Source organism: Herpailurus yagouaroundi, unplaced genomic scaffold (assembly GCF_014898765.1).
Source record: "Herpailurus yagouaroundi ecotype Mexico unplaced genomic scaffold, PumYag 67793, whole genome shotgun sequence".
Taxonomy (NCBI): domain Eukaryota; kingdom Metazoa; phylum Chordata; class Mammalia; order Carnivora; family Felidae; genus Herpailurus; species Herpailurus yagouaroundi.
Window position 1 is genome coordinate 17869083 of NW_024420586.1, and position 69914 is coordinate 17938996.

Below are 69914 nucleotides of genomic sequence, written 5' to 3' on the forward strand. Positions count from 1 at the left end.
GTCTGCCCAGGCTTCCCCGGCGGCGGCGGGTCAGGTGGCCTGGTGCTCTGCTCACCGTCCGAGCAAACCTCTCGCGCTCTGCCCTGGTACCGGGAAGACAGGGCCTCTGGAATCAGACATCTGTCCAAACCCCACAGGAAGCGCGGGAGGCCTAATTAATTAATGTCTGTGGAACACCTGTACAGCTTCAAATGAGAGGTACGAGGCGACCACGAGCCCAATTAATTAGCACCGTTGACGGAGGCTTCCGGCCCCCCGCCCCTTCCATTCCAGCCGCCTTGTCCTATCTCAGGGCCGTCAGGCAAGCAATGACAGGGCGACCGAGAGGGGAGAAAAGGATCCCCATCGAGGCCTCTGCTCCCCACGGCAGAGGGCCGCCAGCTCTCGGAGTCACTGGAGGATTTCTGGATAGGACCTTTCTCTTCAGAGAAGCCGGGCCGCTCCAAGGGCCGCGCGTGCAAATTCCAACCCGCATCTGTTTCTCGGCTCCTATCCTTCCATTTGTCTCCGCCCCGCTCCACCTTCACCCCCTCAGGGGAGGGCCGCAGGGAAAAGGAGACAATGTACATCCAAGAAGGCAAGGTTTGATCAAAGCAAAGGGCATAGGAAATCGTCCACCAACGGAGTGTGGGAAAGGGGGCTATGTCACGTCTGAGTCCTCGTACCTTGTATTCCGCAAGGGATCTCCGGGTGGCTCATTTTCCAGCTCCGAGCACAGACTTCGGCCAGCGCCGCTCCCCGGACGTAAGTTCAAGGCTGCCTTAGCGTTCCCTCGTCCACAGGTCTCCAGAGCCGAGCCGGCCTGGCGGTTAGCACGGCCGAACACTGGGGCATTCGGGGAAGCTGGCGAGGTCAGGGTCTGCGGGGCCAGGGGGTTGCGCGGCCTGTGTCTGCAAGACTGGGGTCTGGTGACCCGGCTCTGTGTGGCTCCAGCCTGCACGGCCGGGTTCTGTGTGCCCAAGCTCCGCATGGTCAAGGCCTACGTGGCCCGGGTCTGCGTGGCACCGACGTAGCCCCCGCCGTCCCCCCTGCCCCGCATCTACTTCCTGCTTATCCTGTCTCCAGGGAAGACGAGGTCGCCTGGAGCTGTGTGTGCACGGTGGCCCGGGCAATCCTGCCTCTCTAGGCGACAAGAGGGCTATCCTCCTTACCTCTCCTGACCTCAGAGAGCAGGGGGCTCAAGCCACGTTGCTCAGGCAGGGGAAGGGCCCCGGCCTGCTGGCCTTGCAAGCTGGGGAGAGACACAGTCAGAAACACCGAGAGAGGAACTGTCAGCCTTCATTATTAATACCCAGTGTTAATATTTAATGTCAGAAAGCTGCACCTCCCTTCTCTGCACCGTCACCAGAGCCACACGGGTCACGCCAACCAGAGCCCCTCCGTCTCGGGACCCTTACAGCGGCGCGCCAAGAGCGGCAGGGCACGTTAGGTTACTCACAATGCCGGGTGCAACCTGAATTCTAAAAAAAAAACAAGAAAATTAAACTGAAATAAGGCTAAGAGATTATTGCATTGCGTTTGAAGTCAGTCGGGCTCTTGAAACGGCTCGAAAACTAGGCGTCCAAGTGCCGGGAAGTTTAGAAACGGGGCCAGGCCTGAGAAGGGTTTTGATCCGCGGCCTGTTTGTGTGCTGTTGATATCCCGGACAGATTGCTTAATCAGTAGTAGCCAGTGCAGTAAGGAGGCAGCCAACAAAATTTGAAGGCTCCCATGGACATCCCAAGATGAATTCAAGGATGGGGCGCCTGGCTGGCTCGCTCCGTAGAACATGCAGTTCTCGATCTCAGCGTCTTGAGTTCAAACCCCATGTTGGGCGTAAAGCTTACTTTAAAGAAAAAAAAAAAAGGATTCTCAACCTGGGGCACATTGTCAGCATTTGGGGAAGGACAGTCTTTCATCGCACAGGCCTGCCCCACATACTGTCCCTGCCCACTCACCCCATATGCCCCCCCCCCACCACAACCATCCAAAACACCATTTCTGGGGCGCCTGGGTGGTTCAGTCGGTTGAGCGCCCGACTTCGGCACAGGTCATGATCTCACTGTTTGTGGGTTCAAGCTCTGCATTGGGGTCTGTACTGACAGGGCCTGGTGCCTGCTTCGGATCCTCTGTCCCCTGCTCTGTGGCCCGCCCCCCCCCCCCACACACACACAGTCTCTCTCGCCCTCTCAAAAATAAATAAACGTTAAAAACAAACAAACAAATGTAAAAAACCACACACACACCATTTCCAAGGTTGGGAACCCCTGATCCAGGTGTGCTGGGCCATCAATGTGGGATTTTTAGTCAGAAATGACTAAGCCACCAGCGTAGGCCCACAGAACTGGGCCACCCTCTCACTGGGGTGTTCGGGAAGGGGACAGGGTCTGGGGCTTGCCTCTACCAGGTGAGCCGCAGGGGTGTCTTGCCCTCATGCCCACCCCACCCATACACCACCCCCCACCCCAGGGCAGTGGGCTCCACCCTTCTTGGCTGAGCGTGGACAGCCACTTCCATGGGGGCGCGAAGAGAGGCCACGGCTTGCCAAGCTTTCATCTCTAGGACTTCAAAGAACAGCCTCGCAAAAAAGCCTAGGGCACAATTTTCCAGGATCCAGGAAACTGGATGATTCACCTGGGACTTCCTCAACCTGAACCACACCTATGAGGCCCAAGCCTCACCTTGTCACCAACAAATAGCAGACGGGAATTTTTTTATTTTTATTTTTATTTTTTTTTAACGTTTATTCATTTCTGAGAGACAGAGAGAGACAGAGCATGAGCGGGGAAGGGCAGAGAGAGGGAGACCCAGAATCCGAAGCAGGCTCCAGGCTCTGAGCTGTCAGCAGAGCCCAACGCGGGGCTTGAACCCACAAACTGTGAGATCATGACCTGAGCCGAATTCGGACGCTTAACCCGACTGAGCCACCCAGGCGCCCCAACTAGCAGATGTTGTTAAAGTCCTGGTAGCAGAGGTCCCTGGGTGGCTCACTTGGTTGAACATCCGACTTTGGCTCAGGCCATGATCTCATGGTTCACGAGTTTGAGCCCCGCGTCGGGCTCTGCGCTGACAGCTCGGAGCCTGGAGCCTGCTTCGGATCCTGGGTCTCCCTCTTTCTCTGCCCCTCTCCCGCTCTCTCTCTGTATCTCTCAAAAATAACTATCTTTTTTTAATTAAAAAAAAAAAAAGGTCCTGTTAGCATAGCTGGATCCCTGACTTGGTTGGGAAAGTCATTTTGAAGGATATAAATAGAAGATGATTTAATTCAAGGGAATCTTCCCCCTACAATGTCATTTATAGTATTTGGTTGAGAAATAATTTACCTCCAGTAAAATGCAGAAATCTTAAGTGCGCAACCTGATGAATTTTTACAAATGTACACACTCACATACCTTCCAAAGTTTCAGGAGCATAAAAAAGAAATTGTAATTAAAATACACACACATAAGGGTGCCTGGGTGGCTCAGTTGATTAATTGCCCAACTCTTGGTGTTGGCTCAGGTCACGACCTCACGGTTTGTGAGTTCGAACCCCACGTTGGGCTCCGTGCTGCTGGTGTGGAGCCTGCTTGGGATTCTCTCTCTCTCTCTCTCTGTCTCTCTCTCTCTCTCTCTGTCCCTCCCCCATTCTCGTGCTCTCTCTCTCAAAATGAATAAACTTTAAAATAAAATAAAATTGGGGCGCCTGGGTGGCGCAGTCAGTTAAGCGTCCGACTTCAGCCAGGTCACGATCTCGTGGTCCGTGAGTTCGAGCCCCGCGTCAGGCTCTGGGCTGATGGCTCGGAGCCTGGAGCCTGTTTCCGATTCTGTGTCTCCCTCTCTCTCTGCCCCTCCCCGATTCATTCTCTGTCTCTCTCTGTCCCAAAAATAAATTAAAAACGTTGAAAAAAAAAAATAAAATAAAATAAAATGCACACTCATATACAAGCTGGGATAGCTAACAATAAAAACAATGATGCTAGCAGATGTTGGCAAGGAGATAGAGCGACAGGAACTCCCATACCTCTCTGAAGGGAGTGGAAAATGGTACCACCACTTTGGAAAATGTGTTTTTGATAAAGTTAAATATATACCTACCGAATGACCCAGCCATTCCACTGCTGGATATTTACCCAAGAAAAATGAAAGGATATGCACACGAGCGTTCATGGCAGCTTCATTTATAATAGCCCAAACCTGGACGCAACCCAAACATCCACCAACGGATGAATGGATAAACACGCAACATGGATGAATCTCAAAATAATCATGGTGAGTGAAAGAAGCCAGAGAGGGCATACTGCATGTTTCCATTTATATTAAATTCTAGAAAATGCATGCTAGTCTACAGTGACAGGAAGCAGATCAGTGGTTGCCTGGGGACGGGAAACAGGGAGAAGCAGGCGGGAGGAATTACAGGGGGGGTATGGGGAGACCTTGGGAGGCCACGGATATATTCATGATCTTGATTACGGTGATGGTTTCACGGGTGGATGTATATGTCAAAACAGATCAAATTGTATACTTTAAATATGTGCAGTTTATCGTATGTCAATTATACCTCAAGAAAGCCGTACTTTTTTGTTAAGATGTGTGTTTCACTGTATGAAAATTATACTCCGATTTTTTTTTTTTTTTGAAACGCTGGAATTCTCCCCCACGCCCCCCTCCAGAAACAAACAAGCAACTAGAAGGTCCTGGAATTTCACGGATCCCCCTCAGCTTTGGCATCAGGCAGGAGAAACCCTCCTTGGGGCTCAAGGCCGTGTGACAGACGCGTGGCCACCCCACCTCAGCAGGGACAGGAAGGCAAGTCGATGCTCACGCGTGCCCTCCCCAGCCGCGGCCCTGGCTCTTCCTTGTATCAGGGGCCGAAGGGCACATTATAACCAAGACGATTATCCCCCGGGGTTAGCCTCCTAGGACGCACACATTTCCACCTTTTCCACCCTCTGCTTCTTCTAGTCGTTCTCCTTCTCGGGTGACTATTCACTGGGCCCAGCCAGTGCAGAAAGATTCGTTAATGCAGAAACATGCCCTTTAACCATCCCGTTTTATTACACAAACCCCCCCCCCACCCCGGGGACCCGAGCAGCCCAAGATTTGCAAAAGATGATGCAGAGATTGGCTGAGATATTAAGCCTCTTTCCAGGTGCAATTAAAAGTGAGCTCGAGACCCGCCTGCTCCCCCAGATAGATATTTTCTTCCGTCTGAATTCACGCCGCAAGGATTCCAGGGACGGAGCTGAGCTGCCGTCGGAATTCTAGCATTTGCCGGCGATGCAGCTTTGCTTTCATTCGCGTCTTCTCCTTCTCCGTTTCTGAATTGACGCCCCGGCAGGTTTTGCTGGGAGGTCTAATATTTCCACAGCCGCCCAAGCGCAAGGGTTGATTCCAACATTATGAACATTCTTGCTTGCTCCGAGCCTTTGATTCTTTCGAACAGACCCTCTCTGGAGAGACCAACTTTAATCACATTTCCTAGAGCAAAACCCAGCTGGCCTAGGGAGGGACAGCCCAGGCCAGGCTGAGAGCGGGTGCGGGGCGTGCCAGAGGAGCAGCGGCTGCGGGCTCCCCGCTTTCAAGAGGATTCAGGCCAGTGCACAAGGAAGGTCACCAGAAGAGGAGGAGGGAAGAGCGGGCTTTGGGAAAAGTCAGACTTGAACTTCCTCCCAGCTTGCCCCACCTCCTCTCTACTCCCAGCCTCTTCCTGGCTGTGTGATCTCGGAAAAGTGACTCTTCGTCTCTGGGGCTCGGTTCCATCTTTAAAGTTTTATTTATTTGTTTTTGACAGAGAGACAGAGAGACAGAGAGCAGGGGAGGGGCAGAGAGAGGGAGAGAGAGAGAATCCCAAGCAGGCTCTGCACCATCAGCACAGAGCCCGACGTGTAGCTTGAACCCACGAACCACGAGATCATGACCTGGGCAGAAATCAAGAGTCGGACCCTCAACCGACTGAGCCACCCAAGCGCCCCTCCTGTCATCTGTAAAGCCAGGATGACGGCCCCTCCTTTGCAGGGATGTTGCGAGGCGTTGCTCAGAGATACCATTATTATTTTCTTACCGTGAGTAGTATCGCCACGCTCCTCAAACCTTAGGCAACCGAAAGGATCCCTCCGGCCACCTGTCCAGCGATGCAATGATACTCGAGGGCTCCCAAGCCCCTTTCTCCCCTAGTGACTGAAAATATGAGCTCGACATCAGGTCAGCTTGCGGAAGCCACCTCCGGGGTTCCCACCCAGATTGGCAAGAAAGGCACCCGGGGCCGAGGCTGAGGCTGGAAGGGGCAGCTCGGAGCAGTGTGCCCCCAGGGGATGGACACGGCCACCCAGTGCGAGAGCGGTCAGATGTGAGGGCGCGGGGTGGACAGGCTGAGAACAGGGCCAGCCGGGAACCTAGAAGGGAGTTCAAAATCCGGGAAGAGCGAGACCCAAGGCCACGGACACATGCGATAGCAAATGCCGGACGACGCCTTTCCATTTTTTATCTCACAGACACTTATAAAGCGCTTTTGGCCACGCCGGGCACCGTTCTAGCATTCTGCAAACATTACTCACGCTTAATTCGCTTATTTGATTCTCCTCACCACCCTATGAGACAGATACTGCGAAGATCCCCCTTTGACCACAGTCCGCAGTGAAGAAACGGTCCTTCCATTTTGGCTCTGTGCTTGCCCATCCGCGTCAGCGGACGAAGGTTTCACAAAACACTGCGGCATCGGTGCACTCTGATATCTTAGATTCTGTTCCTCCTTATTCTAACTCACTTCGTTTTCATTGTTGGTTGTGACCCACCCAACGGACTCCATGGCCCAGTAATGGGTTCCCGTCCACAGTTGGGAAAATGCTGGCTTACGCCCTGAAAGAATTGATGATGCCAGCAACAAGGAGAGCGGAGACAGAGCTCGGCTCCGGGTAAGGGACACGCGTCAACTCAGTGATGTCCACGAGCACCCGGGTGCCTCCATCCGCCCACTCAGCTGGCCTCGGGTCAGCCTCGCCCTCGGGCTGGTTTGTCTGGAGGCTGTAAGGTGCTCCTGGCCATCCCAGATGACACGTTGAGGTAGACCCAAGTCCAGGGGCAAAAGCAGGCAGGCCAGACTCGGAGCACCTGTCCCAGGAGCGTTTCACCCCTCCTCGGAAGCCCCCAGTATTCCCTCCCCCTCCCCCACTCACGTCTCATTGGTTAGGACGGAGCCACAGGCCCGTTCATGACCCGACCCCTAGCCAGAGAAATAGAGCAACCACCCAGTGGAGTGACAGATATCAGGGAGTGAGCCACCGTGCCCTCCACAAGCCCACAAGGGCAGGCCTCTGTTACGGCTGCCAGCCAAAGAACCACAAAATCGATCTCCCGGGGTTTGCAGCAGAGGTGACAGGGTTTAATGTGGCAAAGGACAGGGACCCTAGAGTGGCCACCCAGTGAGCGTGCTGGGCTGTGGGGGTTGGAAGCCTGCCGAGCAGGGCCGCAAACCGGGAACTGGCAGAGACTAACTTCCCCCAGGGGCACTCACCCCTACCAGTCCGAGGAGGCTGGTTCTCGAAGGCAGCCTGGAGGGCTAAGGACGCGTTGAGGGAGCAGGGCAGGGGCCTGGGTCCCAGTCCCACCTCCGGGAAAGGCCGGCAGGGGACACCCGGTCGAGGTAAGGGAGCCAGGTGTCAGAAGGCAGGCGGCTGAGGGTGGGAGCGCCGTCCACAGGGACCGAGCCTGAAAAGGGGACGTAGGCACCAGACCGAGTCTGAAGCACAGCCCATTTGCAAGAAGAAACGTGGATGCCGCAGACTCTAAAACGAGGATCCCAGGGCCAGAAGTTCATGTGTGTTTTAGTTGTTTATTGCCAGGCAACCAACTGCCCCCACATTTGGCGGCTTGAAATAAATCACAACCACTTACTTGCTCACGATATTACAATTTGAGCATCAGCTGGGCTGGAGGACCCACTTCCTAAACAGCCAGCAAGTTGACGCAAGCTGCTATCCGCCAGCTCCGAAATTCGTTCTCTCGCAGGTCTGGAGGCCGCAAGCGCAAGATCAAGGTGTCGGCAGGGCTGGCTCCTTCTTGAGGGCTCAGAAGGAGAGTCCGTCTCCGGCACTCGAATCTTGCGCGTCTTTCGGGTGCTGGCTCCCGGTAAGGCGAAAACTGCCCGCGTCCCGATCCGGATCAGGTCTCTGTGTCTTCGGTCCCTCTTCTTTATTGATTTATTGGGTTTTTTTAAAGTAGTCTTTTTTTTTTTTTAAATGTTTATTTATTCTTGACAGAGACACAGCAGGGAAAGGGCAGAGAGAGAGGGAGACACAGAATCCGAAGCAGGCTCCCAGCCCGACGCGGGGCTCGAACTCACAAACTGTGAGATCGTGACCTGAGCCGAAGTTAGACCCTTAACCCACTGAGCCACTCAGGCGCCTTTTTTTTTTTTCAACGATGATTTATTTTTCAGAGAGAGAGAGGGAAAAAGAGAGCGTGGGGGAGGGGCAGAGAGAAGGCGAGCGAGAATCCCAAGCAGGCTCCATGCTGTCAGCACAGAGCCCCATGCGGGGCTAGATCTCACAAACTGTGAGATCATGACGTGAGTGGAAGTCAGATGCTTAACCGACTAAGCCACCCAGGCAACCCTCCCTTTAAAAAAAAAAAAAAAAAGTTTATTTATTTTGGGGGGGGGGGGGGGGCAGAGAGAGGGAGAGAGAGAAGCCCGAGCAGGCCCCACACAGTCATCGCAGAGCCCGGCGTGGGGCTCGAACGCACAACCCGTGAGATCACGACCTGAGCTCATCTTAACTTGATTACATCTACAACCACCCTGTTTCCAAGCAAGGTCACTCTCCTGGGTCCTGGGGGTCGGGACTTGAACGGAGAGGGGACAACATACGACCTCCTGGCAGGAGAGTGACACGGAATTTGCAGCCAGCTTTAACGCAGCACGGTCTGAGAGACGATAACGGGAAAGGAAATGAGGAAGTGGGCAGAGAGGGGAAAGGCGGTTGCTATTGCAGGCATATTCGTCCGCTGATCCCCCCCTCGTCGGTGCCCTAGCCTGCCCTGTGCCCCGCATGCAGGAAGAGTGTGCTACCAGAAGATTCCCTGGGGCACCGAGTCATAGGTGTTTGCAGTAAGCCAGTCTTCCCAGCGTGGAGGCGAGGGTTCCTGGCAGGTGGGTGGAGCCCGGAAAGTGTCTGCTACAAAGGGCAGGTCAAGGCAAGCCAGCTGGAGGAGCCTAGCTGCCCGCCTGGCAAAATCCCAACCGCGCGGGTTAAGCCGCTAGGCTAGTAAAAGGCTCAAGGGCACATGGGCCTACGTAGATGAACCCCAGGGGCTGCCCCCATAACCATGTGAACAGACCAAGGCGAGCCAGTGAGGGCTGCACAGCAGGGCACAGCAGGGACTCCTCTTGGGTGAGCCCCTGGAGGCCAGGTTGGGGACAGACCTGCCCCTGGGCAGAAGAGGCTCCCGGACTGCGGCCTCAGCCAGAATCAGGGGCAGGCTCGAGGCTCCGGGCTGAGCCCCTGGGGGAGCAGCTTCGGGGCCTGGGACGCAAGAGGGGGAGGCAGCGGGGAGAGAAGCCCACCATAACCATGCTCGCTGCTGAGAGGAACAGCAGCTCTTGTGACCCAGGCCTCAGGAAAAACTGGGAGGGTAGCGGGGTGGCAAGGGGGGCGGGGGGGGGGGGGGGGGGCGGTGGCAATGTTTTTCCCTCTCTGCTTTTCACCTCCCCTACCGGGCGCCCGTGGCCTGCAAAGCCGCCAGCAGAAAGCACAGCCATGAGTTTCTCATGAATGATTTTAAACGATTCCTGTTCTGTCCATGGGGGGAAATCACGTATCGAAAATCCAGCAAAAGCATAGCCAACCGCAAGGGGTCCTGGGAGAGAAGCAGGCTCTGGGGGCCAAGGCCTGCGTGAGCCCGGGGCAATACCCTCCGAAAATCAGGCCACTGTGCGCCCACTCCACCCCTCGCTCATTCGTTCGTTACGCAACGTGTAATCACTAAGCACTTGCAATATGTCACTCACCGTTCTAGGCGCTGGAAAACCGTTGCGAACGAAACGGATTTTTTTCTAAAAATCCCTGTAGTCACAGAGTTTACATTCTCGTAGGGGAGAAAGGTAGGAAACAGATAAATAGGCAAAACATGCGGCGTGTCGCGTGCTGGGAAGTGGGAAGGAGAAAAGTAGGGCAGGGAAGGGAATAGGGAACATAGATAGGAGCCGGGGATAGGGGGAAGGTTCCAGGGTTCAAAAGAGCGACCGGGGATGTACTTGCTGAGATGCTGGCACTTCAGCAAAGGCCTCGAGGAGGTGCGAGAGGGAGCCCTGTGGACAATGGAGAAAGGGTTGGCCAGGGGACAGCCAGTGCAAAAGTCCTGAGGTGGGAGTGGCCCAGTATATTCCAGGAACAGCAACGAGATTAGTGTGGCTGAAACGGAGGAGGGGAGATAACCGGCCTGGAGCTGAGGCAAGTAGGGGCAGGACAGGCACCAGATCAGGCAGGGCCTTCTTACAGCCGTCGGGTTTCACTCAGATAACACAGGAAGGCTCTGGAGGATTCTACGCCAAAAGGCACAGAACCTAGGGGAGGGAGCCCGGGTGGCTCAGTCAGTTAAGCGTCTGACTCTTGATTTCCGCTCAGGTCATGGTGTCACCATTTGTGCGTTCGAGCCCCACATCGGGCTCTGTGCGGGCAGTACGAAGCCTGCTCGGGATTCTGTCTCCCTGTCTCTCTCTCTCTCTCCCTCTGCCCCTCCCCTGCTTGTTCTCTCTCTCCGTGTCTCTCTCAAAATAAATTTTAAAAAATTTGTTTAATTAAAAAAAAACAACAAAAGAGACAGAACCTGCCTCAGGTGTTAGGGGACCCCCGTGGCTGTTGTTTTCAGAGCAAACTGTAGAGGCTAGAAGGGGGGACACCGGTGGGGTCACACAACCAGTGATTCTCCACGTCCGGATATGGAGAACCACAAATGTACCGACAAATGTTATTTCAGCAGGAACTGGTTTCACCTTCATCGCCAGCATTTGGCAAAACCCACCTTCAGAGATAAAGAAACAGACCCCGAGAAGTCAAGTAACTTCATCAAGTTGCCCAGTTGGTAAGCTCTTTCAAGGGCTCCCTCCTTCCTCTGGGTAAAGCAAAAAGCCGGCCAAAAGCCCTGTTGTGTCCACCGGTCTGTGGCTGGGGCCGGAATCTTCTGGGACTTCTCGGGCTTCCGGTCTTTTCCTTGGGAGGCAAAGTGGCAGGAGTCCAGGGCGGAGGAGTCGGATGGGCCGGGCTGAGCTCAACCCGGGCTCCGACACCCACCCGTGCACAGGGCAGTCTCCAGAAGCACAAATCTGGATTTACCTCCTCCGGCCTTTGGGTCTTTTCCGCTCCTCGGCCCAGATGGTAGCCAGGCCTTGGCGTCCCCAGCCTTTGGGCTTTTTGTGGGCAGGGTCATGGCTGAAGTTGCCAGGCACCCAGGAGCCAACCCCCTCCCAGGCTTTTGTTTTCAACTGCAGCCAAAGCTTCCAAAGGATTATATGGGATCAGCCGTTCCGAGAGCCTGTTTTGTATACCGCTGGAGGTACACCCGTATTTTTTTTTTTTTTTAATAATTATGCTTATGTATTGGGATGTGCTAGGAAAAGAAGGAACCGGCAGAACCAACCCATGACTTCATGAATATTATCGCTCAGGGGGAGGCTAAAATGTTCGGGGTGGTTTGGTTTTGTTTTCAAAAGGTGACTTAAATTAAAAAGATTATGTTACACATAGCACACAAAATACAGCAACTGTCAGAGAGGAAGTACAGAATAACGCTGCAGTACGGTTGTCTTGGGTGGGGGCGAAATGAAGGATAGAGCTTCTCTCCCCCCCTCCTCGCCCCCCAGCAATCTAAAAGGGTTTTTTAAAAATGTGCCCTTTTAGTATAATGGAAACACAGGCACACCGCGGAACGTTAGAAAATACAGATCATCAAAAAGGTTGAAATAAAAACCTCACACTCTCATGTCCCAGATATCATGCCATTAACACCTAAGTGTACATCTGTCTCGGTCTTCTTTTTTTTTTTTTTTAATTTTTTTTTTTTGACGTTGATTTATTATTGAGAGACAGAGAGAGACGCAGAGCGTGAGCAGGGGAGGGGTAGAGAGAGGGGGAGACACGGAATCCGAAGCAGGCTCCAGGCTCCGAGCTGTCAGCACAGAGCCCGACGCGGGGCTCGAACTCACGAACCATGAGATCGTGACCCAAGTTGAGGTCAGATGCTTAACCGACCGAGCCACCCAGGTGGTGGCTTATAACACGACACAATCACAAGAGTGAAATTTCCTCACACGTACAGGTTCCGGGATTAAGGTGTGGATCTTGAGGGGCCACGTGTTTAGAATTCTGCCTACCATGGTATCTATCTAGATTTTTCTCAGCACACATGTATTCATAAAGGTGTCCTCGTATTCTACATACAATAAGCAACCTGCTTTTTCCAGTCATGGATCGCCACCTTTCCATTTCAGTAAATATTCATCTCAACTAATACCCAGAACATATTCAGAGCTCTTCGACGGGCCCAAAAATGTTTTTAAACGCACTCAATGGGGGGCACCTGCGTGGCTCAGTCGGTTGAGCATCCGACTTCGGCTCAGGTCATGATCTTGCGGTTCGTGAGTTCGAGCCCCACACCTGTCAGCCTGTCAGCACGGAGCCCGCTTCAGATCCTCTGTCCCCCTCTCTCTGCCCCTCCCCCGCTTGTGCTCCCCCCAAAAATATATATATATATTTTTAAAAACTGAACTTAACGTATTGAAGAGAATAAGACAGTTGTTCTGCAAGATGCGCCACTTTCTGGATACACCAGGTGGCTTCCCTGTGATGCCCTTTAGCTTGTCTTTGGCTCTCTCCCCTGTACTTCCTCTCAACCGGAAGTTATTCGCTGGTGTGGTGGCAAGTTTTCACCACCCAGGGTTTTGGCCCATTTCTGTGAGCGTCCAATGTGACATCCCGGAATTCAGAGTTAGAGACAGATGCACGCAACCTGCCAGCTGAAACCAGTTCCAGCACCCGCTTCCCGATGGATGGGATAAGGCTTTTGGAGGGGAAGAGGGGAGCAGGCTGGCTGGAGAAAGACCTGAAGAGCGTCCCCACCACCATCCCCAGAGACTGTGGACGAGGCAGCCTGATATGTGCTCCAGGAGTGGAAGGGACTGGCAGCCTCTGTCACCTCTAGCAGGAATGGCGGGGGCGGGGGCGGGGGTGGGGGGAGGGGTGAAGTGAACCACACAAGCTGTGGCCTCAGAAGCCATAAGCGAATACCCCTGTCACGGAGCGCGCCCAAGAAGCAAGGGTGGCAGCTAAATCCCCCAGGGCCCTGGCTCCTGGGGTGGGCTGCTCTCCACTGATGGCCACAGATCCCCAGGAGGACTGAGTCCCAGCTGCCCACAGAGCTAACTTGCTCGGTAACCATCCCTTTGTGGGTTCTCTTTCCTTCCCTTCGCCGGCTCCTCTCTGCACCCCTCTACCCCGGCTTCCCGGGACCACCTCCCAAATAAAGGGCTGGCCCTCAAACCCGTGTCAGGTCCTGCTTCCGGGACCCGAGCTGAGACACAAGGCGGCAGGGGATCGGAACTGGCGTGAGGCTATTTCGAGGGTTTACGTTTTTTACAAAGGCACGTATTCATTTATTATTGATGCAATTAAAAATCAATTTCAAATAATAAATTTTTAAGAGGAAAAACTACAGGTAGAAGCCACAGAAGATTCACTGAGAGAGACCACAGCCTCGCTCCCTGCTTTGTTGGCCTGACTGAGAACCCGCCGTCCCCCTGACCCTCATACCTCTCCCCGCACACCCCAAGACACGACAAGGGCAGGTGATAATTTTAAGAGGAGCTGACGTTTGCTGCGCAGATACCGTGCCGAGTGCTTTGTGCAGATTATCTGTTTTACATGCTTAGAGCACGTGTATGTATCACCCCTCCCTCCCAAGCTCCCTTTAATATAATCGTGAAGGAACAAAAAAAGGTATAAAGCCACAATGAGGAGGGGGGGCAGGGTGTCACCAGATGAGGGGTTTCAACACATTTCTGGAAGACAGAGAGCAGAAGGAAGGGTGGTGACAGGTGACACAGAGCAGAGAGAGCCACAGCTGGAATCCTCCCAGGCGGGGAAGCACAAGGGGGAGGCTCCAGGGGGAGACCGCGGAGGGGCGGGGGAGGGGGGTCCCTGAGGGCAAGAGTGGGAACCGGGGCTGCAAGGGGCTGCAAACAGGACTGACTGAGGGTCACCACCCCCACCACTCCCACCTCTGGGGGCAGGAGAGCCATGAGCAAACTTCTTGGTTTCTTAGAGTTCACGCCAAAGCAGGGACGACCCTCTTCTGAAGACACGGCACACATTTTCTGCGGAGAACTGGAGAGGCTTGTGTATACACAGTGGCTTCGAAGAAAGCCGCCCCCGCACTCCCCCCCCCACCATGATCCAGCATCTGGGAGACCCCAGCTCCCCTCAGGCTCACCTCAGTGGAGTCCCCCAACCACCAGTCCCCGCCCGTGTCACACAACCCCACAACGCTCTGGTCCACGTCGCTCCTCCGGCTACACAGGAAGAGACGCCCCCCACCCCCCACCCCGGCTGTTCATCCAAAGAAAGGCTGCAACATCAAAGAGAAAGACAGAGAAGAACAACAGGAAAATTGATCCTGGAGGAAACAGATACTTTGGTAAACTGGGGAGAGTTTGAAGAAAGATGAGAAAGAGGAGAAGCCATCGCACCCATAAAGCAAGAAGGTGGCACTAACAATTAGAGAAAGGAGGAGCCCTTGGAAGTTCCAAATATGAGGACAGAGCGAAAGAAGTTGACTGACGGCCGGAAAGAAAAAAAAATCGAGAGATTCTTCCAGAACATAGAGTATAATGAAGGAGAGTGAAACCATAAAAGATAAGAGACAGGCAGAATCATCCGGGAGGTGCAACACGTGAGAACAACAGAAGTTTCAGAAAGAAAGCCCAGCAAAGGCAGAGGGAAAGAATCTACAAATCGTCCCAACCCTTGTGGCTTAGGGCAGCCCTGGAAGAGGCGGGCTCTGCGGGGCTGGGGGCTTTTGTTTTGTGTGTTCCATGTCAGTGTCCCTACTCATGTCCCTTAGTGTTTAAAGGTCTCAAGAGGAGCCAAGCTGGGTAGAGCATATCCCAGGGACCCAAGTGTGAAATGAACAAGGGGCAACCCTGGGCCCTGGTGTGGTGGTACCTGTAGATTTCAAAGTGAGGATCCCCCAGCGGAAGGGGGCTCAGGGGCCAGAAGGTCGGAGCTGCTCACTTCTCATCCCGCTAAGACATTGTCCTCCCAGAGCTAGATCCTAGGAGGCTTCGGGTTTTGTTTGAAAAAGGAGGGGGGTTTTCCATTACAGCTTCTCTTGCAGATGGGGAAGTCAACTTGTCCGACATGCCTTAAAACCAGAGGGCAACACTAAGGTTTGTGGACGGGTCTGATGGGAGTTGATCGGGGCAGAAGCTATAAAAGCCTTCTCAACAGATGTTTCTGATAGCAGAACGGGATGCCTGGCAAAGGAGCGAGCCCTCTGTCGCTGGAGGTATTCAAGCGGAACCCAGAGAAACATCTGTCAGGAAAACTATAAAAGGAATTGGAACCCTAGAACAGGTAAATTCAGAGAGATAGAAAGTAGAATAAAGACTATCAGAGGGAGGGGTGCCTGGGTGGCTCTGTCGGTTGAGTGTCCGACTTTGGCTCAGGTCATGATCTCATGGCTCGTGGGTTCGAGCCCCGCGTCGGGCTCTGTGTTGCCAGCTCGGAGCCTGGAGCCTGGTTCAGATCCTGTGTCTCCCTCTCTCTCTCTGCCCCTCCCCCACTCGTGCTCTGTCTCTCTGTCTCTCTCTAAAACAAACATCAAAAAAAATTTTTTTTTTAATGGTAAATTGTATAGGTGCCTGGGTGGCTCAGTCGGTTAAGCATCCGACCTCGGCTGCGGTCATGATGTGGCAGTTCATGAGTTCAAGCCCCGCGTCGGGCTCTGTGCTGACAGCTCGGAGCCTGGAGCCTGCTTCGGATTCTGGGTCTCCCTCTCTCTCTCTGTCCTCTCCCACTCACGCTCTGTGTCTCTCAAAAATGAACATTTTTTAAAGAAATGGTAAGTTTTATGTTACATGTATTTGACCACAATTTATCAAATCAAAAAAAGTGTGAGGAACGGAAGTCACATACACCGCTGGTGAGGCTACAAAACGGGGCAACCACTGCAGCAACTTGTCTGGCTGTTTCTCAATAAAGCTAAACACAGAGTCATCGTAGGACCCAACAATTCTGCTCCTAGGTATATACCCAAGAGCAATGAAAAACAGAAACATCACGCTAAGTGGAGGAAGCCAGTCACGAAAGACGCATGCTGCGTGGTTTCGTTTATACGAAATCTGCACGACAGGCAAACCTACACAAACAGAAAGCAGATGAGTGGTTGCCCAAGGCTGCGGAGGGGTTGCAGGGAAATGGGGAGCGACTGCTAATGAGGATGGGGTTTCTTTTGGGGATGATAAAAAGTGGTGACGGTTGCATTTCTGTGGGAATGCACTAAAACTCACTGAAATGTACACGTTAAGTGGGTGGATTATATGGTATGTGAATTATATCTCAATAAAGCTGTATAAAAAAAAAAAAAAAGGAAAAAGAGGCTTCCCACCAAGATGGGAAGCGGGGCCAGATGACCTTCTTCCATTCCAAGGCTCGGTGATTTTCTGTTCCAAGGCTTGGCGATCTTTGGCTGCCTGCCCCCTCAAGGTTTGGCCCCAGGAGGGCTTTCTCAGCAGCTCACGGACACACTCCCTCATCGCCGTGCTTGCTAGTGGCTGAGTCAGAAGCTTCCCGGCAGAGCACCCCCTGCATCACGCTGTCAGCCTGGCCCCCTGGGTTGGTTTGTTTTTCCAGGGCATAAACGTATTTTATGGAGAAATAAAATGCACAATAATAAAAAGGGGGAGGGGAGTGTTTCCACAGGCTCACATTTTATCCAAAGGGGCCGTGATTTGGCATCCCTGGCTCGAATATGAAATTATTACACAGGAATTGACTCTCGGTGTCTCCGATGCTCCCTGGGATGATTGCTTCTATAACTTATGGAGACAGCCGAGCGTTTGTATTCAAGTGATCACATAAATTAATATCCATATGTGGAAATGCTGTGTTGGGAGCAGACCCGGTTTAAGAATGCTTGCCTTGTAATGATCCTTGTACCTGAAGGAAAATGCCCATCCCGGGGCTCCCAGGGAAGGTCTGGTTCGTAAGGGTTTGAAGGGAAAGACGGCATGCAAAGCGCTCCCCCTTTAAAGTGATGGAGAGCCGTGTGCTGTGTTCAGGCGTGATGTCATCCGAGGGAAGGAAGGGAACGAACGGCTTTTTCGGAAAAAAAAAAAAAAAATTTTTTTTTTTTAAATCAATAAATCCAAAAGCATGTGCCTTAAAATGTAATGTTTTGCTCCTCTGGGATGGGTTTAGCCCAAAGTTCTAATTATATGTGTGGCGGTAAAGGCCTCCTTAAGAGATTGCCAACACCATGCCAAAGGATGGCGGGGGCGGGGGGGGCCGCCGTGGCAGCTCCCGCAGGAATTAATGATGGGCTTTGTGAGGGTAGGGCAGGGGATCGGGGAGTAGACGACCCAAATCCTGCCCTCAGGTCGTCGCAGATCACGTAGGTGAGACCAGAAGCCACAACTGGGCAAGGCCGCCCGCGCTGGGGCCTAGGGAGTCATGGGGGCACGGTGCCCTGCACAAGTCGGGCGCTCGAAAGAGATCTGCTGAATGAAAATACAGGACGGGCACCTGGGCGGCTCAGTCGGTTAAGCGTCCGACTCCTGATCTCAGCTCAGGTCTTCATCTCCGGGTTGTGAGTTCAAGCCCCGTGTTGGCTCCGTGCCAGGCGTGAGCTTGTGCGTGCCTGGACATTTAATTCCATTTCATTCATTCTGGAGCTCTTCAACACCGGGGAGATTTATAACCTTTTCAGGTGATGAATGACAATCATGTGCTCAATAGAAAGCGCTAGATAGGACCGGCCTCCTACAGATTCGGTCACTTCCCTCCCTCCCTGGCAGGGAGGAGATTTCCAAGAAATCTCGAGAAAGGCACTTCTAAGGTTCTGATGGCACAGACCTGTCCCTCAGCAGCAGCGGTGTGCTGGTAAATATTTAACAACTGGCTCTCCCGGGATGGGGAAGGCCCGTCTGTAGCGCTCGCCGATTCCTGTGGTGTAAATACTCCCAGTGTGGTCAGATTTCAAGCTCTCGACTTGACATCACCCGCTGCAGAGTTGGGAAGAGATGTGTATAATTGGTTCTCATCGGCTGGCTGCTGCCAGAGGGCCGATCTCTCCCTCGGACTGTGCTGACTCTTCTGGAACACACTGGCTCCCCCCAGACTCTGTTCCCAGGAGGAGCAGTGAGGAGAACCTGGAAACATTCCAGCAAAGCCTCAGCTATTCTCCCTCATCTAGAGAAGATTCCCTGCCCCCCCTCCTGCCTCCCGCCCCCAATCTCTCCTGGCTTTTTTAAAACGTTTATTTATTCATTTTTGAGAGACAGAGAGCAAGCAGGGGAAGGGCAGAGAGAGGGGGACAGAGGATCCGAAGCAGGCTCTGTGCGGACAGCAGCGAGCCCGACACGGGGCTCGAGCTCCCGAACCATGAGATCATGACCTGAGCCGAAGGCTCTACCCAGTGAGCCCCCCAGGCGCCCCTCTCCTGGTTTCTGAAGGACTCGAACACCAGCCACCTGAGAGAAAAGCCTCGCCACAGAGCAGCCTGACTGCCGTCTTTTCGAAGGTTATGCTTTCCCAGGACCTAGTATTTCCTAACGAGGAAATGGCAATCAAGATTGTTCCCCACTAAGGATGAGCAGTGGAATGACAGACAGAGAAACCACGGAGGGGGGACGTTGATTGGCAACGTCCACGGCAGCTCCCGCGTCCTTCTCTGTACCCGAGATGGGATTGCCTTCGAGAGCAGCGGGCCCCTATCTAGTCTGGCTTCCTCCTAGATCTTCTTCTGAGACCCCCGCAAGGCCATGGCCACACCTCTGGCTGCAGGCCTTTGGAGCCGGGCCCCCAGCCTCGGCTCATCACGCGGTGTGGCCCACTGCGTCCTTGCTCGGCAAACACCCCCTCCTCCCGCGCCTGCCCCAGCCCCAGCCCCTCGGTGCACCCCCTCCCGGTCCCCACTAATGTGGGGTTCAGCCAAGTGGCTCACTTTGGTCGATGGAACCGAAGTCAACAGGATCCAGTCGGAGGTTTTCAAACGCGCTTCCTCGTTTGGGCCTGGCCTCCCGAACCCCTGCCGTCGCCAGGAGAATGAACGTGCCTCCAGGTAGCTGCTGCAGCTTCGCGTGGGACTCTGGAATGAGAGATGCATGGAGCTGACCTCAATCCAACCCCTAGGCTGCAGCCGAGAAGCCACAAGCATCCAAGGGTGAGGCATCAGGGTTTGTGGTAAGCCACGGGGATTTGGGGGTCATTTGTTATGCAGCTGGGTGCTACCAATAATTATTACAACCACTCCAGGTCCTGCTTAAGCCCAGAGCCCCGAGAGGCATCTGGGCGGCTCAGTCGGTGAAGCGTCCCGCTCTTGATTTCGGCTCAGGTCACGATCTCACGGTCCGGGGTTCAAGCCCCGCGCCGACAGCGAGGGGCCGGCTTGCGATTCTCTCTCCGCTCCTCCCGGGCTCGTACCCTCTCTCGGGGTCTCAAAATAAATAAACCAACCTGAAACACACAGAGAGAGCCTGGATCAGCTTGTCGATCCGGGAAGGCTTCGCTTTGCACCAATGTGGTGTCAGGGACCTCCTGGCAAACCAGCAACGAAAGGAACGTGCGTACTTTTGCCCCCTTACGACCGCGCACGTATGCCTTCCTGAAGTAGGAGTGGAGTCTGGTTTAGCCTTTCTCTCCGACAACGAATCATTCGCCAAGGACCTACTGCATCCCGGACCCTGGGCGTCTGGTACCTGGAATCCACCACACCAAGAAGGCGAGAGCGCTCCTCGGGAATGCGAGCACAGAGAAGGGATTACGTGTGAAAGTCCAAGTGAATGACACAGATACAGAGCGCAGGGCATTCAAGAGGGAAGGAACCCTCACCTTTAAGTTTCAAAAGAGGCAGCGGGAACCAAGAAAGGCTTCACAGAAGAGGAAGGAACGGAAGTAAATCCCACAGGAAGAGCTGGTCTCAGGGGCAGGCGTGAGATCAGACAGATCAGACCCGTTAGCGGGAACGGTAAACTGAGTCAGGTCACGGTCGAAAGACTCGATATTCTCACTCTACCTGATCAGAAAGATTACTGACAGCTACAATCTTCAAGACAGTGGGCTACTGATGGAGGGACAGGAGCACAGATCCCCGGGGAAGAACGCAGAACTCCCAAAATACACCCACACTTTATGGTTACGTCAAAAGATGGCATTTTCCGGGGCGCCTGGGTGGCTCAGTCGGTTGAGCGTCTGATTTCGGCTCAGGTCATGATCTCACTGCTCATGAGTTCGAGTCCCACATCGGGCTCTGTGCTGACAGCTCAGAGCCTGGAGCCTGCTTCGGATTCTGTGTCTCTTTCTCTGCCCCTCCCCCGCTCGTTCTTGGTCTCTGTCTCTCTCTCCAAAATAAACATTAAAAAAAAATGGCATTTTCTATTAAGTCCACCTTATCCTCTTAATACCCTCCTATTTTCTTCTGATTCTGTGCTTGCTACCGTTGGTATATTTTTGCTTTGTTTTTATAGTTAACGCGAATGCACCCAGAATTTGGTGGGAGGTGGGGTGCACAGACAGAGCCTGGCGTAAGTTACAAATCCAACTTAGGCCTCCGTACCAATAAATTGTGCGCACGGCATCTATTAACTAATCATTCCTATATCTGCTATTCGGCTATTTGGTTTGTCGTGGATTAAGTCATCACCGGGTTTTACGTCTCTTCTAGAATCGTTCCCATCCAGTGGATCAGTTCTCCGTTGTAGAGCCAATTACGTAGGATCTTGCTTATCACAGCCGTATAACCACCCCTTGACATTTGTAGGGAATAAAGAAAAAAAGATTCAGGATTCTATTTTGTGGGCAAGAAGAACCATTAGCAATTTTCAACCATAACAAAGCAGACTTCCTATATTTGGAGTTAATCAGAGGGAGGTGTGTGAAATGTAGAAGGTAGAGCAGACCTGGAGGTCAGGAGCCTGGGCGGCAGCCTTAGACGATAAGGCCTAAATGCAGGCAGGGACGACGGAAAAAAGATGCAAAGCTACATTTATACAATCAGAATAAGGTGGCTCTACAGAATCTTCTAAAGCATGTACTCACAAATATTCACTCTACAAATGAGGAACCTGAGGGCCAGAGAAGTGAAGTCACTTGCTCAGGACCACACAGTGAGTTAGGGCAGAGCTAGGAACACAGCCGGGGTGTAGAACATGCAACTCTTAATCCCAGGGTCATGAGTTCAAGCCCCACATTGGGCATGAAGCCTACTTTAAAGAAAGAAGAAGAAGAAGAAGAAGAAGAAGAAGAAGAAGAAGAAGAAAGGAAGAAATCCTACTAACAGTGGCTTGAGTAAGGAGTTTCTTTTTCTCTCGTAGGAAAAATCCAGAGAAACATACAGAATCCAGGGCTCATGCAGCTACTTAGGTTATCACAGACCCCTCTGTCCTCCTACTCTGCTGTCCACTGCTTGTGGGGTTCATCCTCATGGTCCCAAGATGGCTGCTGCACCTCCAGGCACAGTATCTGTATTCCAGGCAGGGGGAAGAAAAAAAAAAAAAAAGACAAGGATTAAAGGTGTTCTCTCTTCCAGAAAATGTTTATCTGTTTAGGAAGGGAAACCCTTCCCGGAGATTTCTGCTTACCTCTCGTTGGCCAGGACTGAGTCACATGGCCACCAGCCTCTCTAACGTAACCTAGCAATTTGAGAATGTCACTCTCTCACCTCTGTGGTAGAGCGTGAGAAAGCAGAAGGGAGTCGGAACGGGTGTGAGTGAGACTAACTGGAATATTTGCCTGATACCGGGTCTCTTATCTCCTGGTCCAGGGCTCTCGGTATTTTACGCTGTGACAGGGCTGGCCGCGCTGGGGTAGGCGGGGGTGAGGGGCCACACTACTTTATCTGGGCCAGAGCCAGGGAAGATGGCCACCTCTTTCTCAGATATTGATAAGGCTTCCTGAAAGACTCGAGGCCCTAGAAGCTGCTCGAAAGAAGGGAGACAAAGTGCCGAGGTCTGGTGGGCAAGGGGAAGCAGGCAGGTCATTTACGCCACAACAAACTATTAATTACAAGGCACTTGGTCTCCAGACCCAGGCCTGGGAAGTGTCTTGAAAGTGGAATATAGAAGATCAGATTAAAGGAATGGACGGGAGTCAAGAAAATGTCCTTGGAACGAGGGCAAGAAAACAAAACGGAAAACCAAACGAAAGGAAGTTGATCTTGGGAGGTCAGCTTAGGAGGGGTGAAATCCTGAACGGCCTCTGCCAGAAATGAAAGCAAACGTTCTCCCCTGGCACCAACCACGATGGAGATGCCCCAGCGTGCTAGGTTGACTTGCCGGATGGGTCCTTGGAAACGTGCAAAGAGGCCACAGAAAGGAAACTAAAATGATGACGAAGCTCGTTGGGCCAAGCAGTGTGGCAGGAGAGATCAGGGTTCCCACTCCGGCTCTGTACCACCTGGATCTAACTTCTGGGAACCTGCCTGGGGGTAGTGACCTCTCCGTTCCCTAGGGAGGCAGGGAAATCAAACGACAGAAAACCCAGGTCAAGGTGATTTCAGCAAAGGAAAGGGATTTACTGGCACACATAACTGAAATATCCTGGGGCAGGGCTGGCTTCAGGGTCAGTGGGATCCAGGGGCTCAGACAATGAAGGTTCTGACAAAGCGTGATTCTCTTCTCCGCGAGAAACAGCAAGTTCTGCAACGGTCTCTCTGGGACACACTCGGGTCACAGACCAACCTCTGAACCAATCAGTGTGGCCAGAGTGGGATGAGGGGACAGGTTCAAATGCTCCGTGCGTCCCACTGCTGCAGTGAGTCAGAGAGGAATGGCTCGTCCAAACACAGTGTGGGTTCTGGATCTAGAAGGGGGACCAGACGTTGGACAGGCAAAGAAGCCAGAAACATCAAAACCTCCCAATCAAACAAAAAAACTGCCTTTTCCTTGTGTCCAGACCTGAGGATTAGAACCCTAGCTACTTCCAGCCTTGTCAAAGAAATTGTCAGAAAGACTGAACTGAAAAGGCCCTTTGAAATCATCTCTCCCCACACCCGGGCGCGGAGAGGGAAAGAGGCCCGCCTAAGCGTGTAGGGCTAGATCAGCCGCAGAACAGACTAGAAAAGACTTACCAAAAGTCAACCAAGCACTCTTTCACTTCCGCCTGCAGCTTCTCTGGGAATGGTGTATAAACGACTAAGCAAAACCCTGGAGAATGTCACCAGAAATGGGGACAGGTCTGGCCAGCCTACTGTGATAGCTCAGCGAAGAATTTCTTTAGGGGGAAAGAATCCTCTTGGGAATGACGGAGGCTGGGTTGCATAAAGGGCCTGGATGTCTGAGGCCCTCGGGCCCAGATCAGGGACAGTGTGGCTAAAGAGGGAGGGGGTGGCAGGGCGCTTTTCCATGACAGGCTGACTTGGGCTTCAGAGGGCAGGTCCAGGGCTGAGGGACCCCTTTAAGACATCACATTAGAGACAGCGATGGAACAAGTTGGCTGAAGGGCTGCAAGAAACCACGCACCACCTTTCTTCTTCTTCTTTTTTTCTTTTTAGCAAGCTCTGAGCCCGACAGGGGGCTCGAACTCACGACCCCGAGGTGGAGAGTTCCGTTCTCTGCCGACTGAGCCAGCCAGGTGCCCCCACACACCTGCTTTCTGATACCAACAGCCAGGTGTCCTATCGGTAGTGCCTCAAAGGCCTGCCACCCTGACTGGCTCCCCGCGATGAGATATGTCTCCCCCGGCTCCCCAAGGAGGTCAAGTATTCCCTTCACGTTTTCACCAAAAGGGAAAATATGGCCCCTGCACCTGGCCCCCCTTTGATCTTTCCCTTCCCTGCCAACATCCAGGCCCGACAGGACCATTTCTCAGACGCTCGGAGACGCCCTTAGGAAGTTTACCTGGACAACACAGCCACGTCACGGAGGAAAGCTTTTCAGAGGGGCTTTGTTACCACGCTCTTTATTGTACGCTGCCTTTTTCTCTCCTCGTCTTTTCTTACAGGACCCAAGTGGGAACACCAAATGGCTTCAGGCCTTAAGGAATCTGAACGGATTATCGTGATTACTTAAACAAGGGTTTTCTGGAACTCTGAGCCAAGTGGGATAGAGAACGAAACTTCTAAAGTTATACCCTCCCAGCGATTGGTCAGATAAGTGTGGGGCCTGAGCAAACAGACAAACCATGAACATTTCTCCCATTAACTCTTTCAAGGTCTAGAAAAACACACGCCGGAGGCCTATGCCCCAAGGGGCCCGGGGACTCTAGAATATACCAAGGCAGGCCTTCATTCCTTAAATAAAAGTTCTTTCTCCGGCTGCTTTTACTCATCCCCTTTCCTGGTGGGGGGGGAAGGTGCTCACGAGAGGCATCCCACCTGCCAGTCACCACAGCAGCAGAACCAGACGAATCTCCCTAGTTCTGCAGACCTAAGCGGGGACCGGCAGGACGGACGTGGCTGCTGGCCTGTGCCCAGGCACGCTGTCACAGACCAGGCCGCCCCAGTGTCAGAGCATAAAAGCAGGGAATGGTTCACGCGCCCCTGCCCCCCTCCGCCACCCCTTTGCCCGGTCTGGAATTGGCAGGGTCCACAGGGTTTGCCTATTTTTTGGTTTAATCCATTTTTCTTCATTTGTCCAAGCTGCGAGTGTTGGGTCTGCCCTTCATTGACATAAAACCTATCCCCTGAAGCAGCCAGGGTTCCCCCAGACATGTCCATAGGTGCTGCTGAAATCCGGAGACAACCCCGACAAACGCCGGAGAGCACCGGGATGGGAAAGAGCTGGAAGTTATCCAGAAATTGGCAAACCCCGTGGACCCTGCCAACTCCAGACCCGGGAAAGGGGTGGCGGAGAGCGGCGGGGGCGCGTGGTTTCGTGTCAACCCCTCTTCAGTCTTCCTGGGAAAGGGCCCACCCAAAGCCAGCCCTCGGTCTAGGCCTCCCCAGACCACGCTGCGCTGAGGCCTCCCTTTCACCGTGCCAGAGCCGCGGGGGCACCGCCCGGAGCCCCCAGAACCCACCCACCGCGCCCGTGCCATCTCCAGTCCTGCGGGCAAGGGGGGTCAATGTCGTTCAAGTAATTTCTCTGCGAACACAAGATGGCAGCCTTAAATAAATGCAACCCTGCGCAGCTTTTAATCTTACACATCATTAAATTCCTAATTTACACATTATGTTTTCGTGGGCCAACCCATAACTCATTAGTGTTGAACTCACGAGGTATAAAGACCAACGCACGACGGGCGCCGGGGCGCAGTCACCTGCCTGGGTTAACAGTTCCTGCCGCGGGGGCAGGGAGGAAGGCGCGAGAAGGCCGCCGGGGCACCCACGAGGCCGAAGCTGGGGCGCGGGCGAGCCCTGGGTGCCAGGCCCCGCGTTACAGGCCGCGCTCGAAACTCTGCGGCCGAGAAAGTGCCGGGGCCGGCTCCCTCCCTTCACTCCCGGGTCTCGAGCGCGCGCGCGCGCTCACACACACGCACACGCACACACTCACACTCGCACACCCGGGTGGCCGCGCGGGGCTCCGAGCGGCGCAGGCCTCCTTGGCAGACATCTTCCTGTGGGAGGATTTCAAACGAGCCGTGAAAGCCAGAAACTACACGGGTTACAAACTCCGGAATCCCTGGCCGGCCCGGGCCCCCTTCCCACCTCCGACGCGGCCCCTCTGCTCGGCGCGGGGCCAGGAACCCACTAAAGGGCAAAGCGCGCCCGCCGACGGTGCGGGGAGACCCGGGGGGCGCAGGGACTGCCCGAAGTCCCGTCTCCCTTCCGACCCGGGGACCGGCGGCCGAGTGCCGCGCAGCCCAGCTCGGCCTCGTCCGGCTGGGGTGGCCCAGGGCGACCCGAAGCGGGGGGTGGGGTGGAGGGCTGGCCGCCGCTCTCCAGAGAACGACGTCACCAGGGCGCAGCTGACAGCCCCAGGCCCCGGCCAAGGCGCACCACAAGGCGGAGGGAGGCTGGTGCCGGGAAGGGCCTGGGGGCCAAAGGAAGCAGCCTTCGCGCTGGGGCGAGGCCCCAGGCGGGAGCACCGAGGCCGGCTGTCCTGGCGGCGAGGGCTAGGAACGGCCTCGCCCTGCGCAGAGCCGGCCAGGCCCTCGAGGTGCTCCGTGCCTTCCCAGCCAAAAGCCAGCTCCGCGCCGCGGCGGAGTGGGAGGGAGGAGGCAGGGCGCGCGCCCCGCCCTCGCCGCCCGCGGTCACAGGGGCAATTACACTCCTCGCTGCAGACGGTTACCAGCTCGCCCGCGCATCCCTCTCCCCCCTCCTCTCCTCTCTCCTCCCCTCCCCTCCTCCGCGGAACTGCTGGCTCCATCTTAGCGAGCGCGCCCGGGAAGCCCCGCCGAGGCCAACCGCCTCTGGGGACCTCCCCGGGTTGCTGTCGCGCTGCGCGCCCCCCAGGTCGCCCGGGCGAGCCCTCCACGCCCCGCAACACGTCCCACGAGCGCCACAGCCTCGGAAGCGGCTGTTGCGGTCCCGAAGGGGCGACAGGAGCCTTCTCCAAGCTCTGCAAGACCCCTGCAGCCCCTATTTGCCCCGCAATCCTGTCCCCAGCCAGTGCAGCCACCCCAGCGCCCCAAATCCCAAGCACGCCTCCGTTCTCCAGGTCTCTCCTGCGTCCGGCCGGTGTGCTTTCCAAATGCCAACTGGATGCCTAGACCACTTGTCTGAAACCCTCCGAGGCCTTTGCGTTACCAGACGTCCACTGCCACAAACAAACCGCGCCCCTCCTTCCTGCCGTGGTTTTATACTATTACAGAAGGTGTCTTTGAAGCTGTGAGTGAAAACTCAGGTTTTGGATTAAGAGCTTCATTTCCACCCAACTGTGATTTGGGGCAAATTTCTTAACCTCACTTTCCTTATCTGCAAAATGGGAGACACCGAGCCCATATAAATGCGGGGCTGTGGGGTTTAAAGAAGATAGATGTGTGTGGAAATGACTTGGTACAAAATCCTGGTGGTTAGCATGATTGTTACCATATGGCCAGAACTGTGGCGGCACTAAAGGTGAGGTGGCCTTCTTCCGACCAAGAGTGAACCCCTGCGGAGTCCAAGGCCGCAGCTCACGAGTCGAGGTGAGCCCAAGCCACCGGCTAGGCCTGAAGGGAGGACAGAGGAGTCGAGGGGCAGCCAAGGGAGCGAAACGCTCAGCCTTCGGCCTTTGCAAATGAATAGGGCTCTGTCTGCAACGCCTAAGGCTTAAACCTGGCGCGGCGGTAAATTTAGCCTGAAGGCAGCGCCTGCTAAGGGGCGGGGATGTCTCCTAAGGGGAAGGAAAGGGAACTGGGTAAGAAAATGGAGTTGCCTCCAGGAAGAGGAATCAGGGAGAGGAAACATTCAGGGCCGCTGGCAGTCCACTGGCAAAAAGAAATCGGGCGAGAAAGAAAAAAAAAAAAAAAAAAGGCTCCCCAGAAATTGGGCCACCGTGGGAGCCGCGAGACAGACTTCCCATCTGGGAAGGGCTGCCTACGGGTAATTGGGTTTGCTCGAGTTGCCTCTATAATTAATAAGTGATTTGACTTGGAGATTGGAAATAGTCGTTGAAAGGAAGCCGCGGGCGTAGGGGTGCGAGGCCCGCGAACCTCCCTCCAAAATCCAATGACCGCCGAGGAGGACGGTTTAAGGAACACGAGGAATGTGATAATATTGGCATCTAACCTTCTAGTGTTTGAGTAATTCGTTGCTTAGCTACTTTGGATAGGCCATTATTTTGCAAACTGGAAACATTTGCAAGTGGTGATATTTTGCTCCTGCCTGACGCAGGGGCTGCAAACCTACCTCGGCTCTGCTGAACTCTTCGAAATATATATGCATAAATTGTTCCTAATGAGACCATCTGTTTTTTATGGCCCCTCTGGAAGCAGGAGGAACCCGAAGACTGCTCTGTCTTGCAGAAATCTGTGGCCAGGCAGGCCCGGGAAATAAATAGGGAAGATTAGAAGGGTGTACGTGATTTAACAATATGCAGACAGGGGGTTCGGTGGCAAATGTATGCTTGGGCTCCCAGGGGTGCCGGACACTTAGGGTGGCTCTGGGCTGCCTGGAGCACGAGGATTCCAGCCAGCGAGCCTGCTAGAAGGCCCAGGGACTGTGCGGCTTTTCACAGCACACACGAACCTCGTTTTTGCATGCCTGGAACGTCACCAGAGCCTCCACGCGAAACCGCAAATCTGCCACCGCGCTGGGGGACCCAGGACACGTAGCCGGCGGTGGGGGGTGGGGGACGGCGTCGCCCACAAGCCCGGGCCTTCCCCTCCTCCCCTGCGAAGGTGAAGGGAGCCGAGCCTGGGGCACGGAGCCTGAGAACGCGCCTCACCCCACCCCACCCCCGGGCCGGAGCCCGGCGCTCACCGGAGGCCTGTCCCAGAGGCTGAGCTTTCTGCCCGACGCGCGTCTGGCAGGCCCAGCGGCGCGACCTGAGCCTGCACCGAGGGTGGCAGGGCAAACACTTTTCACATTACCCGGTGGTTGTTAATTGGGCAGTGCAAAAGACGCCGAGCCTACCCCTTTGTGGCGGGGGGGTTAAGAGTGGGCAGTGGGGGCTGCTTAATAATAGAGGGGCTGCCCTGGGGAGCCTCAGATATCGGTAACCCCCATGATTAATTCATAACTCTCCACTGCGCCTGGCACCGTCTCGGGTCTTTAATCGGTTCTGAATGTCAGCGAGGCTTCCCCGACAGGCTGAGCGCAGCCTTTTGAATGTGTTGAAAGTCGCTGCGCGCACACCAGGAGACAAAGTTGCCATCTGCTCCGGGGACCACGGCAACTGGGCGCTGGGAGGGGCCTTCCTCCCGCGGCTCCGGCTGCCCCGGGCGGCCTCCTCTTCCCGGCCGGCCCCAATCCTGCCCCAGAGCCAACACCGGCCCCCGCACCACCCCCGCCCCCCGCCCAGGGCGCACGCCCGGTGGAAACTCCGGCTCGCGGCGAAGTGGAGCGCTGCGCTGGGGCGCACGGGGAGCCTCGCCGTCACTCGGACCCAGGCCTATGCTAATGAGATTACGAACTAGGGTTGTTTATGTCCTCGGACCTGGGGGGGGGGGGGTAGGCGGGCAGATAAAGTGTGGAGGAAAGGATGACTTAGGGGAGAGGGGGAAGCCCTGGGAGAACAAAGCTCCGGGCCGTCGGCCTCCCAAGAGTCGCAGAAGTGACCGCCACGGGCTCGTGCACAGGCGGAAGCGGGGGGAGGGAGAGAGGCCGGGCCTAAAGCGCCCTCGCAGGTTTGGAAAACGCTGAGAGGGCACAGGGGGTGGGGAAAGTCGGAACCCGTAGCTAAAGGTTTGGCCCTTAGGCTAGTTTTTAAGGAAATGGATCTCAGGAAGGGGAGGAGGCACCACGCGCCCCGGAGAAGTGGGAGGGAGAAGCCCTGTCCCCCTCACCCCCCCCCCAACCCCCAGCTAGCAGAGCGTGTGCGGTGACCGACCTCCGCGCTCTGGACCAGGAGGGGGACGGAGCCGTCTGGCCGCCGCGGGCCTGTGCTTCCGCACCCCCCAGCTCTGCGCGTCGCCTGTCCCCGAGCGCCTCGCCTCCCAACTGTAATCCCACACTCCCGCGAGCGCTGGGGCTGCGGAATCGTTTGAGTTGGAACTGCATCAGATGAGAACGCCGGGAGGTGAGATCGGGTAGGAAATCGTGGAAACTTAAGAGTTGTGCGCCGTCGCCTCCCCCCCACCCCGCCCCGCGCACACACACATAATTTCCCCTCCCCCTTTCCAGCCGCCGCCTCCCCCACCCTCTCGATTCTTCAAGGTTTGCAGCCCAGTCCTGTCATATGGTTTTGTTTCTGTGCTGCTGCTTTTTTTCAGACACGAAAATTGGACACGTGGAGAATTAGCCGGGCTGGAGAAGCGCTGGGTGCAGACTCAAACAATGGTTTCCAGCAGCGGAGCGAAAGGAGGCACCTTCCCACCTCACCCCCAAAGGCAGCAGCCTCAGCGTATGGTGGGAAACACCCTCATCATTGCCCACCCCTCCCTCAGAGCCTAGGAAAGGTCCAGCGTGGACCCCTTCCCAAGACACACGCCCCTGGGGTGCGCCTGGACCGGCATGCTGGCTCTGAGATCATTGTGCCAGGGGTCTTTGGGGACTTATAAATTATAAGGGATTCTTTTCCCCTGGGAAGGTGTGGCATCAAAGACGCCACCCCGAATACTAAAGTTTACGGACCCAACCGGGCTCCGGGCTCTCCACTCTTTGGCAATTGTACCTTTCCTAGGCTGCTTGGAGCCTTCCCCCTTCTCGTCTGATGAGCCAGTCTCCAGGTGGCTGGGCCTCCAGAGCAGCTTCCTTTAGCCATTGTCTTCTCCAGAGGCCCCATGCTCCACGGCAACCCCAACCTTGGCCTCCAGCTTCTGTGAGCCCCCCCCCCCCCCACCAACCCTGACTCTGCTCCATTGGCAGCAGCCACAGCCCTCACCCCCAAACAGCTCCACTCGCCCAAGCAGGCCTGAGCACCTCGCCCGGGCACACACACCCCGCAGCACAGAAGCTCTGCCTCCCGGAGCTGGTTTCCTCTTACAGGCTCCTGTCAGAGCTGTTGGGGCTGTGGCGGCGCTTGCCTGCGGCTCCCAGTGCAGCCCTGGGTCTCCCTGCAGCGTGTGCGGCAAGCTGTGAACCGGCCTTCTCTTCCCTTCCCGCAAAGGTCAAGCCATCTCCTCCAGCATGGCCGTGGTGCACTTCTGGCCGCAGAGCTCCTACGCTGCAGCCTGGGTATGGAGATGGGGTGGGTATCCATGCAGGGGAGCAGTCCCCCCCCCAGCCCCGCGGCCCAAGCCAGTGGGGGGCAGGGACCAAGGGATGTGAGATTCAGGAAGGGAAACACAACACGGCAGACAGACCCCAAAAGCAGTTCAGGACTTGCAGCCTGAGACCGAAGAGAGGGAGAGAAACCCAGGCAAAGGCTGTTGGGCCTTGACTCCTGAAGGGGAGGCCTTCCCCCCCCCCCCCCCCCGCCAGGGGTTGCCCTAGGGGAAGGTGGGGAGAAATGGCCGCAGTGTCCGCACTGTGTCCGGTGCAGGTCCTGGGGCCCCACCACCTCCCGTCAGGCTGTGCTTCGCTCCTAGCAGGAGTCAGAAGCAAGCAAACCGTCCAGGACTGAGAATTCAGAGGCCTCGGGTATCAGGTCAGCGGCGGCGCCCCAAAGAGAGACCCCAAGAGAGGCCTTTCTTCCGCCGCAACCCCAGGGAGGCTACTGAGTTCTGCAAAGCCGCAGGAAGACTACAACATCCCGATGTGGAGAAAAATGAGAGGAAACGCCATTAAACTTGCTTCCTCCAAGGGGCACTACCCCCAGTTTTCTCTGAACTGTACCTAAAAAGTCAGGAGAGAGAACTCATTCACTTTTGTTTGGTTTAACATTGCCAGCTTCAAGTCAACCGTGGGCCCCCCGAAGGTTTCGTAAAATATTTAATCTAGCTCAGACAATTTCCTGCAGTCCCTAACCGGACCACCCCACTTACTGAACAACTGCCAAAAAGCAGGCTTGGCTGCGGGCTGGCAACCGCGGGCCTTCCAGCGGCCTGGCCGGCCTGTACCCTGCACGCAGGAGCCTGGACAAGGCCCTTCACAGAATCCAGGGACACCAGGTCTGGGTTACCTGGGAGGCCCAAAGCGGTAAGGAAGGAAGAAGCCCAGGAAATGAAGTTAAAGACACTTGCTTTTCTCACTAAGCTTGTGCTGTCTGTATGACCCGCTGGCCCTCACCCTCCCCGAAGTCTGTGAAATGGGCCTGTGGATGTCTCACCTCTCTGGCGTGCTCTGCGTTTTGGAGAGCAGCACTGGGGGGGGGGGGGGACTCCCTGTGTGCCTCCCTGCGCCCTCTACTCTCATCCCTTCGCTGTTTTCCTCCCAAACATCTCACCAGGGAACCTAGCCAGCCAGAAAGGGATCCTTCGACTGCGCTGAGCCTCAGCCCCTTCCAAACGTGAGGCTCACGGGGAGAACTCCTGCTCTGCCCAGTTTCCATTCCTGCTTCCAGAATAACGAGCCGAAAACATGTGTACTGTAAATAAAGCCTGTCTAAATAAAGCACTCGGGTAAAGGCTGCCGAGAAAACACTCGGCATCGCTCTGTGCTCAGAGCGTGAGTCAGCTTCCCAGCTCCCGGGGAACAATGGAGACCTTGCCAAGGGTCCCCTCCTGTCAATCCCTGAAGGCCCCCAAGCCCATGTAGGTGGTGGAGACGACGGCCCATTGGGACCGTCGACCTGGAGATTCGGGGGGGGGGGGGCGGGGGGGGGGGCGCTCCCGACGGCCGAGGTTGGGGTCCAGCCCCGGCGTTCGCGCCGCCAGGAATCCGTCTACCCGCAGCTGCCGCGGAGGGGTTGAGGGTTAAGCAAACACCGGGCAGAAGAGCGAGCCTGGGGTGCTGTGGGGCTGCTGCCCTCGAGACGCAGACACGGGAGAGAAGGAGACGCTGGGGGCGCTCGCTACGGAGCCTCCCGGAGGGAAGACGCCCCCTCCTCATTCCCAAGCCGGGCCCTCGCCCACTCGGCTGGCCGCCTCTCTCCTCCGCAGCCTCCCAAGTCTCAACGGAAGCGAGCGTAGCAGCTGCCAGTCACCCCACTCCTTCAGCAGTCCCCATAGGCCCATACGCGTACACTAGCCGCCCCACACACATGTGCTGGGGACTCCGTGTGCGCGCCAAGGCCCAGTGAAACGGCGTCCCTTTGAGGGAGAGCGGTTTTGGGACTCGTGGCGGCCTCCGCGCCACGTCTTCTGTCCTCTGGGTTTCCGTGCGGAGCTGCGCACCCCCCCCCCCCATAGGGTTCCGACTGGGGCGGTGGCCTCTGCTCCGGCGTGGGGCCGGTGGTTTCCCCAGGCCCGGTGACCTTGAGGGTCAGTGATCCACCCCGCAGGCCCGCGGTTTCCGGAGTCGCGCGGCCGGCCCTTCCTCCCCGCCTCTCCGGCCAAGGCCGCCCAGCCGCGTCGCGCTCAGCCCGCCGGCTCCCGAGCCCGAGCGGGGGCGCGGGGGGTGAAAGCACCGAGGGCCTCACCCACGTCCTGCGGACACGCGCCCCGCTGGGGCCCGTGCTGGCGCTCCAGCAGCCTGAAATGGCCAAATCGTCCCTGGGCAAGGTTGGAGGCGAGGCTTTGGGAAGAAGGCGAGGAAAACAAGTGAAACGGGAGGGGCGGGGTGGGGTGACGGCTCATAAATCACCCAGCCCCACCCTCGGGCCTCACCGCAGAGGCGCCCCAGCCCCGCGGGAAATGGAGGGTCACTCGGCCACTCCTGGCCGACCTCTGAGCTCTCCCAGAGCCAGCGCCCCACCCTGAGCTCAGGCCGCGCTAGCACCAGCTCCCGGCCGGGATCGTAAACCACCCGCCCGATTCGGCGGGAAGCCGCCCTTGGACGCAACGCGCATCCGCCCAAGGGGAAGTTTATTTATAGCTTGTAAACGTAAAGGAAACCAGACCGCGCTGGCTCGCCGCGCTCCGGCTCCTACGCTCCCCACCTGCCCACCAGGGAGGGCGCGGCGGGAGGCGGAGGGGGTGCCTTAGTCTCTCCCTACTCCCCCCCCCCCATCCCCGCTCCGCTCCCGGCGGAGAACGGGGTAGGGTCCTAAGAGGCTGGCAAGCCTTAAATTCCTCTCGGGGTGCCTATCGGCGCCGTGAAAGCCAGAAAGGACAGAGGACAGGGCCCGGGCACCGGCGTGGCGAGGGTAGGGACGGCCGAGCTGTCCTAGTTGGCAAGCACCAGCCGGCAGGCCCGGCAGTGCAGCGCGGGATTCCGCAGCTCCCGCTCCGGGCCCGGGGAAGTCCTGGAGAGCCCGGGATGGGGGCGCTCCGGGAGCTTCTCCTTGGAAGGCGGGATGCTTCCCCCGTTCCTCCCGAGCACGTGTCCTCAGCAGAGCCGGCAAGCGCTGCGCGCCTGGGGCTGCGATCCGCGGGTGACAGCGGCTGAGAGCGCCCCTCCCCAATCCCCACCCCCGCCGTCGCCGCTTCTCCTGTGGAGCTCGACGCTCTGGGGTGCGCTCGGGGCAGGCCCGAGGAGACGGAGAAAAGGAAAAGTGTTGGAGAGATTAGGGAGAGAAGACATTAAAAAGCCTAGCCCAGAATAGACGAGCACTCCCCCCCCCCCTCCCACCCCGGCCCCAGCGGCTTCTCCCAGTCCCAGCGGAGCGCACCCACCCCCAGCCTCGGCCCGGGCAAATTCGTGTGTATGTTGTCTGTGTGTGTCTGTCTGTCTGTCGTGTGTATATCTCTTGTGTGTGTGTGTGTGTGTGTGTGTCTGTATGTCTGTCTCGTGTGTGTGTGTGTGTGTGTGTGTGTGTGTGAGCGCGCGCCCGCGCGCGCGCGCCGGGCGGGCAGTTGCGAAACGGGCTCTTGGCTGCAGCGCGGCATAATGGAGGTGGCTGGAACAATGCGCGCTTTGTGCGCGCGGGGAGTTGTTTTCCACCCGCCTCGCCCCCCTCGCTCGGGCCGTATGGCACTTTAATCCCCGCCACGGCTCGGCACAAATGCACTTGTGTCCTGCGGGTCACCGGGGGCCGTGCGGCTGGAACCGACCCCCTCCATCCGCGGACCCCACCGCCGGCTGCCCCATCTTCCTTCCTGCGCACCCACCACGGCCACGATTCCCGGCGTAGCCCGGTCAGCCGGCTTGGAAGCTTCCGGGCCCGCGGGCCACTTTTCTTTTCCGAGGAGACGGCGCGCGCCCCACCCCCTTCCTTCGCGAGCTCACACAAACACACATTTGGGCCGACTGCAGGCCCCACACTCGCCGCCCTCCCTCTCCTCGCCTCCATCCCGCCCCCGCCCCGTGCTCCGGACTCCTGCGAACAATAGTAAATGTCAACAGATTCCGCGCGGCGAGTGTCTGACTCGGCCGAGATAAGGGTGCGCGGTTGGCCCCGCGCTCCGCGCCGCCGCGGGGGGAGCCCGCCCTGACCCCGGCAGGAAAGAGCCGGCTGTGACGAAAGCCATGCCCGAGGTGGGGGGGGGGGGAGGTCGGGGGATAGGAGGGGAGGCCACCAGTCCCAGCCCGGTGGGGGAGTCTCGCCGGGAGACCAGGCCCTGCCCCGCCCCCACCCGCTGAACCCGGTGCTAATCGGGGGCCGCTGGGCACCGGGAAAGCGGCCGGGTCGACGTGGCGCTCGGGCCTGCTTTCAGCTCACACCGGGTCCGCCAGAAAAACGCTGATCCGGATCGGGACGCGGGCAGTTTTCGCCTTACTGGGAGCCGGCACCCGAAAGACGCGCAAGATTCGAGTGCCTGTCTCCGGAAACTCATTAAAAAAAATTTTTTTTAAGCGCGCACACTTTCACAGGTCCTCCTCCCCGGTCGTCCGCAGCCCACCACCCAACCGAGTTAAAATTCGCAAATTGATTCTCACGCGTTGGTATTAATGGGTTGTTCCTCTTAAATTGTTGCCAACTTTGCTAATGGATTATTATTTAAATGATTTCTTTTTTATAAAGTACGTGTTGTTTTATAGATGCGTATTTACTTAAAGAAATCAACTGCATCTATTAACATATTAAAGAGAGAATAAAGCATCGGGGCCGGTGTAATGTACTGTTCAGCCTTACTTTGGGTGCTCGCGAAGATAGGAAAATCTTATTTGTTTAATAATAAGTCACTCATGAATATGCAAATGGCATCGGTGCAGTACCTCACTTCTGTCACTATTAATGAGTTGCAAATTAATGTGACAACAAAAGGAAAATCTATTTAGTGGAGGAACTCGGTTTCCTACCTGGGGAGATCACAAGCCGGCCGGGAACCTGGATCTCCAGGAAAGAAGGGAGCGGGCACGGGTGCTTCCTCACCCAGTCTCTTCCTGGAGCCTCCGCTATTGTTTGGTCTCAGGGACGCGCATTATCGGGAGCCCCTTAAAATTCCTGCCCCGGCCCGAGGAAGAAAGGCTGCTCCAGGGTAATTAGGGCCAAGTGTGATTAATGGAAATCAGCCCACAGTTTGAAGTAAAGCAGTTGGTGAGGCAGATTTTGGAGGGGGAGTCTCCCCCTCCCCCCTCCCCCGCCCAGCTTAAAGATTCCCCAAAGCCTTTTCGGCCTCGGTTGCTTTGGGCAGTTAGGACCCATAAGGACCAAATCAGGCCTCGCAGGCCTGACCACAGGTTTTAAGACAACACCCTATGTGCCTGCATTTTACGAGGTGACTCTGCTGATGGGGAGTTTCAGAGCAGATCGGCTCTTTTTCCTACCGACCTACTTCCCAGAGGTTACAGACTGCATTCTGCTTGGCTCCTTTCTGGCCCGCACATCACAGCCTGTTTTTATTTCATCGATGGATGCTGGAGAGAATGTTTCGAATCCAGTGAAGTTTGGAAACGTCTCTGAGAAAATAAATAAATAAATGCTGAGCTGCCCAGAGCGGTAGGCTAATAGTTCAGGGGCCTGGGTAGTATTTCAAGAAGCTGTTTGACTCAGGAACCTTCTGGGGAGGTGCAAATAGTCTATATCCAACCTGACTGACGGCTACACGGTCATATACAAATGTAAAAATTCATCGGGCTGCGCACTTAGGATTTGTACACTTTACTATGTGTGAGTTATATATCGTGTTTGGGCTATCTATGACTATGCGAGGCCGCCTCAAAGCTTAGTGGTGTAAACAATAATAATCATTTCTTTTGCTCAAGACTCTTGAGACGGCTCACCTCTGCGCCACTCCGTGTCAGCTGGGACAGCTCAGCTGGAACGCGGGGATCCGTTTTCAAGATGGCTCACGCCCACGGTTGGCCAGTTGGTCCTGGCGCTGTTTCTTCTCTATGTGGGCCTCTCCAAAGATCACTTGGGCCTCCTCGCAGCATGGTGGCTGGTTGCCAAGAGCGAGCACCCAAGAGAGAGGGGGAAATGGAAGCTGCCAGTTACTTAAGGCCTGACCGTGGAAGCTAGCAGTGTTAAATCCTGCCACAGTCTATTGGCCAAGCAACCCAGCTTCCAGGGGTGGGGACGTCGTGGGCCCTTCCCTCTTATCTCTCAATGGGAGGTGAGTCAAAGAATCTTGGGGCTGTGTTTTAAAACTGACACGTAACTCACGTTAAATGAAAACAATATGTGCCTCCACGTTCTGCCTTATGTCTCACGCCTCCTTTACCTGCTTTACCCACGCGGGGCGCAAGCTCGCAAAGCGCGAGATTGTGATCTGGGCAGAAGTCAGATGCTTAACCGACTGAGCCACCCAGGCGCCCCTCATTTTCTGTTGAGTAATCCCTACACCCAACGTGGAGTTCGAACTGATGACTCCGAGATCATCAAGAGTCATATGCTCTACCGACTGAGCCAGCCAGGCACCCCTCCTAAACATTTTCTCAGTCTGAAAATAAAATTATAGGGGCGCCTGGGTGGCGCAGTCGGTTAAGCGTCCGACTTCAGCCAGGTCACGATCTCGCGGTCCGGGAGTTCGAGCCCCGCGTCAGGCTCTGGGCTGATGGCTCGGAGCCTGGAGCCTGTTTCCGATTCTGTGTCTCCCTCTCTCTCTGCCCCTCCCCCTTCATGCTCTGTCTCTCACTGTCCCAAAAATAAATAAACGTTGAAAAAAAAAAAAATTAAAAAAAAAAAAAACTATTTCAGGGGCGCCTGGGTGGCGCAGTCGGTTAAGCGTCCGACTACAGCCAGGTCACGCTCTCGCGGTCCATGAGTTTGAGCCCCGCGTCGGGCTCTGGGCTGATGGCTCAGAGCCTGGAGCCTGTTTCCGATTCTGTGTCTCCCTCTCTCTCTGCCCCTCCCCCGTTCATGCTCTGTCTCTCTCTGTCCCAAAAATAAATAAACATTGAAAAAAAAAATTGAAAATAAAATTATATATAGAGAGAGAGCTTGTTTTTATCGTCTTTTCAGGCATTCAGATACTTGAATGGACAGTTAGGACCCTCATAAACGAAAACCTCCCTGAAGACTCAAACATTTATAAATCAAACCAATTACATTTGTAAATATAGTGAAGCTCCACTTGTCTTAAAAAAAAAAATTTTTTTTTTTTAACATTTAATTGTTGTTGAAACACAGAGGACGAGCAGGGGAGGGGCAGAGAGAGAGGGAGCCACAGAATCCGAAGCAGGCTCCAGGCTCTGAGCTGCCAGCAAGGCTCGCCAACCGACGCGGGGCTCGAACCCACCGACTGTGAGATCATGACCTGAGCCAAAGTGAGATGCTCAACCGACCGAGCCACCCAGGTGCCCCGCGAAGCTCCAGTTGTCTTAAACAATTGCCACTCTGCTTAACGAGTCAAATCTGAATTCTCTCTCCCTGAAAACTGCTGGCCTAAAGTCTATTGTACAATTTCAAGTTGGAATCATAAGGCGAATTCTTTACTAACTCCCAAGTTTACATAAACATTACGAGGTAAATGGCACACGCGGATTGTTCCTGAACTTAACACCCAAATATTACTACAGTACGTTCGGTTGATTTAATCTAACCCCTGTTCATTCTCAACCTTCCCAAGGTTAAGAGAACTCCCTCTGGGGACCCTGTTTGGGCCTCTCAAGGGTGTTGAGGTTACTCGATGTAAAGACAAATTTAAGGGTTTGGAGGAAGCAAGAGATTACTGGCTATTCTTTCACTGGAATGGAGCCTAGGGAGGTGGGTGGGGTTGTCGAAACCTACTGGGATATGACCCTTTGTCTCCGACCAGGCTATTTTACAACTGAAGAAGGTGCGGAGACTTAATAACACTGTGAATACTTGCCTTCTCGCCTACAAATGAGCACAGAAACTTCCCACCTAGGAAAGGGACCACCCCCACCCCCACCCCAAAAGCCGGGTTTGCAGCCATTTGCAAACGTATTTCAGTATTCCCTATCTATACATGTTTCTGTTCTTGAAATTTGCCTTTAAATGGGTTGGAATATCTCGCCCATTCCTTCATTTAACTAATGAGTTACATAAGATCTTGGACACGACTTCATTTTACATTTGTATGAGAGTCCTGATTCTGCCTTCTTGGGAATCTTTGACGTTGGTCGACGGTTCCTCATGCTATATAGATAATATTTGTGGCCAGCTAGAAATCGGAGGCCGGGATGCAGGGTACGGGCCCTACAAAGCTCCAGGGAGAATTTGCTTACACCCCAGACAGACCCCAACAGAGCCCGGTTAATCCTGTTTATAGTTACTATGACAACCGAAGCCTCCAAGGCTTATTTTCCCAACCTCGGGTTCCAAGTTCAAGGTAAATCCCACGCTGCTTCTGTCCTAACACTCTGTCATTTGATTGGAGGAGAGGGAAGTACATGGTTACCGCCCATGTTGCCTCAACGCTCGATTGGATTCAATTAACTTATTTACCGCCTGTGGTGGTTTTTAAATATGTCCACAAGTTCCTTGATACTCCTCCCTTCAAAGGGTGGAGCCCGATTTTTCCTTCCTATAGTTGTGGGCGGTACTCAGTGACTCACTTCTGATGGATAGAATGCGACAGAAGTGACTGTATGTGACATCCCTGAGTAGGATATACAAGGCATTGTGGCTTCCTGGTTGCTATCTGGGGGAAGCCAGCTGCCACATCCCGGGCACATTCGAGCAGCCCTATGGACCGAGCCGTGTGTCAAAGTGCCGAGGTCTCCTGCCAACAACCGTGGGAATGAGCCACCTCGGGAGAAGGTCTTCAGCCCCGGCAGAACCCTCAGATGACTGCAGCCCCCCCCCCCCCCCACCATCTGGACTGCAACCTCGTGAGAGTCCCGGAGCCACAAGCATTCGGCTAAGCTGCTCCTGCATTCCTGACCCACGGAAAGTCTGAGATAACAACTGTTTGTTGTGTTAAGCCACGAAATTGTGGGGTGGTTTGTTATGCAGCGATAGATAACTAATACATGAGTCAGTCCTGCATTCGGACGAAGCTCTAAACCATTCTGATACCGCGAAACACATTTCTGTTGTGCCTAGATGGGTGGATGTGCCTCTTGTAACCCCAAAGGAAGACACCCACCCATTTCTCTCAAACCCGAGAACCCTTTGCAGAAAGCCATGAGGAATGTGACCTACATCACATGTTTCCGGCAATAACATTAGGGATGAGAAACTAGCAGAAGAAGTAAAACAGTTTTAAATAGTCCTTTGATCACTTTGCAGTTGAAAGTCAGATCTTTGTAAGAATTCATTACCATTTTAACTTACAGAGAGGAACCATTCTTGGAGACAGAGTCAAAATGAGACGAAACACACATTCATACCCTATAAGAAGCCACCAAAAGTGTGAAAAGCAAAAACAAGATGACTAAGTTCTAGAGGAGCGAATCTCCTATAGGTATGCCCCAAAGTGCTGTTGAAAGATAAAAGAACTTCTTTTCTATGTGCATGTGGTATTTTTCAACAACTGAAAGGATAAAACATTTGAAGGGTGACCTAAATGACTCAGGGTGCTTCCTGTCCCAGGGACGGGGACTTGGTAGTGTCGCTAAGACTCTCCTTCTCAAAAGGAGTAGGTAAACCATCACATAGTCAAATTACTGTGTCCCACTCCTTTCTGTGAGCTTAGATGGGAAAAAAGAATCTGTGTGTGTGCACGCGCGCGAGTGTGTATTTCACAGTCGTCCTCAAACGATTTGAGTAAATCCAGGGGCGCCTGGGTGGCTCAGTCGGTTAAGCGTCCGACTTCAGCTCAGGTCACGATCTCGCGGTCCGTGAGTTCGAGCCCCGCATCGGGCTCTGGGTTGATGGCTCAGAGCCTGGAGCCTGCTTCCGATTCTGTGTCTCCCTCTTTCTCTCTCTGCCCCTCCCCCCGTTCATGCTCTATCTCTCTCTGTCTCAAAAATAAATAAATGTTAAAAAAAATTTTAAAAAAAAAGATTTGAGTAAATCTGTAAAAAAAAAAAAAAGAAAGAAAAGAAAAAGGAAAAAAATGTAGGGGCGGGCACTTGGGTGGCTCAGTCGGTTAAGCATCGGACTTCGGCTCAGGTCATGATCTCGCGGTTCGTGGGTTCAAATCCCCGCATCGAGCTTGCTGGTGTCAGTGTGGAGCCTGCTTCGGATCCTCTCTCTCTCTATTTCTCTCTTTCTCTCTCTCTCTCTCTGTCCATTCCCCCCCCACACACACACACACACTCTCCCTCTCTCAAAATTAAAAACATTTAAAACAATGTAATACACCGGTACAAAAGTATAGGGGCGCCTGGGTGACTCCGTCGGTTAAGCGTCTGCCTCTTGATTTCCCCTTAGGTCATGATGTCACCCTTTGTGAGGTTGAGCCCTGAGTCAACCCGCTGCGCTGACAGTGTGGAGCCTCCTTGGGATTCTCTCTCTCTGCCCCTCCCCCCCTAGTGCTTGCACTCTCTCTCTCTCTCTCTCTCAAAATAAATAAAGCTTTAAAAATGATTTTAAAAACCCACTGAGTGATACACTTACGATACATGCGCTTTGCTGTGTGTGTGCTGTCCTCTGATAGAATGTGTAAGAGAAAAACTCCATCCTTCCATAGAAGAATTGGTTAATCCAGCTCAGGGCGGGAGCTTCAGGGAAGCTTCCTGGAGAAGGTGATGCCGGCCTCGTCTTCCCAGGTCAGTCCGTGCCAGCCTTGGGGATGAACGCAGAAAGCGTTCGCAGAGGGTAGAAATACAAAAAGCAAACCCAGCGAGGCTGGGACCAGCGTGAGCACCGGGGAGCTTATCCTATGACACTGGCAAAGTAACAGCGGCCAGGAGACAGGCCTGCTTCTGGAATGTTTTTGTCATGGAAACTTGTTTCCCCCTCTCTCACACAGTCGACTTGGGATCTGGAAGGGATGGGATTGCATTTGTGTTCTAGGAAGCTTCCTCGGGAACCGGGAAGTGAGTGGGGGGGGGGGGGCAACAGGCATGACTGAAGACTGAAAGAAACTTCCGTGTGGTCCAGGCCAGGGGCTCCGGGGCCTGACCCACTGGGCTCTGAGGGTGGAGGGGAGGGGAGAGCGCTAAGGGACAGCAAGGGCTGTGGTAGAAGAAAATCGAGGAAGGGAGAAGAACGAAAAGGGGTATTTTAAAAAAATTTTTTTTTTTCAACGTTTATTTATTTTTGGGACAGAGAGAGACAGAGCATGAACGGGGGAGGGGCAGAGAGAGAGGGAGACACAGAATCGGAAACAGGCTCCAGGCTCTGAGCCATCAGCCCAGAGCCCGACGCGGGGCTCGAACTCACGGACCGCGAGATCGTGACCTGGCTGAAGTCGGACGCTTAACCGACTGCGCCACCCAGGCGCCCCGAAAAGGGGTATTTTTAAAGCTTCCGATGGAACACATTTAAAAATATAGTCTGCTCAGCTGTCTCTAAAAGCAACTTCACTGAATCCTTAAGAAGGACAGAATTGGCCATCAAAGGGATGCCCCGATTTCTCTCTAAACTAGGGCTTCTTCGCTCGGGCTCTGCAGCTGGAATTTGGGGGACTTGTGAACTTGGCTGGGACATCTTTTTATTTTTCTTTTCATTAGCCTTGAAATGAAAGGGAGCCTTTCCTTCGGCCGTGCACCAGCGACTTGGTCACCAATCAAAATCACCGATATTTTCTTATCGTATGACAGTTGGTGCCACGACCTCAGTATATTGATGACACTCATTGCTAACTCAAAATTATGGTATTTGTTAGACCTGCTGCTAGATCTTGTTATTTAATTCCTAATTAAAGAGGCACATCAGTTAGTGGTCTGGTTATCTTTGCTACGTAACATTTTTTTTAATTTTTTTTTTAACGTTTTATTTATTTTTGAGACAGAGAGAGACAGAGCATGAACGGGGGAGGGGCAGAGAGAGAGGGAGACACAGAATCGGAAGCAGGCTCCAGGCTCTGAGCCATCAGCCCAGAGCCCGACGCGGGGCTCGAACTCCCGAACCGCGAGATCGTGACCCGGGCTGAAGTCGGACGCTTAACCGACTGAGCCACCCAGGCGCCCCCCGTAACATTTTTTTTTTTTAACATTTATTATTGAGAGACAGTGCACGAGCAGGGGAGGGGCAGAGAGAGGAGGAGACCCAGAATCCGAAGCAGGCTCCAGGCTCCGAGCTGTCAGCACAGAGCCCGACGCGGGACGTGAACTCACGACACAAGATCATGACCCGAGCCAAAGTTGGACGCCCATCCGGCTGAGCCACCCAGGCGCCCCAAACTGGCTCCAAATTTAATGGCTGCAAACAGCAACCATCATTTCTTTTCCTCTTGAACCTGTAGTCTGGACAAGGCGTGGCGAGCTGTTCTGTCTCTCTATTCCAGGCAACGTCCTGGAGGCCTCAGATGGGATGATCCAAATGACCGGGGCTCCTTGGGCATCTGTCTGTGCCTCCATCATGGCAGCCTCTCTCTCTGCCCCTCCGTCTCTCTAAACAAACAAACAAACAAACAAATAAATAAATAAAGAGTGCTACAGAGAATAAGGAAGAAGCTGCCTGGCTTCTTCTGACCCAGCGTTAGAATTTCCAGAATGTTGAGGGACGCTTGGGTGGTTCAATGGGTTAAGCGTCCGACTTCAGCTCAGGTCACGATCTCCCGGTCCGTGAGTTCCAGCCCCGCGTCGGGCTCTGGGCTGACGGCTCAGAGCCTGGAGCCTGTTTCGGATTCTGTGTCTCCCTCTCTCTCTGCCCCTCCCCCGCTCATGCTCTGTCTCCCTCTCAAAAATAAATACACATTAAAAAAAAAAAATTCCAGAATGTTGAGCGGGGCCGCATGGGTGAAGGGAGTCACAAGATACACACTTCCCTTTACGAAATAAATAAGTCATGGAGATGTCATGTACAGCAGGGCCACAGTAGTTTAGAATGCTATGTTGCATATTTGAAAGTTGCCAAGAGTAAACCTTAAAAGCTCTCATCACAAGAAAAGAACAATTTTGTACCTGTCTACGGTGACGTAGGTTACCTAGACTTATTATCGTGACCGTTTCACAATATACCAAGATCACATCACTGTGTTGTACATCTGAAAGGAACAGAATGTTATACGCCAACTGCACTTCACTTAAAAGAAAAAGTTCCAGGATGTGCCTTCTGCCATGTTCCGTTGCTCAAGCAAATCTCTTACTAAGGTCAGCCGAGTTACGTGGGGCGGGAACACAGACTCCTTCTCTCCGGGAGGGAAGTGTCAAAGAATTTGTGGTCACATCGACGGTAGCACAAATTTGTGCGGTTTGGGCGTTTTGATAACATTTTTCAATATACCTGGTTTCCTCTGTAATTGTATTGTTTTATCGTGTCGGTTATAAAACACTCGGCCGAGAAGGGGTTCATAAGCTTTATCAGAAGGGCATGGGGGTCCATAATGGAGAACCTCTGCTCCAAAATGTCCCTCTGACTTATAAACATCCTCCTTCTGTCCATAGACAGTTACAAAATGGTTCTTTTCTTATGATGAGACCACTGGGATATTGCCTTCATTGGCCTCAGAAGAGCCATCGGGCTGTTCCTCCTCAAATCCTTCTTCCAAAGACCTGAGCCAAAGCGAAGATTTGGACACTCAACCGACTGAGCCAGCCAGCCACCCCCCAGTTTCTCCTTTCTGAAGCCCAGATTCATTCATTCACCCATCTACCCATCCACTCATCCATCCAGTCAATGAATCAAACATCCTATATGGCCAAATGCAAAATGATGCCCTGTTTTCCTAAGAAAGTCCCCGGGCGCCTGGATGACCCAATCGGTTAAGCCTCGGGCTCTTGATTTCAGCTCAGTTTCGGGCTCCTGGACTGTGAGATCAAGGCCTGAGTTGGGCTCTGCGCTGACAGTCCGGAACCTCCTCGGGATTCTGTCTCTCCCTCTCTCTCTGCCCTCCCCTGACCTCTCTCTTTCTCTCAAAATCAATCAATATTAAAGAGAGAGAGAGAAGGTCCCCAAACACTTTTTATAACTACCTCAAACTTTTAGGCGGCCAGTGCTAGATGGGAGGCAGGCAGCAGGACTAAAAGGGCTGGAATGTCACACATCGTTGGCAGGCACATATGTTCCTCACTAGAGGTGGCCAAAGGCCTCCCTCATTCACCACACGGGCCTTTCCATAGGGTAGCGCACAACACGCCTGGTCGATGGGTGGATGGAAGTGACAGACAGAGTAACCATATGTCACAGAGCCTTGTGACCTAGCTGCCAGAGTCATACAACATTATGTCCCCTTTATTCCTTTTTTTTTTTTTTTAATTTTCAAGTGTAAGTATTTATTTAAGTAATCTCCACACCCGCCATGGGGCTCAAACTCACGACCCCAAGCTCAAGAGTCACACGCTCTTCCGACGGAGCCAGACCGGCGCCCCACGCCCTCCCCCCGCCCCCCTTTATCCTGTACCCCAGCAGCCTGCTACAATTTTTTTTTTTTTTTGGACCGTCACAGTTACCTCCATGTATGTGAAAGAACCTCTTTTTCAAATAACGGATTAAGTTGGGACTGTTCTGTCCGACCATTAGGCTCTGCTCTGTGTATTAGTGGCCCCCACAACTGAGCCACAAACTGTTGCTTTTGAGGGCAGGCTTTAGAGGGCTTGTTCACAACAACAGGCAATATTTGTATTGTAACCGGGAACAATGACTAAACCTTGGTTAACCTTCTTTGCCTCCACAATGGACTGAATGCTTGCCCCTTCCTTCGGGCAACACCCCTCCCACCAAATTCATATGCTAAAACCTAACCCCCAAGGTGCTGGCATGGGGAGGTGAGTCTTGGGGCAGTGATTAGGTCCCGAGGGTGGAACCTTCTAGTAAAGGATTAATGCCTCGTAAAAGAGGCCTCCTTGAGTGCCCTGGTCCCTTCCACTTTGTAAGGACACAGTGACAAGAACCAGGAAGTGGGTCCTCACCAGACACAGGATCGGCCGGATCTGGGAGCATTAAATGTCTGTTTATAAGCCCCCCCAGTGCATGGCGTTCTGTAACAACAGCCCGAACTCAGACAATTCTCCTTCCTTCCTTCTTTCCTTCCATCCTTCCTTCTTTTCTTTCTTTCTGTGTCTTTCTTTTTTGTTATAAGGCAACTGTCACCACGCCAATGGATCGGTAAGTTGTGGACTGTCCACAGAATGGAACACTACAGAACACGGGGACAGAACAAGCTACAACCACGCAGAACCACGTGGGCAGATCTCACAAATCGCACGACGAGCAAGAGAAGCCGAACGCAGAAGAATACACACAGCCTGCTTCCATTTCATACAGTAGAAAAACCGCGCCAGCTAATCTATCTTGGCGGTCAACAAGCTGGGGGTTGTCCCTGCTGGGGACGCAACTGGAAGGGGGCACAAGGTGCCTTCTCGGGGGGGGGGGGGGGGGGGGGGGGGGGGGGGCTAGCTAGCTATGTTCTGTTTCCTCTGACTGTTGGTTACATGGGTATGTTCAGTTTGTGAAAACCCATGTACTCATCAATGCGTACATTTGCGATGTGTGTACTTAAAAAAAAAATTGTTTTAATGTTTATTTATATTTGAGAGAGAAAGAGCGGGGGAGGGGCAGAGACAGAATCCAAAGCAGGCTCCAGGCTCTGAGCTGCCAGCCCAGAGCCCGCCACGGGGCTCGAACCCACGAGCCGTGAGATCATGACCTGAGCTGAAGTTGGCACCTCAACCGACTGAGCCACCCAGGCGCCCCTGATTGTGTACTTTCTTGTGTGTTACATCTCAATACAACAGTTTGACACGAACGTTGATTGTGTGCTACTGGGGCAATAGAAACACCACGAAAGAGACCATGCCCTTGCTGCCTTCCCAGGGCTTCCGGTCTGACAGGGTGGACAGATCATAAACGCACAACCACATATGTTTCCATGTAATCATGTGCATGATTGTTATTTACAAAGAAATGGAGGGGGGTGACACCTGAGTGGCTCAGTTGGTTGAGCGCCTGACTCTTGATTTCGGCTCAGGTCATGATGGCATTGTTTGTGGGTTTGAGCCCCGCATCGGGATCTGCCACGAGGGTGCAAAGCCCGCTTGGGATTCTCTCCCTCCCTTTCTCTGCACCTCCTCTGCTCGCTTGCTCTCTCTCAAAATAAATAAATAAACGTTAAAAAAAAAAAAAGTAATGGAGTGTGCCTGGTTGGCTCAGTCAGTGGAGTGTGTGACTCTTGACCTCGTGGTTGCAAGTTCAAGCCCCACATTGGGTGTAGAGATTGCTTAAAAAATAAAATCTTTAGGGGCGCCTGGGTGGCGCAGTCGGTTAAGCGTCCGACTTCAGCCAGGTCACGATCTCGCGGTCCGTGAGTTCGAGCCCCGCGTCGGGCTCTGGGCTGATGGCTCAGAGCCTGGAGCCTGTTTCCGATTCTGTGTCTCCCTCTCTCGCTGCCCCTCCCCCGTTCATGCTCTGTCTCTCTCTGTCCCAAAAAAATAAATAAACGTTAAAAAAAAAATTAAAAAAAAAATAAAATAAAATAATAAAATCTTTAAAAAAAAAGAAAAAAGAAAAGAAATATGTGCTGGGCCAAAGAGTTTTTGAAAAGGGAGAGAGGAATCGGATACAGCTTCCTTGGAAAAGTGAACTCAAGCTGATCCTTCAAATGCCACCAGAGTGGGGGATGGGGGGAGGGAGTGTTTCCAGGCAGAGGGAACTGCATGTGTGAAAGGAGAGAAGGAGGACCAAGATGAGTGAGGAGACCTAGGCAAGAGCTGAACCATGCAAGCCTTAGGGCCCACTTCTCTATAAAAACCATAGAAAGTTCTAGAAAGTCAAGAGCAGGAGGGACTGGAGGGGATGGGCCTTTGCAAAGGACTCTCAGGAAGCAGGGTGGATAGGGACTGAATGAGAGTGGGGGAGGGGAGCTGTACGGGTGGCCAGAAGAGACAAAAGTGGGGGTGTTTAGGAGGGAGGGAGAGTTGGCCATTGGTTGGACTGATCCTGGGAGAGGACCACGCCCTGGTTCATGGTGTGGACAGCTGGGAAGGTGATGCAGCCACTTATCAGATGGGGAACCCTGGAGGAGGAGCCCTTGAGGAAGTGCGATCACAAGGTCAATGTTGAACAGTTTTGAGTTTGAGGTACTTGGGCAAATAATAGGAATCCTTACAGCAGGTACCATGCATTTAGCATTGAGTAATGTAATAATGTTACATTTGTTTCAGGTGTACAACACAGTGATTCAACTTCTCTATATGTTATGTTCTGCGGGCTACAAGTGCAGCTGCCTTCTGAAACAAAACGGGGGGCTCCTGGGTGGCTCAGCCGGTTGGGCATCCGACCTCGGCTCGGGTCATGATCGCACAGTTCACGGGTTCGAGCCCCGCATCGGGCTCCGTGCTGACAGCTCGGAGCCTGGAGCCTGCTTCACATTCTGCGTGTGTGTCTCTCTCTCTCAAAAATAAATAAACACCAAAAAAATTTTTGAACAAAGTGGAAGGCTTCAGGAACCTGCATGCCATCCTGGAGCAGGGACCATACTAATCTCTGCATTGCTCCAATTTTAGTATATGGGCTGCCGAAGCAAGCATTCTGCGGCTCATTCTTAAGGTAAACTGCTATATCAGTTAGGATTAGGGTCGGTTATGTGGCACAGAAAGGCTATAATAATAGTTGCTTGACAAGAGAGATGCTTTATTTCACATAATCCATGATCAACTTTGAAAGTTTCCTCGCTTTCTAGTTTAAGATGTTCCAGACTCAGCTGGTACTCAGCTTGTACCCCAGGTCTGGAAAAGTCCTGATTCTTTTCGGGGGGAAAATGGTATTTAGAGGCCACAGGTTAGGGGCGCCTGGCTGGCTTAGTCGGTAGAGCACTCAACTCTTGATCTCGGGGTCATGAGTTCAAGCCCCACGTTGGGCATAGAGCTTACTTAAAAAGAAAAAAAAAATAAAGGCCACAGTTTGCACACTAGGATTTCTTTTTTAAAATTTTTTAATGTTTATTTACCTTCGAGAGAGATGGAGACAGAGCTCAAGCGGGGGAGGGGCAGAGAGAGAGGGAGACACAGAATCCAAAGCAGGCTCCAGGCTCCGAGCTGTCAGCACAGAGCCCAACACAGGGCTCGAACCCATGGACGGTGAGATCATGACCTGAGCCGAAGTCAGACGCCCAACCGACTGAGCCACCCAGGGGCCTCTGGACACCAGGATTTCTAAAGGGGTGCAGAATGTCCAGAGCCAAGGCTATTATTTCCAGCTTCCTTTGCAGCTATCTGTGAGCATATACCTAAGTTCTCATCGATGAGATACAAAGGGAGCTGTTGGAGATGACTTCTGGGACATAAGATTTGTCCCTTCCTTCCTCCTGCTGTCTGGAATGTGGATACGATGGCTGGCACTCTGGCAGCATTATTGAACCATGAGGTAAGAGCAATGTGGGGAGAGAGACAGAGCCAAGAGAGATGATATGGAACCCAGCACTGCTTACCTCTAGACTTCCCCGACGTGAATGAGATTTCAACTTCTATCTTATTAAAGCCACTATTATTTTATTCATGTGCTGCCGTTGTTGTCGTGCACCCTTCTGGTTTGGGCCCTCAAATCCAAAGCTATCCCTTACTGATATAGCAGGGTGCTGATTAAATGCATCCTAGCACAGCAACATGCCGTGTCAACAATCAGAAATATTAACAAGGAAGTATACTTATTCACATCGAAAGGTGTTTACAATATATTGTTTTATTTCCTTAGTTTTAAGTTTATTTATTTTGAGAGAGAGACAGAGAGCTGGGGAGGGGCAGAGCAGCACGGAGGTCCATGTGGGGCTCGAACTCACGAAGAGATCATGACCTGAGTTGAAACCAAAGGTAGGACGCTTAAGAGACGGAGCCACCCAGGCCCCCCTCCAATATATTGTTTTAAAAGCTGCTTATAGGGGCGCCTGGGTGGCACAGTCGGTTAGGCGTCCGACTTCAGCCAGGTCACGATCTCACGGTCCGTGAGTTCGAGCCCCGCGTCGGGCTCTGGGCTGATGGCTCAGAGCCTGGAGCCTGTTTCCGATTCTGTGTCTCCCTCTCTCTCTGCCCCTCCCCCGTTCATGCTTTGTCTCTCTCTGTCGCAAAAATAAGTAAACGTTGAAAAAAAAATTTAAAAAATTAAATAAAATAAAATAAAAGCTGCTTATAGGGGCCCTCGGGTGGCTCCGTCGGTTAAGCGTCCGACTTCGGCTCAGACCATGATCTCACGGTTCAAGAATTCGAGCCCCACATCGGAGTTTGCGCTGACAGCTCAGAGCCTGGAGGCTGCTTCGATTTTCTGTGTCTCCCTCTCTCTCTGCCCCTCCCCCGTTTGTGCTCTGTCTCTCTCTCTCTCAAAAATAAACATTAACAAGTAAACTAATAAAAAAATAAAAATAATAAAAGCTGCTTATAAAGCAGATGGAGAACAAAACAAAACAAAACAGATACACGCACAGAAAAAGAAAGTCGAAAGCATATTCCCCGAAACCTTGCCTCCCCCCTCCCCGTGGGCCTGCAGTTCATTTGTATAATAAAAAATTTAAATTTTTTAAATTAAAAGAATTTTTTAAGCCAACGATTGGGAGAGTTCCCATAAAGCGCAGATTTCTGGCTTCGCTTCTGAAAAGTCAGAGGGCCGGGCAACCCAGCGTCCCCTCAGGGCTATGGCCTGACGCAGAGCAGTGTCGGTCCCTTTCCACAGGACCCCGTTCAGTCCACAGGTAACCTCAGGGCAGGCGTGCACGTCAATGGGGTCCTTGGTTTACACCCCCTCGGTGATTTCCCGCCTGGAAAGATTTGGAACATATGTGGGGCAGAGGAAGTGTGATGCCTTTAAAACATGCCTCCAGGGGCGCCTGGGTGGCTCCGTCGGTTGGGCGTCCGACTTCGGCTCAGGTCATGATCTCACAGTTCGCGAGTTCAAACCCCGCGTCGCGCTCTGTGCTGACAGCTCGGAGCCTGGAGCCCGTTTCGGATTCTGTGTCTCCCTCTCCCTCTGCCCCTCCCCTGCTCATGCTCTGTCTCTCTCTGTCTCAAAAATAAATAAACATTTAAAAAAAATTAAAAAAAAAAAATAAAACATGCCTCCAGGGTGCCTGGGTGGCTCAGTCAGTTAAGCATCGGACTCTGGATTTCCGCTGAGGGTCACTGCCTTGCAGTTCGTGAGCTGGAGCCCCGCGTCGGTCTCTGTGCTGACGGCACGGAACCTGCTTGGGGCTGTGTCTCTCTCCATCTCTCTACGCCCGTCTCCAGCTCTCTCTCTTTCTCAAAGCAGATAAATAAACTTCAGAGAGAGGAAAAAAAAAAAAAAACCAACAAACATGCCTCCAAGTTCTTTGACACCCTTCCCACAAAAGATGGAGCCCGATCCAAGCCTCTTTGAACACAGGCTGGCCTCAGTTACTCACTTGGAGCAAAAAGAATGCGAGGAGAGTGACAATTGGGATTTGCCGGGGTAGGTCGGAAAGAGGAATACAGCTTCTGAGCGGTCCCCGCTTTTTTTTTTTTTTTTAATTTTTTTTTCAACGTTTATTTATTTTTGGGACAGAGAGAGACAGAGCATGAACGGGGGAGGGGCAGAGAGAGAGGGAGACACAGAATCGGAAACAGGCTCCAGGCTCTGAGCCATCAGCTCAGAGCCCGACGCGGGGCTCGAACTCACGGACCGCGAGATCGTGACCTGGCTGAAGTCGGACGCTTAACCGACTGCGCCACCCAGGCGCCCCGAGCGGTCCCCGCTTTTAAAGGAAGCTTGCCTTTGGGACCCAGCCAAACAAGAAGTTTCTTTTTGACATCTTTATTGAAATATAACTCAGATGCCATAAAATTCACTCACTTAAAGTGTATAATTCAATGGGTTTCGTGTATGTCTGGCTTCCTCACTCGGCATCATGTTTTCAGGGATCGTTCATGTTGTGGCATGTGCTAGGCCATCATTCTTTTTTAAGTTTATTTATTTTATTTTGAGAGAGAAAGAGAGACAGCGTGAGTGGGGGAGGGGCACAGAGAGAGAGAGACAGAGAGAGACAGAGAGAGAGGGAGAGAGAATCCCAAGCAGGCTCCGCACTGTCAGTGCAGAGCCCGATGCGGGGCTCGAACTCACGAACCGTGAGATGGCGGCTGCAGCCAAGAACCACACGTCGGATGCTTTACCGACTGAGCCACCCAGGTGCCCCAGGTTGAGCTGACCTGCTTAAAGAAGGACGACAGGCACATCAACAGAGAATTGCAACAAAATGTAATACGGTGGGGTGGCTTATGTCGCCATCACAACTGGACCGGAGGAAGGGTCCAGGGCGGGGAGAATGGAAAGAAGGAATAAAGTGAAGGATGGAGAAAGAGAGAGGCAGCAGAAGGAAGGCATGACAGGAAGCTTCCTTGCTTCTTTCTGAGTCGTCTTAAGCCGATTCTTTGCTTAAATGTGTATATCTTTAAAATGCCCGCTTTGGGGCGCCTGGGTGGCTCAGTCGGTTAAGCGTCCTACTTGGGCTCAGGTCACGATCTCGCGGTCCGTGGGTTCGAGCCCCGCGTCGGGCTCTGTGCTGACGGCTCGGAGCCCAGAGCCTGTTTCGGATCCTGTGTCTCCCTCTCTCTCTGCCCTTCTCCCACTCGCGCCCTTTGACAGAGAAGCCTTTGGAACATTATTAGCCTTTGGTCGGGAACATTATTAGCCCTTGTATAGACCTTGCAAATCCAGCAGAGTGGGGGCCGAGGAGGCCCAGGCAGAAGTTAAGCCCTGGGCCCATCACCCAGCCTCATAGCTGCCTCCAAAATGCGTTCAGGGTCAGACTCCCGCCCGCCACCAAGATTAATCTGTAGAGAAGAGCCAGGCTGCTAAGAGCTAATTGCCGACTCTTAGGATTTTCCTTCTAGGATTGTAGACCTAGGGTGTGCCTGAAGACCAGAAACTCTTTACTTCTTTGATTTTAAGCGCCACCCAGGCTGCGGTCAGAAGAAACCTCTGCTTCCAAAGTTCATATCCTTAGCCTTCCTGCCCTCCTCCCTCCCTTCCTTCCTCCCTCCCCTCCCTTCTTTCTTGACAACTATCCTGAATTAGGTATGTGTCACTCTTCTTGTTTTCACATCTTGACTAACCAGTCAGAAACCCACTAAGACTATAAACATGGGGTTTTGCCTATTTGTAATGTTTTCTATACATGTGTCACGCTATACGCATCCTTCGTAGATTACCTTCTGTTTCGGTCAGCGTGACGTCTGTGACGTGCGTCCGCCTTGGCCGGTGTCGCTGGGGTCTAGTATCTCGCCGGTTGACTGTAAGCCAATTTATGCATCCACTCGTCCGGAGCGGGCCTTTCCATTCTTCTTTTTCCTTCTCTTCCTCCCTTTCATACAAGCGAGGCGAGGCAAAACACCGGCTTCCGAAAGCGTTTCTGGCCCCTGCTAACCCTGGCCCCCGTCCTCTTTCACGGAAAAGGTCAGGTGGGACCCTTGCGGAAGGCGAGGGGAAGGAAGGAGGGCTGGGTAGGGCCCGGACGAAGTGCGGTTCCCCTTCCGCCGGGGGGGTAGGGTCCTAAGCCCGGGTGCCCATGGGAGGAGCCCCACATCTGGCCAGACTGAGCCTGCCTCCGCTGCTCAGTCGCTGGCTGGGAGGAGCCCACAGGAAGTGTGGCCTTGGCCCGAATGTGGTGCCGGATCCAGCAGGAGACAGCTTGGACCTTCCATGAACTCTGCTCCCCAGTAAGGTGTGCTCAGCGCGCCCTCGTGGCCGGCACAGCGGCTCTGGCCAGCAACTTGCTTCCGGCTGCCTGTGTGCGGCACCTATCTGCCCAGGTGGGGACTCGGCTGACCAATCCATTGTCAGAAATCCGTTTGTCGGGGCGCCTGGGTGGCTCAGTCGGTTGGGCGGCCGACTTCGGCTCAGGTCATGATCTCGCGGTCCGTGAGCTCAAGCCCCGCGTCGGGCTCTGTGCTCACAGCTCAGAGCCTGAAGCCTGTTTCACATTCTGTGTCTCCCTCTCTCTGACCCTCCCCCGTTCATGCTCTGTCTCTCTCTGTCTCAAAAATAAATAAACGTTAAAAAAAAAAAAAAGAAATCCGTTTGTCCAAACCAGGGGGCTCTGGGAAGGAAGGTGTTATGAACTCCCCCCGCCCCGCCCCCATTCATACGTTGAAACCCTAACACTGATGTGATGGTCTTAGGAGGCGTAGCCTTTGGGAGAGGACTAGGTCGTGAAGGCCAAGCCCCGATGAGCTGGGTTAGTGCCCCGATTCAAAGAGATCACAGAGCTGCCTAGCTACTTTGCCCCCATATATGAGGACACGGGAAGAAAGCAGCTATCTGGGGGCACCTGGGAGGCTCAGTCGGTTGAGCGCCCGACTTCGGCTCAGGTCATGATCTCACGGTCCGTGAGTTCGAGCCCCGCGTCGGGCTCTGTGCTGACAGCTCAGAGCCTGGAACTGCTTCGGATTCTGTCTCCTCTCTCTCTGCCCCTCCCCCGCTCATGCGTGTGCGCGCGCGCTCTCTCTCTCTCTCTCTCTCTCTCAAAAATAAACACTAAAAACAAATTAAAAAAAAGAAAGTAACTTACAAACAATATGATAACACCCCTAAATACCATAGCATACATCTCCTCAGAATAAGAACGCGTTCCTACATAATCGCAATGCCACTATCACTAAGAAAATTTGCGTTTATTCAATAATACCCTCTAATTTATAGTCTTTATTTCAATTTCCCGTTTCAATTCACTCTACAGTGAATTATTTCAAATTATTTCAAATTATTTCAATTTCACTCTACAGTGATAGAAGCCACATGAGTGGCTGCCTGGGGTGAGGGGGGCCTTGAAAGCAAAGTGGCACCAGGAACCTTTTTGGGGTGATGGACATGTTAGATGCTTGACTGGTGGTGTAAAATTGTCAAAATTCGTAGAATTGCAGGGCGCCCGACTGGCTCAGGCCGTGGAGCGTGAGACTCTTGATCTCGGGGTTGTGAGTTCAAACCACACGTTGGGTGCAGAGATTACTTAAAAATAAAATCCTAGGGGTACCTGGGTGGCTCGGTTGGTTACGCGTCTGGCTCTTGACTTGGGCTCACATCCTGACCTCGCGGTTCATAAATCTGAGCCCCACATAGCGACGGAGCCTGCTTGGGATTCTCTCTGTCCCTCTCTCTCTGCACCCGCCCCGCTTGTGCTCTGTCTCTCTCTCTCATAATAAATAAACTTAAAAAAAAAAAGAGCTTTATAAAAAATAATAAAAATATTAAAAAAGTAAAATCTTAAAAAAAACCAAACCCATGGAACTGTATACTTGCAATGGGTGTCTTTGATTTTACGTGAATTATACCTCATTACGATCGATTTCTTTTAATGTTTCTTTATTTTTGAGAGGGAGATGAAGAGAGACAGAGTGTGAGCTGGGAAGGGGCAGAGAGAGAGAGGGAGACACAGAATCCGAAGCGGGCTCCAGGCTCCGAGCCGTCAGCAGAGCCCGTCTCGGGGCTCCAACTCACGAACCGTGAGATCAGGACCTGAGCCGAAGTCGGACGCTCAACCGACTGAGCCACCCAGGTGCCCCTCCACCGATTTTTAAAAATTTCTCCAGTAGTCCCCAAACTGTTTTATAGCTATTTTTTTTTTCTGTGATCTAGAATTCTATCAAGGTTCATCATGAACTGCATTCGATTGCCTTGTCTCTTCATCTTCTCTAATCTAAAACATTCCCTCCTGCTTTTGTGTCTCATGACATTGATTAAAAAATAAAAATAAAGAAAGGAGCAGTGGGGGAGGGGCAGTATGAGCCTTAAAAATCAATCAATCAATCAATAAAATAAAGGCCAGCTGTCTTGCAGAATGTCCCACATTCCATACTTATCCGTCTCCTCCCGATTGGATTCAGCTTACACATGTTTGACGAGAATATTAGCAAGCTGATGCTGTGTCCTGACTCATCACATGTACGGGTCTGTCCCTCCACTGGCAAGGCTCACCTTGTACGTTCCCGGCTTCAGGCTCAGGATCAGCCATTTCTTGGAGCAGCCTCTGGTTCTTGATCGGGGAGAATGGTAGTTAGAAGCCAAGAACTTAGTGCTAGATGTGCTCATAGTTACGGGAGTGTCAATGCTTTTCAGGCCTTTTTAGCGGCAGAACTGGAAAATCCACGTAGCGTTTGTTTTGTTTAAGTCTTGAGTTGACTATGCAAATCCAACATCACAAGGTACTTTCTCTTCCCTGCATTCTACATTCACTTTTCTCTTCTCACACAGTGGTTTCCAACATCCCCAAATACATTTGTTTGCTCTTTCCAATGATGCACATAAAATATTTTCAGGATTACAATACAAATCCCACTACAAGAGATCTGCTAAGTAAAGTTCAAGATATCTTTGTAGTTATCTTTGGCCTTAGAATGTGTTCCACTAAGGTCGTGCCTGGGGGGCTTAGTCAATTAAGCACTCGACTCTTGATTCTGGCTCAGGCCACGCATGACCTCACGGTTCTTTTTTTTTTAAATTTTTTTTTCAACATTTATTTATTTTTGGGACAGAGAGAGACAGAGCCTGAACAGGGGAGGGGCAGAGAGAGAGGGAGACACAGAATCGGAAACAGGCTCCAGGCTCTGAGCCATCAGCCCAGAGCCTGACGCGGGGCTCGAACTCACGGACCGCGAGATTGTGACCTGGCTGAAGTTGGACGCTTAACCGACTGCGCCACCCAGGCGCCCCTGACCTCACGGTTCTTGAGTTTGAGCCCCGTGTCGTTAGCATGGAGCCTGCTGGGGATGCTCTCTCTGCCCCTACCCCTCGCCCCCGCCCCCGCTCACGTGGGCACACACACTGGAACTCTCTCTCAAAATAAGTGAACAAACTTTAAAATAAAAAAAAAAATAACATTCCACTAAGGATGTACCCTCTGAGCACTATGTTCAAAACAGGTTAATTTCTTTTCTCTGCTGGTTAATTTCTTTTCTCTGCGGTGGTATCGATGTGATACAAAGTTCCATTTGTTCCTGCTTATATTCAAATTCAGCATTTGTCCTTATTCATTTATTTTTATTTTTGGTTTTTGGACTTGGGATATTTAAACCACTTAAAACTATCTAATTGGCCAGACACAGGGAAGTCTTGCCCCGTCCCTGACCCCTCCAGCCTATGTCATTGAGAGCTAGCATTTGCCATGGTTTCTCTGTGTTTTCCCAGTGAACAGGTCATTGCCAGATGGTAGAGATAAGACAAACACAAATCTAGTTTGCAGAAATTTGCAAACTGTGTGTGAAGGGTCAGGCTCATTTCAGGATCCTTTTTTTTTTTTTTTTTTTTAAGTATACAACTTTTTAATTTAATTTAATTTTTTAAATTTTATTTATTTATTTGTTTTTTTAAACGTAACCTCTACACCCAACATGCGGCTCAAACTTACAACCCTGAGATCAAGAGTCACATGTTTTACTGGTTGAGCCAGCCAGGCGCCCCAAGTATACAACTTTTTTTAAACAGAGGAGCCTGGTGCCTCAGTCGGTTAAGCATCCAACTTCAGCTCAGGTCATGATCTCACGGTTTGTGAGTTTGAGCCCCGCATCAGGCTCTGTGCTGACAGCTTAGAGCCTGGGGCCTGCTTCAGATTCTGTCTCCTCTCTTTCTACCCTCCCCTGCTAGCACACTCTCTCTCTCTCTCTCTCTCTCTCTAATATAAATAAACACTAACAAAAATTTTAAAAATGTTTTTAATTTTGATTTTAAAGTCATCTCCACGCCCAGTGTGAGGCTTGAGCTCACAACCCTCAGATCAAGAGTCACATGCTCTAGGGGCACCTGGGTGGCTCAGTAGGTTAAGCGTCAGACTTCGGCTCAGGTCATGATCTCACAGTTTGTGAGTTCGAACCCCGTGTCGGGCTCCGGGCTCACAGTTCGGAGCCTGGAGCCTGCTTCAGATTCTGTGTCTCCCTCTCTCCCTCTGTGCCCCACCCCCCTCTCAAAAATGAATAAACATTAAAATTTTTAAAAGTTAAGAGTCACATGATCTACTGACTGAACCATCCAGGTGCCCCATAAAAAGTTTTTTATGATAGAGAAATATAACCAAAATGAGAAGAGAGTATAATAGAAATCACCCCGCCATGTACCCATCACCAGTTTCAACAATTACCAGCTGCTGAGCAGACTTATCTATACATCTTCCTCTCCTTTCCTACTGGATGATTTTGATGCAAATCCCAGATATTTTGTTATTTCACTCATAAATATTTTAGCATATATTACTAAAAGCTAAGGACGCTATCAAAAAATGTTCAGTGTACCTATTTCCCTGTTTTTCACAAATACATTTTTTCAGACTTTTTATCTATCTATCTATCTATCTATCCATCTATTTTTAGGTAAATTCCACGCCCAGCATGGAACTCGAACTCACCACCCGGAGATCAAGAGTTGCACGCCCTACCGACTGAGCCAGCCAGGCGCCCCTAGTTTTCACACACATTTTGTTTTTTAGCTTTTCTGTTCAATTGAGACTCCGAGATCCATATTCTTCAACGCATAGCATTCATCTTCGGTCGTTCGGTCAATACGATGCCCCGTCACCTACTTTTCCCCTCACAACTTATTTGAAGAAACTAAGCCATGTTCCTGGCAGAGTCTCGGTCTGGCTTTTGCTGAATACACGCCCACGGTGTCCTAACATGCTCTGTCTCCTATAATTCCTGTAAATTGTGAATATATCTAGACCTTCATTGTCCAGTATGTTAGACCCTAGCCACCTGCGGCCGTTGAGCACTTGCAATTGTGGCCAGTCCAAATGGAAAAGCGCTGTGTGTGTAAAATATACCACTGGATTTATTTTTCCAAGTCGCAGTACAAAAAAAAGGTGAAATATCTCATTAATAATTTCTGTATTGATCGCATGTTGAAATGGCAATACGCTCGGTATATTGAGTTGAAATATAAATATTTACCTCGCCTGTTTCTCTTCACTATTTACTTATTTATTTATTTGAAGTTTATTTATTTATTTTGAGAGAGAGAGAGAGAGAGAGAGAGAGAGAGCAGGAGGGGCAGAGAGGGGGAGAGACAGAATCTCAGGCTCTGCACTGTCAGCTCAGAGCCCAATGTGGGGCTCAAACTCATGAACCATGAGATCAGGACCTGAGCTGAAGTCAGATGTGCCACGCAGGCGTCCCTCTCTTCACTTTTTAAAATGTAGCTATTAGGGGAGCCTAGGTGGCTCAGTTGATTGAGCGTCAGACCTCGGCTCGGGTCATGATCTCACGGTTCATGGGTTCGAGCCCCACGTCGGCCTCTGTGCTGATAGAGCCTAGAGCGTGCTTTGGATTCTGTATCTCCCTTTCTCTCTGTCCCTCTCCCGTTCATGCTCGTGCTCTGTCTCTCTCTGTCTCTCTCTCTCTCTCAAAAGTAAACATGAAAAAATAAATACATAAATAAAATGTAGCTACTAGAAAATTCTGAATTACGTACGTGGCTCACGTTATATTTCTATCGGGCAGCACGGCTCTAGAGCCTTGATCAGTTTTTGGGTTCAAATTCTTGGCAAGACAACTTCATAGGAGAGAAAGGAGGCACACCATGCCTGGTTGTTCTTCTTTTCCTTTCTTTTTGGTAATGTTGACATTCATAAATGATCATCGCCTAGATCCACTATTTTATTAAGGGTTATACACTGGTAACATTCTGTAATGTCTTCAGATGCTAGAATGCTGTCGTAGAGCAAAACATTTCCCTTCATATAGGAAAGGCAGGGGGAAGGCTGGATTTTTTCCCTTTGCCCGTTTTCAGATGATGAGGTTTTCCCCAACACTCCTCCCGGGGGGTTCAGTGAGTTTGTGCCTGCCTGCTGTGATGAACTCCCGATTTGAACGTATCTGTGATTTTTATATTCATTGACGCTATCCTCGCTGATGCTCAAAGCAGCCCACATTTATCGTGTGGGGGCTTCTCCAAGTTGGTGGCTGGTCTTTTTGACATAGCCCCATCAGCTTATTGTGTACGTCCACACCCCCCTCCAACTCTCTCCTTCTGCACGCCGCAATCAGCAATTTCTCTCAAAAGAACCTCAATTCCTCCTAGCCGGATAAGGTAGTTAGAAACCACAGTCTGGGATCTGGTGGTGCTCATCTCTGTAGGTCATCCTTTCGAGGACTTTTCAGAGGACAGAGCTATGAAATATTTTTTTTAAGATCGAGTTCATCATGACTTCACAGCAATACTTCTAATTCAAGGGCAGGACTACATAATTTGTATTCAACCGCGCCCATCTTACCTTTGCGTCCCCTTTCTCCCCTGCAGAAAATCTCAGTTCTCAACAACAGACGCTTTTTGCTTTATCTCACAACGCACACAGGACCGGCTCGGAATAACAATGCGGACACTCGCACCAAGGATGGGATTATTGAAAACAACTTGAAATGTTTTTTGCCCTTTTCTGTCGTCAGGATTAATCCACCAAGGATTACATAATCAATCGACTGTGTTTTACAGACGCTTGTGACGGTTCTTTTCTGAGTGGTTGTGCCACCAACTGGATACAAGTTGGGTTTGTTTCGTTTTGCTTTTTGATTCATAGGCATTGCTTTCAGTTTAAAACTGTGTAAACTCTAACGTCAAATCGATACAAGAAGTTAAATCAGAGATGGACAGCTTCCATCCTCTTTTCGCAGAGGTTTTTCATTTTTATTTGACTTACTTGTATGTTTTACATTTTCTTAATGCATTTTATGTTTTTTATGAAAAAATTTTTTTTAATATTTCTTTCTTTCTGAGGGGAGGGGAGGAGCAGAGAGGGAGACAAAGGATCCCAAGTGGGCTCCACGCCAACAGCACAGAGCCCGATGCAGGGCTTGAACTCACGAACCAGGAGATCATGATCTGAGCTGAAGCCGGATGGCCATCGACTGAGCCACCCAGGCGCCCCATTTTATTTCTTTAAGATTATTTATTTTGAGAGAGACAGAAACAGTGCGAGGTTTTGTGAGTTCAAGCCCCCTTGAGATCATGACCTGAGCCGAAACCAAGAGTTGGATGCTTAACCGACTGAGCCACCCAGGCGCCCCGGAGGTGTTTCATTGTTAAAAATAAAGCAGATAGACGTATAGACTTAACTCCCCTTCCCCATCTTAAATTTTTTTTTCAACGTTTATTTATTTTTTTGGGACAGAGAGAGACAGAGCATGAACGGGGAAGGGGCAGAGAGAGAGGGAGACACAGAATCGGAAACAGGCTCCAGGCTCCGAGCCATCAGCCCAGAGCCTGACGCAGGGCTTGAACCCACGGACCGCGAGATCGTGACCTGGCTGAAGTCGGACGCTTAACCGACTGCGCCACCCAGGCGCCCCCCCTTCCCCATCTTATACAGTAAGAAGCCACGCGTACTTTTCTTCACCTTGTTTTTTTCATATAATGATACACTCTGAAGAACATTCTAAAGCAGTTTCAGAGAGCTGGTCCTCAGTTCCTTGCACGGATGCACCACCGTGAATTCACCCAGAGCACAGGAGGCAGAGACTTGGATGCTTCTGGTCCTTTACTGTTAACACGTGTGAGGCCCAAGTTCACACAGGTGGTAAGTGTACGAAGATCGGGTTTGGCTGGAGCAGTAGAAAACCTCAAAATAACAGTGGCCTCAACGTACTCGCTTATTTTTCCGAGCCATAAAAGCCAGGAAGGGCGGGACAGGGCTGGGGTGGTGGCTCTGTCACACCAGGTCCTCAGGGACCCAGGACCCACCCAACAAACACATTGAGTGCTTGACTTCCACGCTTCACGGTCCGGGGGTCCGGGGTGGTCACTCTGGCTACAGCTACCACTACCACATTTTTTGGCCAGGAGAGGGAGGCTAGGACATATTTAGGGACACCTTCACAAGTGGAAGGAACCACACTTCTGATCTCCACCCGTGATGCACGATGTGTGAATTTCTACCTGCCATCCCACTACAGCGATTGTGATCTCCGTATCTTACATCGTATTTGCACTCTGGTCCTGCACGCCCGGTGCTACGTGGTCTATTCCTATGGTCCCGCTCGATTCCCTCGGGGAGCTTTGACACACACACTATCTCGTCTCTACTCCGGGTCCATTCTTCAGCCCTTCTTCATCCGCGTTTCCAAACACACGGTGGTGGCTCGACAAATGTTCTTTATGTTTTTTGTTTTTGAATTTTTTTTTTAACGTTTATTTACTTTTGAGACAGAGAGAGAGCATGAACGGGGGAGGGGCAGAGAGAGAGGGAGACAGAATCGGAAGCAGGCTCCAGGCTCTGAGCCATCAGCCCAGAGCCCGACGCGGGGCTCGAACTCACGGACCGCGAGATCGCGACCTGAGCCGAAGTCGGCCGCCCAACCAACTGAGCCACCCAGGCGCCCCTGTTCTTTATGTTTTTAATGTTTATTTCTCTGGGAGAAAGAGAGCGCGTGAGAGGGGCAGAGATAGAGGGAGAGAGAATCCCAAGCAGGCTCCGCACTGTCAGTGCAGGGTCTGACGTGGGGCTCGATCTCACGAATCGAGAGATCACGACGAGAGCAGAAACCAAGAGTGACACCAGGAGTCGGACGCTTAACCGACTGAGCCACCCCGGCACCCCTCAATAAATTTTTTAATGACTTTTCAAAGATTTAAGTATTTATTATTTTTTTTTAATGTTTATTTTTTAGAGAGAGAGAGAGAGAGAGAGAACACGCGTGCATGAACTGGGGAGGGACAGAGAGGGAGACAGGATACAAAGTGGGCTCTACGCTGACAACAGAGAGCCGGATGTGGGGCTCAAACTCACAAACTGCAAGATCATGACCTGAGCCAGAGTCGGACGCTTAATCAACTGAGCCACCCAGGTGCCCCAATACATTTTCTTTTTTCAATTTATTTGAGAGAGAGAGAGAGAGAGACCAAGTGTGCCATCTGGGGAGAGGGGCGGAGGGATGGAGAGAGAGAATCCCAAGCAAGCTCCACACTTAGCACGGAGCCCGACGTGGGGCTCGATCCCATGACCCTGGGATCATGACCTGAGCCGAAACCAAGAGTAGGACACTCAAACAACTGGGCCACCCAGGCGCCCCGATGAATGTTCTTTATACTAATACCCCCCTTTCAAGTGCATGAACCACCACCTTGAAAGTCTCCCGACCCAAGCTCCATCCACCCCCCTTAAACCTGTTGCTCCCACCTGTTTTCTTGGCTTAATTCATAGAAATGACCTTCATCCAGGATGGAACCTCAGCTGGCCTCAGGGCCTCCCTTTGCCTCCAGCCCAAACACAAGTACAAAGAGCTGAACAGCCTGGAGTTATTATTATTATTGCTTTAATTTGGGCTCCCGGGAGCCCCTTGCAGCCTTTAGTAGTTGAGGCTCACTACTCTTTTGCTTAAATTACTTCCACGGGGCCTGTTTGACAGGTCTTGCTGTTTGCTTCTTGCCACTCTCACCCGCTGTTTGAAGTGACTTCCGAAAAGACAAAAATTTGGCAAACTATCAACAGTCGTTTTCATACCAGAATGGGGGATGGGAGGAAGACTTGGCTTGGGAGGGGTGACAGGAGCCGGTTTCTCTGAAACGCTTGGATTGTCCTCTTCACAACAAAGGTGAGTTTCTTCTTCCTTTTGTTTTTAATGTTCATTTCTTTATTTTTGAGAGAGAGGTCGCGTACAGGTTCGAGCGGGAGAGGGGCAGAGAGAGAGAATGAGAATCTCAAGCAGGCTCCACACTCAGCGGGGTGCCTGATGCAGGGGTCTGATCCCACGACCCTGGGATCATGACCTGGGCCAACATCAAGAGTCAGACGCTTAACCGACTGAGCCACCCAGGCGTCCTGAAAGTGGGTTTCTTTCTAAGAGAAGAATGGATCAAACACAGTCCTTGGCTGCTGGTATTCCAGGTCTTCCCCAACAAAGGGGCTCTCTCATTCCACCTACCGGGTTAGCCCACGGCGCTGGATGTCCCCCTTCCCGGCCACCCCTTGATTTTCCCTCCTGCTGCTAAGCCTTGGCGACTCCCCCCGTTCATCAAGTACATCAGCTCCATGACCTCTTCCTGGTCTCCGGAGCCGCCTCCCATCTGTTCTGCCTTCATGTTCTCAGAGTCCGAGGCAGGCCTGGAAAGTACTCAGGACATTCTGAGCACAAATGGATTTGATACAAGGAATCGTGTGCTCATAGAGTCTTTCGGGGCGGGGCGGGGCAACCACTGGGTTCCAGAACAATCTGCCGGGGTTGTCATCCAGGCGTCAGAAAACGGGCCTCGGCAACCACTGATGCTTCTAAAGACCCCATGTTGGAAGTCTGTTTGGTCTAGTCACTCCAACTGGCCAATGTGTCTGGATGACCTCTTTTATCAGCCGTTACTAGAGCAGGAAGAGGTCTCTACCTCACTCTGCCTTCCAAACCGAAGGGGCGTTCAGATCCTAGCTGCAAGAGAGTCTGGTAGCTTTCAGCTAGAAAAACTAAGAGCGGCAAAAGATAATGGAAAACATGAGGCCCGGAGGGAGAAGGGACAGCTCGGTTTCTGGAAGGACCACTCCTTAAAGATAAAGGGTTGGCCGTGATGGAGCTACCACGTTCCATCAAGGCCAAAGACAACGTACGACCACACGAGGGCATCCAAGAAAATGGGGAAGAGAAGGATGGATCCGAGAGACATCAAACTATATGTCCACGAATTGAGATGTTAGAATAGGACTCCAAATTGTATTCTTTTTTTTTTGGAAGTTTATTTTTTGAGACAGAGAGTATGCACACAAGCAGGGGAGAGGCAGAAAGAGAGGGAGGGAGAGAGAGAATCCCAAGCAGCTCTGCGCTCCCAGCACAGACTTGGGGCTCGGTCTCACGAGCCGTGGGACCATGACCTGAGCTGAAATCAAGAAGCGGATGCTTAACCGACTGTGCCACCCAGGCGCCCCTAGGACTGCAAACTGGATTCTGAGTATAACTGCCCTGAAATCCTCCAATTTGCCCCGGTTTATACAGAGACCATATATTCCCCTGAAGTCATCTGTAGGGAACGGACCATCGTGGTCACTTAAAAAACATCCGCGACAAAAGTGATGTGTTTCAGGAATACACAGGACACGAGATGCTCCAATTTTCTCCTTTCCGCAACAGGTTTATTGCCTTTTAAGAAAATTTTTGTAAAATATAAATACAAAGGCAGAGAATTTACTTACAAAGTTAAAACACAGATTTCAAACATAAACACACAATTCAGAAAATTTTAGTTTTATGTACATTTCCAAGCAACCTCGACATTATTATGTTAGTTCTCAATATTTTACAGGGTACAGAAAAAAATAGCTCAGTCTTCTTTAAATAAGAGCATAAAATGTTTAAACATATAAACAATCCGGTTTGATGCGTGAAAACTAATTTCACAGCTTTTTAAATTAGGATATAAAAGTTTCATACAATTAGTTGTTGTGTGTGGATATGGTTTGAATTTATATTACACACTACCGGATTACATCCAATAGCATTGACCTGGCCCGAGCAGGTACTCTGTAAACAAAACATAAAGGTACAACAATTGCCAAGCGCCTTCACCCAACTCACTCCCCGAAACCAGCCGCGTGGCTCGGACCACACTCGCAAGAGTCGTGGCCTCCGACGAGGGAGCTCTGTGTGACGTCGCGTCAAAGTGTGGAACTCCGTTGCCTCATTGTGTGTTTTCTCCTTAAAAGAGAAATGGAACAAAACAAACAGTCCCAGTAAAAACGAACGTATCCCAAAGCGTGTGTGCATCGAAACAGTAAAGAAACGTTAGAACAACTTCATAAAAACTGACGGAGACGTTTAGAAAGAAAAGAACAGTGACAGCAACGAAATCGTGTTTTCTAAGTCCTTCTGACTGGAGCCGTTTCTCTTATATAAAGAAGAGATTATTTTCGTATGTAATAGTGTCCTTTCTTTACAGAAATAGTCGTATTATGACACATATGCACAAAGATTAACACTATACCACACTGTACATGGAGGGCCCGGCGAGCTCACCAGTAGTCGTCCGAGCCCATGTCGCCGGGGTGGAGCCACTCCATGGACGAGCCCAGCAGAGTCTGAAGCTCGCTGGTGAACTCCACCAGGTCTAAGAGCTCCTTGCTTTCGGGGTTAAAGGCTTCCAGGTCTTTGGAGCAAGAGAACAGGAGACTTGCCGAAACTTGCCGGTAAAACTCTGCCTCTGCGATGGTGACGATTTCCACATTTGGGAAGTTGCACCGGAATATGCGGGAGGACATCTTCAGTTTCTTGAGCACGTCCGAGAGCAACAGCCAGTTTCGAGGCCTGCGCGTGAAAGGGGAGAGTGGTTCGAGGCTGCGGCCAACTTAAAAGCGTTCCCCGCTATTCCCCGCACCCCCCCCCCCCCCAAGGAGCCGAGTCCCTGGGCCAGGCCAGCGGTTACTTCTGCCCCCGCCCCGGGTCTCACCAGCCCTGCGACATCTACTTTTACGCGGCGACAACTCTGGACTCGGCTGGATTTAGGAAGAGACCGTCTAGAGACGATTTAAACGGAAGCAGGGACCGCACCTCTGAAAGAGCCTTCTCTTGGGAGGGGTGGGGATCTCAGTGCTGCCAGAACCTTCCAGGTGAAACACCTGCTCGCTCAGCTCTGGCCACACCTCGGGTCACCACTCTCCAAGGGAGTGCCTCGCTGCCGTCACCGCGGGAAGCCTTCGGTCTCCCAGCCTGACAGTGATGCAGAGGCCTCTTTGGTCTCTCGTCTCCTCCAACCCCCATGAACGGAGCGTTAGACACCCAGAAGGCTGGCTGGCTTTCTTCCCCCCTCCCCCCACCCCTCAGTGCTTTGGGGAGTGACGCTTTTGAGAGGGAAGGTGTTACATTCCTTCTGTACACCCTCAGCATACGGGAGGAGGATGTTACTCGTTAAGCACCTCTGTCAACATTTCAGCAGAACAGTTTCCTGACATGTACGCACCCCCCGAGGGATGGGTCAGTTGCAGCTCCATGGCCTGGCCGCAGGGGAAAGACTGGATCTGACCAAATCTGAGGACACACGAGACCCGAGGTGCCCTGGGACGCGTTTCCTAGTTCACACGAGAAGGGGCCGTATGGGTATAGGCCAACAGACCTCAAATGCCTTGGAAGGTGCCTACGGTGGCCTGTTGGAGCGGGGCGGGGGCGGGACGGGGTGACTCCTAAGGAGGACCCCTTTCCAAAGAGTTTAGTGACCCAAGGATCCAAGTTGCGGACTCTTCTGTGAAGTTCCGGTCACTGAATTCAACGTCCCTTGGGCTCCAGGGGTGCTGTGTTCCCAACCTCCACGCCTTTTCTGGGAAAGGCCTGCTGTGGGCTTCGTGGGCTTCGAGGAATCCACTCACCTACCCACCCACCCGCCATCTGCTTAAAGGCGTCTCTAACTGCTGCCACCGAGCAGCCTAACTAGTCCACGAGCACGTGATGGCCATGCTCAATGCTCACCCCTGAGCGACGGACACTTGGATGTTATAACACGGTAAGAGGGGGCTTTCTGAGAACTCAAATTCAAACACGTCGCTGTAGGCCTCATCGTCGTCATCCTGGTCCTCCGGCCCCGGAGGGTTTGCCAAAACGTCATATCCGCTTTCATCATCTGGCTCTAATGCAGGGCAAACGAGAGAGAGAGAAATCAATAAGCCACCGCGAGGTACCAGCTCTTGTCGGAAGAGGACGCCGTGAAAAACTCTTTCCCAAGTCGGCCCTGCTCGTGGCGCCCACTGCCCACCGCCCCTCGCCCACAGCACAGAAAACTCCTTCACTTCCCACCGAACCAGAAGGAACAACGGCTCACCGCACACAGCGCTGCCATAGAACTCCCAGGAGCCATTGGAATCTTCGTCACTGCGACCCTGTAGGTCATTTAAATAATCTGGAGGGAGAAAGCCAAGATAAAACCCGCTGGGGAGAATCAAATGCTGGCCGCTTTCGGGGGCATTTTACCGTCAGGCCTGGCATGCGACTTCCCGGCTATCCCACAGCGCCCCCTTTGTGCCCTGCTGCCAACACCCGGTTCTCTGCCACATCAGACCAGGACCTGCATACCTGTCCACCTGCCTTCCGGACAGACGGGCCACCCTCACTGCCCCTGGAGCCCACCAAAAAACCTAGACGGGCCAGCTACGCATTTTCTCAGCCCTCGCAAGCAAATTAAGAGTGTGTATCTTGTCTTTGAATTTTGTATCCCTTCTCTGATAGACTCACTTTCCCCAGGAAGTATGACTTAAGGTAAACGAGGGTGGGCCCCACGACCGAGTGGTATTCCCTGGACAGAAACGCGCGAAGAAGCCATCTAAATGGTTGAGTAGTAAGCCCACGTCTTGAACTCTGTCGTACCTGTTAAAAACTTTTCCATAAGCTCGCTGTGGGTCATTTTCATGATGGTTCTACCTGAGTACGTAGCCAAAGTGGGGTCAGCACCATAAGAGAGGAGCAAACGGACGATTTCCAAGTGATCGTTCTCGACGGCATCGTGGAGAGGTCTAGGAGAGACACGCGGCGGGATGACACGTGTGCTTGCCTCTGACAACGTACAAGACTGGATACGTGCGGGCCAAGTTTCCCGGGGGGGCCATTTCATCAAGGTGCGCGCCTGCCTCTGCCATTCTGGACAGGGGAACTGAGGCACCGTGAGTGGCCCGAGGTCAGGCAACGAAGCACTCTGTTGTGATGTCTGTACTTAACACCTTACAAGGCAGGTGAAGGGACACATTTCAGGCCTAATTCTCAACTGCAAGTCTATTTTTAAGCCAGGACCCCAGGAGGAACTCAAGCCCAAAGGAAATCATTTTCAATAAACTTAAGCAGTGACAGACTGGAAAAAGAGAATTTATGGGGGGGGGGGGGGAGCGGGGAATCGCACCATTATGGAAGCCAAAACACCAAGCAATTGTTATACCATTAAAAAAAGAAAAAAGAAAAGCTTATTCCTTTTTTTAAATGTTTCTTTTTGAGAGAGAGAGAGAGAGAGTGAGAGTGAGTGTGAGTGGGGGACGGGCAGAAAGAGGGAGACACAGAATCCGAGGCAGGCTCCAGGCTCTGAACCGTCAGCACAGAGCCCGACGCGGGGCTCGGACTCACAAACCGCGAGATCGTGACCTGAGCCGAAGTCAGGCGCTTAACCGACTGAGCCACCCAGCTGGCACAAGCCTACTCCTTTTTTCAAAAAGAAACTAGGTACGAAGTGGAGCCTTTCCTGAAAGGCGCATGTCAGCAGCTTAGAGATCAATGATCAAACCTCTGGCCCAGAAGCAGAGTCCCTGGGGTGAGACCTTGGGAGGGTACACACTCTTCCGGCCGGTGTCCACTGGGGTCAGGCGGTTGCCCACAGTCCCGTCCTGAGGGAAGGCTATTTGGAAATCACGAAACACCAAATACCTTTCAGTTTTGCTAATTTTATGCCTGTCAGGAAAGCCCTATGCCCCGCCTCCTGGTGGCATCCCATGCGCACAACCAGGAAGATGCTTGGGCTGACTCAGACCTGGGCCTCTGACCAACAAACCGAGGTCAAGGGCAGGGTAGGGGACAGGCCTGGGGATGTGAGTGGACAAAGCGGGTCCTACGGAGCCAGTGGACTCTGGCCCTCTGTCTGTACTCCTGGGACTTTCAACTCACATGTATTTTAAATACAGTGCTTTAATACGTGCTGACATGGGGCCTCCGACTTCGGCTCAGGTCATGATCTCACGGTTCGTGAGTTCGAGCCCCGCATCGGGCTCTCTGCTGTCAGGGAGGAGCCTGCTTGGGATCCTCTGTATCCCTCTCTATCTGCCCCTCCCCCGCTCGTGCCCTCCGTCAAAAATAAAAGACACGTTAAGAAAAACTGCTGACAATAAGTCCAGGGTCTTCAAAGGCAACACCTGCGATTATTCGTGAAGGCTCTGACATTTTCAGGGACTTCTGTCCAGGGGAACATTACTAACTGTTAGTTCTATCTAAATTTGCCAGAAAGGCCTGTTCCATTCCATTCGAGGACTCTGCCGTCCGTGTGCTTACGTATCAGTCTCTATCTATCTTTCCTTCTGGGGGTTTTCCACATGCCCTGGGAACCACCGCCACTGACCTGGTTCC

The 69914-nt window shown here is 52.6% G+C and overlaps 1 protein-coding gene, 3 long non-coding RNA genes and 1 other non-coding gene across 10 annotated transcripts in view; 2 read left to right on the forward strand and 3 right to left on the reverse strand.

Annotated features, from left to right (window-relative positions):
- Positions 1–17462: 17462 nt before the first annotated feature.
- Positions 17463–20436, reverse strand: LOC121026101 (uncharacterized). Its single transcript, XR_005788264.1, has 2 exons — positions 19170–20436; positions 17463–18375 (listed from the first exon to the last, which is right to left on the reverse strand). It is a non-coding gene; the product is annotated as an uncharacterized LOC121026101 (long non-coding RNA).
- An 8759-nt stretch (positions 20437–29195) lies between these two features.
- Positions 29196–30287, forward strand: LOC121026089 (uncharacterized). The gene is made up of 3 exons (XR_005788260.1): positions 29196–29501; positions 29593–29773; positions 29957–30287. It is a non-coding gene; the product is annotated as an uncharacterized LOC121026089 (long non-coding RNA).
- Positions 30288–30406: 119 nt separating this feature from the next.
- Positions 30407–32206, forward strand: LOC121026092 (uncharacterized). Its single transcript, XR_005788261.1, has 2 exons — positions 30407–30860; positions 31217–32206. It is a non-coding gene; the product is annotated as an uncharacterized LOC121026092 (long non-coding RNA).
- Positions 32207–48369: 16163 nt separating this feature from the next.
- Positions 48370–48471, reverse strand: LOC121026195 (U6 spliceosomal RNA). The gene has a single exon (XR_005788297.1). It is a non-coding gene; the product is annotated as a U6 spliceosomal RNA (small nuclear RNA).
- Positions 48472–64939: 16468 nt separating this feature from the next.
- BCOR (BCL6 corepressor) overlaps positions 64940–69914 on the reverse strand; it is a 24477-nt gene continuing 19502 nt past the window's right edge. For 3 of the 6 annotated variants that reach the window (XM_040469004.1, XM_040469005.1, XM_040469001.1), the window contains 6 exons: positions 69907–69914; positions 68181–68326; positions 67639–67716; positions 67290–67446; positions 65847–66134; positions 64940–65528 (listed from right to left, as the gene is read on the reverse strand). The exon at positions 69907–69914 is cut by the window's right edge and continues 159 nt beyond it. In XM_040469004.1, coding sequence (XP_040324938.1) covers positions 65489–65528; positions 65847–66134; positions 67290–67446; positions 67639–67716; positions 68181–68326; positions 69907–69914 — 717 coding nt within the window. In that variant the 3' untranslated portion in view covers positions 64940–65488. Of the gene's footprint in view, positions 66135–67289; positions 67447–67638; positions 67717–68180; positions 68327–69906 lie in introns of all 6 variants that reach the window. The other 3 variants (XM_040469007.1, XM_040469006.1, XM_040469003.1) reach the window with 1 other exon arrangement.